At 44.6% G+C, this 69,148-nt stretch overlaps 6 protein-coding genes and 1 long non-coding RNA gene across 12 annotated transcripts in view; all 7 read right to left on the reverse strand.

The window, feature by feature from the left end:
* The window catches only part of LOC133129696 (zinc finger protein 271-like), a 9,134-nt gene extending 833 nt beyond the window's left edge, over positions 1-8,301 (reverse strand). Inside the window, exons 1-4 of the mRNA XM_061243955.1 lie at positions 8,165-8,301; positions 4,965-5,730; positions 4,390-4,448; positions 1-4,163 (exon numbers count right to left, since the gene is read on the reverse strand). The exon at positions 1-4,163 is cut by the window's left edge and continues 833 nt beyond it. Of these exons, the coding sequence (XP_061099939.1) occupies positions 2,191-4,163; positions 4,390-4,448; positions 4,965-5,665 (2,733 nt within the window). The 5' untranslated portion in view covers positions 5,666-5,730; positions 8,165-8,301 and the 3' untranslated portion in view covers positions 1-2,190. The remainder of the gene's footprint in view (positions 4,164-4,389; positions 4,449-4,964; positions 5,731-8,164) is intronic.
* A 4,398-nt stretch (positions 8,302-12,699) lies between these two features.
* Positions 12,700-17,818, reverse strand: LOC133128230 (zinc finger protein ZFP2-like). The gene is made up of 3 exons (XM_061241608.1): positions 17,711-17,818; positions 14,527-15,295; positions 12,700-14,010 (listed from the first exon to the last, which is right to left on the reverse strand). Exons 2-3 carry the CDS (start codon positions 15,279-15,281, stop codon positions 12,969-12,971), a joined length of 1,797 nt encoding a protein of 598 aa, XP_061097592.1. The 5' UTR covers positions 15,282-15,295; positions 17,711-17,818; the 3' UTR covers positions 12,700-12,968.
* A 2,532-nt stretch (positions 17,819-20,350) lies between these two features.
* LOC133128231 (zinc finger protein 271-like) lies at positions 20,351-27,924 on the reverse strand. Its single transcript, XM_061241609.1, has 4 exons — positions 27,822-27,924; positions 24,684-25,452; positions 24,121-24,179; positions 20,351-23,904 (listed from the first exon to the last, which is right to left on the reverse strand). Exons 2-4 carry the CDS (start codon positions 25,436-25,438, stop codon positions 22,067-22,069), a joined length of 2,652 nt encoding a protein of 883 aa, XP_061097593.1. The 5' UTR covers positions 25,439-25,452; positions 27,822-27,924; the 3' UTR covers positions 20,351-22,066.
* Positions 27,925-28,244: 320 nt separating this feature from the next.
* LOC133128020 (zinc finger protein 883-like) lies at positions 28,245-36,554 on the reverse strand. Of its 2 annotated transcripts, XM_061241223.1 has the most exons (4): positions 36,417-36,554; positions 33,257-34,025; positions 32,684-32,742; positions 28,245-32,453 (listed from the first exon to the last, which is right to left on the reverse strand). In XM_061241223.1, the coding sequence occupies exons 2-4, from the start codon at positions 34,009-34,011 to the stop codon at positions 30,319-30,321; spliced, it is 2,949 nt and encodes a 982-aa protein (XP_061097207.1). In that variant the 5' UTR covers positions 34,012-34,025; positions 36,417-36,554; the 3' UTR covers positions 28,245-30,318. The 2 variants fall into 2 exon arrangements, with proteins under 2 accessions (XP_061097207.1, XP_061097209.1); XM_061241225.1 differs by lacking the exon at positions 32,684-32,742.
* A 301-nt stretch (positions 36,555-36,855) lies between these two features.
* Positions 36,856-46,218, reverse strand: LOC133128019 (zinc finger protein 271-like). The gene is made up of 4 exons (XM_061241222.1): positions 46,080-46,218; positions 42,496-43,255; positions 41,992-42,050; positions 36,856-41,758 (listed from the first exon to the last, which is right to left on the reverse strand). The coding sequence occupies exons 1-4, from the start codon at positions 46,111-46,113 to the stop codon at positions 39,594-39,596; spliced, it is 3,018 nt and encodes a 1,005-aa protein (XP_061097206.1). The 5' UTR covers positions 46,114-46,218; the 3' UTR covers positions 36,856-39,593.
* A 1,009-nt stretch (positions 46,219-47,227) lies between these two features.
* On the reverse strand, positions 47,228-52,733 carry LOC133128021 (zinc finger protein 345-like). Of its 5 annotated transcripts, none has more exons than XM_061241227.1 (5): positions 52,539-52,688; positions 50,723-50,746; positions 49,963-50,566; positions 49,813-49,871; positions 47,228-49,582 (listed from the first exon to the last, which is right to left on the reverse strand). In XM_061241227.1, exons 1-5 carry the CDS (start codon positions 52,570-52,572, stop codon positions 48,261-48,263), a joined length of 2,043 nt encoding a protein of 680 aa, XP_061097211.1. In that variant the 5' UTR covers positions 52,573-52,688; the 3' UTR covers positions 47,228-48,260. The 5 variants fall into 5 exon arrangements, with proteins under 5 accessions (XP_061097211.1, XP_061097212.1, XP_061097210.1 ...); XM_061241228.1 differs by lacking the exon at positions 52,539-52,688 and adding an exon at positions 52,440-52,508; XM_061241226.1 differs by lacking the exon at positions 50,723-50,746 and having other exon boundaries at positions 52,638-52,733.
* A 12,482-nt stretch (positions 52,734-65,215) lies between these two features.
* On the reverse strand, positions 65,216-68,974 carry LOC133128142 (uncharacterized). Its single transcript, XR_009708728.1, has 3 exons — positions 68,925-68,974; positions 66,540-66,672; positions 65,216-65,336 (listed from the first exon to the last, which is right to left on the reverse strand). It is a non-coding gene; the product is annotated as an uncharacterized LOC133128142 (long non-coding RNA).
* Between the last annotated feature and the right edge of the window lie 174 nt (positions 68,975-69,148).

Raw genomic sequence — 69,148 nt, forward strand, 5'->3', positions numbered from 1 at the left:
GGCCGTATAGGAGGAGGATACTACAAAGTCCTCAACAATCAGTGAGCAGTCGATTGTTAGAGAGGACTTAGCAGGGATGTAGAGAAGCTCAGTCTTGCCAAGGATAAGCTTCAGGTGGTGAGAAGTCATCCACGCAGAGATATCAGCCAAGCAGGCAGAGATCTGTGTGCTGACCTGGGTATTGGGAAGGAAGGAAAGAAAGAGTTGAGTGTCATCAGCATAAGAATGGTAAGAAAAGGGAAGAGATAACAGAAACAAGAGACATGGTGTATAGAGAGAAGAGGAGAGGACCAAGAACTGAGCCCTGTGGGACTACAGTTTGTAGGGGGTGTGGGTCAGAGACCAAACCCCTCCATGTCACCTGGTAGGAACAACCAGAGAGGTAGAATGTCTTTAGAGATGGATTGCAGAAGGGTAGAAGGGTGGGGAGAAGGAATTGCGAATGTCATCTACCTTATTTTCAAAGGAGACAAAGTCATCAGCTGTGAGGGACGAGTGAGGTGGGGGGGTGAGAAGAGAGGAGAAGATGAACAGTTTGCGAGGGTTAGAGGCAGCTGTGTTAATTTTAGAGTGAAAGAAGGAAAATTTAGCAAGAGAGACAGAGGAATAGAAAGATGAGGGCGTAAACCTTTTCCATTTTCTCTCCGCTGGCCGCATTTTGGTTCAGTCAGCTCGTAGAGCATCAGAAAGCCCAAGGACTAAGGAGGGAGGCCCGGGCTAGTCTGGTAGTGAGGGGACACAGAGAGTCAAAGGAAGATGACAGAGAGGACATGAAGGCTGTGTAATCCTGATGGGAGAGGATTAAGGTTTTTCTTGTTTTCTTAGAGAGTAGTGCACACAATCATTTCCCTGTGGATTTTGATGGTGCTCAACCTGTTTCATAATTTCATGACTCACCCTGAACCAAAGTGGGTTCGGAGTCGCTGCTTGGGATGTGCCAGTCATTTACATCACATTACATTATTGGCATTTGGCAGACGGTCTTATCCAGAGCGACGTACAGTTGACTAGACTAGGGTTAAGGGCCTTGCTCAAGGGCCCAATGGCTGTGCGCATTTTATTGTGGCTACACCGGGATTAGAACCGCCGACCTTGCGTATCCCAGTCAATTACCTTAACCACCAAGCTATAGGCTGCCCAGTCAAGAGTGAGCAGCACATTGCAATTTTCCAGGAAGACGAGTCGGCAATTTGCACCCATCAGCACCTGCCTGCTCAACCCAGGTCTAAGGCACAAGTCACAACCCAGTCTACGGCATACCGCCAGTAGTAGTCCTGCATTCATGTAATCCAGACACCTCTGGAAAGCAGAATGAATCAGCAAACAATAATTTTGACTTTTCTCTTTTTATCTTTGAATCTTTTATTCAAAGATATATTTGACTTAAAAAAGGATGCCCTGGGAGAAATGACAATGGGAACCTTTGCAAGTGGGAAAGGAGAGAGAGAGACAGAGAGAGAGAGAAAAGACCATGCAGCTGTTTTTGGGTTAAGGGTCTTGCTCAAGGGCCCAACAGCATTATTTTTTTATTATTTGAGGGACCCAACTTCATCGCTATATGCCAACTCAGGGCTTGAACCAGCAAATGTACAGTTTCCAGTCGAATATTCTACCACTAGGCTACTCTGCCGCCCGATGTACAAACACTGGTCATGTGGAACAAAGGAAAACACTTTGGACTTTTATCCCTGAAAAGGGTTCATATCCAACAAACATAGCCATTAATTATTCTAACACAACTTCATGTTATTAAACTGACTTTCCTAAATACTATACAGAATATATTGACTCACGCATCCTCTCTACCATTTGTCATCTGATTGTGCAGTGGGGCTTATGATCCCTTATCAGGCGTCTGCTCCCTGCGAAGACTAAAAGGCTCAATATGCTCATTACATTACATGTCATTTGGCTGACGGTTTTATCCAAAGTGACTTTCAGTTGATTTAGACAAAGCAAGAGACAAACCTCCCCTGGAGCAATGCAGGGTTAAGGGTCTTGCTCAAGGGCCCAAGGGCTGAGTGGATCTTATTGTGGCTACACCGGCCTCTGACCTTGTGGGTGCCAGTCATGTATCGTAACCACTACGCTACAGGCCGCCCTCAGGCTCAATGTTCCCACACTGACAGCAACACGATACTGCTTGGCTGCTCTCCTGGGTCCACTGTGTTAGGATACAAACCTGCATGGTCACATTAATACAGTATTAAAACACGTAGCTGACGGATCACACACAAGCGTCACTGGTATAGATGCTACTTTGTATGAGCCTTCCGATGTCTCTGCGGAACCCTTAACTTCATTAAGTTCTTTCCACATTGGGTGCAGTGGTAGAGGCGTCATCCTGGATGAGTTCTCTGCCGTGTGATCAGGTGCGATGACGAAACCCTTCCCAGACTGGGAGAAGTGGTATGGCCCTTCCCCTGTATGAAGCCGTGTGTGGACTATCAATACTGATTTTGTTTTGAAGTTCTTCCCACACTGGGAGCAGTGGTATGGCCGTTCCCCTGTATGGATCCGTGTGTGGGCTATCAATACTGCTTTTGTTTTGAAGTTCTTCCCACACTGGGAGCAGTGGTATGGCCGTTCCCCTGTATGGATCCGTGTGTGGACTATCAATACTGATTTTGTTTTGAAGTTCTTGCCACACTGGGAGCAGTGGTATGGCCGTTCTTCTGGATGACTTCGCATGTGGATTGTCAATTGAGATTTTGATTTGAAGTTCTTCCCACACTTAGAGCAGTAGTATGGCCCTTCCCTTGTGTGAGCAAGCTGGTGGAATTTCAGTCCTGCTTTTGATCTGAATTTTTTCCAACACTGGGAGCAGTGGTATGGGCGTTCCCCTATATGCCTTCGTGTGTGGACTGTCAATTCTGATTTTGATTTGAAGTTCTTCCCACACTGGGAGCAGTGGTATGGGCGGTCCTCTATATGCCTTCGTGTGTGGCGTGACAAATCAGATTTTGATTTGAAGCTCTTTTCACAGAGGGAGCAGTGGTATGGCCGTTCCCCTGTATGCAGTCGTGTGTGGATTGTCAAGTCTGATTTTGAAATGAAGCTCCCCCCACACTGGGAGCAGTGATGTGGCCGCTCCCCTGTATGAGTTCGCTGGTGTCTGGTAAGGTGGGATGACGAGTCAAAGTTCTTCCCACACTGGGAGCAGTGGTATAGCCGCTCCCCTGTATGGCTTTGTGTGTGGACTGTCAATTCATATTTAGATTTGAAGCTCTTTTCACAGTGGGAGCAGTGGTATGGGCGTTCCCCCATATGTCTTCGTGTGTGGAGTGACAATTCTGATTTTGATTTGAAGCTCTTTTCACAGTGGGAGCAGTGGTATGGGCGTTCCCCAGTATGTAGTCGTGAGTGGATTGTCAATTCAGATTTTGAAATGAAGCTCCACCCACACTGGGAGCAGTGGTGTGGCCGCTCCCCTGAATGGGTTCGCTTGTGTCTGGTCAGGTGTGATGATGAGCCGAAGATCTTCCCACACTGGGAGCAGTGGTATGGTCGTTCCCCTGTATGAGTTAACTTGTGGACTGTCAATCCTTTTTTGGACTTTAAGTTCTTCCCACACTGGGAGCAGTGGTATGGCCGTTCCCCTGTATGGATTTGGGTGTGGACTTTCAAATCTGATTTAGATTTGCAGCTCTTTCCACACTGGGAACAGTGGTATGGACGTTCCCCTGTATGGGTTCGCTGGTGTCTGGTCAGGAGCGATGACGAGACAAAGCTCTTCGCACACTGGGAGCAGTGGTATGGCCGCTCCCCTGTATGCCTTCGTGTGTGGACTGTCAATTCAGATTTCTTTTTGAAGCTCTTTTCACACTGGGAGCAGAGGTATGGCCGCCCCTCTGTGTGGTTTTTCTGGTGGATTGTCAGTCGTGACTTGGTTAGGAAGCTCTTCCCACACTGGGGGCATTTGTGGGCCCCTGAAGTACCTGTGTGGGACTGTGTTGGTATGGGGAGTGTCTCAGGGACTTTGGAGCACTGAGTTGTTCTGCTGTTGGATGGGTTCTCAGCTCCACTTCTTCCAGACACCAGAGTCTCTCTGAGCTCCTTTGCGTGAACCTTTTCCAAGTGCTGGTGAAGATTCACTTCATCTGTGTGAACAAATGGGCACTGGGAACAGGGAAAAACCTCAGATGATGCCTCAACCATTTGTCCTGAGGAGAGAGAAGGTGCACATCAAATATTAAGCCTAGAGGAAATGGAGATACAAGACTTTGATAAATATCACTCAACTTGAGAAAAAAACAAACGTGTACATCTGTGTACTTGCTCTCCTTGTCCTTGGTCAGAGAAATGACTACACAGCATTTCTTATAGCTGAAAAAACAAAGGCTGGAAATAGAAATGTTCTTTGAGAAAATGATCAGAAGGGATCTTAACCTGTGTACTGGTTCTTTGGGAAGATGACTGTAGGATTATGGGAGGCTTGAAGACAGAGCCTGTTAAAGACAAATGAAGGCACATTATATGGCTGTCTAAGGTTGGTAGAGAAAGAACAGCAACAACCAGGGCTTATTCCAATTGCTTATTTTTCTGATCTCTTTTCTTTTACTTGCACTTACACCTAGCTCCACCCGTCAAGAGAGGCAAGGAAAAATTGCAAGACAAAATAAGATGGCGAGATCGATAGAATGTCCTTGCTCCTTCAATCATCAGTTCAAAGCCACGTAAGCTACAGATGTGGCAGATAGGGAGAGGTGGATCCACAGGTCGATAATTTATACATCAGGCTTTCTGGAAAAATACTTCTGCAAAGGATACGCTGATGTTTTCTTTCACAGAGAAAAGATTGGGAGATTCGAACATCTACTTCTAGCTCCTAGAAGGAACATTTATCGGATTGGAATGTCCGTAGAGATGATGGACCTCAATTGATTTCCTGGTCAGAAGCAAGTTAAAGGGTAAAAATAGGAAAAAAATAATCAATTGGAATGAGCCCAGATCACCACACTCACCCATTCTCTGATGAAGCCGACTGGTGTTTCTGCGGTCTTGCCAGCTGGCCAATCATCTTTCTCTTCCAAGTCATGACCTGGTCCATCTGACTCAGTGAACACTTTCCCTTCATTGGTGAGAGCTCCTGCCATCTCTGTCGAGATGTCACTCCCTGGCCTTCTTTCCTGGCGAAGGGACATAGTGACTCAGGAACTGAATTACCTGTTATTTTTATTCTGCAAATCACCACTCTTGGCTGATTCAGCAGGCAGGCAGTGACCAGATTGGACACCTCCTCCATGTCCTGTTGACCGTATTCTGATTTCACTCCATTCTTCTCAAAATTCTGACAGGTTAGATAAGCTCCACCCTTCCCCTTCTGTTCATCCCTTGGTTTTTCTTGCTCTCTCCTGAGTCCCTTGTCATCCATCACACCATCTTCTCTCTCCATTTTCACACTCTGCCTCTCCTCACATTCCTCTACTTCCTCCTTCATGTTGGATAGTCTGTCTTTTTCCTCCTGGGTCATCTCATATAAAGTCTTCCACTCTGTCCTCTCTGCTATGTCATAGCTTCTGTTGAGTCTTGCTTTTGGCTCCATCCCTGTGGAATCTGTGCTTTCAATCACAGATTCAGCCTTCACGGCGGGGCTTAAACATCTCACAGAGTCAGGCAAGGATTTGGATTTGCTGTTGCAGGGAGTCAACTTTGTGGAATCCATCACTCTTCTAATGGGGGGGTGGGACAGAGAGGCAAGCTAACATTCTTCCATGAAGGGAGCAGTGGCTATAAGAGAATAAAGAAATTAATGTTTAACGCTCCAGATGAGAATTTTGAAATAAGTTATAGCAATTACTTAATGGAAAATGTCTTACGATTCAGGTTTGAGTGTACACAGGGAGGCACATAGCAATAGAAAATCTGGGAGCTGCCTGTAGTGGCCCCTTATACCATTTCAGAAAGTCTTACATGGTATAATTTTGGCATCATTACATTTTGTCTATTTGAGACATAATTTGAGATATCTGTAATCCATGATGCCCATTTCCTTCTCATCAAATCAGTACAGTCTCTTGCCTTACAACCAAAATCTTTCTTTACTTGCAGATAATGGTTTAATACATGGGTTGGCAACCCTGGTCGTAGAGGTGCAGGGTGTGCTAGTTGTTGTTCCTACCAAGAAATACTTGTAAATACGAGACAATTGGTGAATGTGGCAAGTTCTCTTAAATCTCTTGTATGAGCGATTGAAACACAAATCAGTTTCTACGTGCGATTCTTGCGTGAGCCCCAATGATTACAAATAAGGGATATAAGATTTTCATTCTTTCATGAAGAAAAATAGAAACCATACTCCAATAAGTGTAGACATTTGAATTCATTTTAAAAATCCATTAAATTAAAAATGACTAGATGTGAGAATGTTGACCAGTAAACCATTAAATTCCAGAAAATGTTACCAATGTTTTTTAAATGAGCGAACTCATCAATTCAGATAACTTTGGCCAGATTATTCATTACTGTGGTAGAAAAACTACCCCAGTCTGGGTTAGATGGACTAGGTGTTCCCTCCACATTTGCTGAAAACTTCTTATGAGAATAGACACAACTACAATTGGGTTCATTGTATAACTCGGGCTGGTCTGCGCAGAGCAATACATACAAACAGTTTCTCACGCAATCCCAAAAAAGACTGAGCTCTTCTCCAAATGAATCCACGTTATCCTGTTTCTTTAACACCTCCTGCTGTGGAGCTTAAACTCAATTCCACCCACTGGCTTACATCACCTTTCTCAGCACTTCTCTCATTTCTGCCCAAATCTTCTACCAATATTTACACGTCTCTCAATCTCTTTTATAAAACATAAGCGGTTACCTTGCTTTTCCTCTGCTAATTATATTCATGACTTGCACATGACGTACGTGGTTACCAGAAGACTGTGGCTTGATTGTAATATTATAGACTGTGGAGAATGTATGAATATGCTTTGGGCCTTTTCTACCCTGTTTAATAAAAATAGTACCATGCTCTTATTGTTGTAAGACTTCTTCACCCCTCCTACCACATTTCTAACACAGGAACATAGAGAAACACATTTTGAAAGTACAGAGATACACGTGAAAGTATTTAAAAGGTAAAAGATCAATAAAATACACTTATTATAGGATAATTATTAATACAGAGCTCTCATTAAGAAATGTAACTTCCACATTACCATGACATTTTACACATAACTTGTATGAGAAAAAACTGCTTCATATCCTCCACTTTTTATGGTGCTATACCATTAAAATCAAAGGTTAGATGTTTTATAACAGCGCGGTTGTGAAGTCAATAAGTTTTACAAAGGAAAAATGGATATGAAAAGATTGTCGGCAGATAAAAAAAACCTTAGGTCAAAACTACAGTTTCTTGCAAATCTGAAAAACTGGTTTTCGAGTCAGGAACAAGGAAAAGACAAAATATAAAAGGGAAATAAGATATTATAATCTAGGAATGTGCCCTAAACCAAAGATCTTACATGATCGGAAGATGCAAAACTGGCGTCTTTCCCGATTGTTAGCACACATGCGCAGTTGTGCTTTTCAGCGGCCAATAACAATAGCGACAAGAGTAATTAGCAAGCTAGCTGACATAAAAGTACTCACCAACTATAATTTACCATTATCGAATTGGACTCTAAATACAACTACCTAGATTGTTAACATAACGTGTTACCTCATCAACCTTAGCTCAACCTATACCTACTGCATAACGTGATTTTAGCTGCTAACACTACTTCACGTTAGGCTCAGACCGAGTCGCTTCTGAATCTGATTAAAACTTGATTTTCGTTGGATTGTCAAAACAATTAGCGACGGGTTGTGGTGTAATTGTAGTGTGTCCGGCAATCCGAACCACGCATAGGAATATGTATTATTCCGTATTTCTAGAAATAACCCGTTTAGCTAACTGTTTTGGTAAAACTTCGCTCTCATAAAGTTATCAGTTTCAGACCCGAATGGCTGCCTCCCGCTCTCCCTATTATTCTCTGCCCAAACACCCCAGCTCCAAATCCTTTTTAGATATTGTATGACTTCTAATACAGCAAACACGTGTTTTTGTACTTTTAGCTGTTACTAAAACCTGACGCTCATTAAACGGAAACGAATTATACTTGTTGCACCAGTCACTCGTAGCTACGTTTTGTCAAACACCCCGCAAGACACTGATACGTACCCCTGGTATCGCTCAATACACAATTAAAGGCGTCCCCTTGATCCAGTGCTCAGTACTCGAACGGATTTGAAGAATCCGCGTTATAAATGGTTATAATTTAGTGACAGTTGCAGTAAGAACACAAGTAGCCTAATGCACCGCAGTTGCAGACGAGTGTGGATTGAGGCGAATCACATCAATGACGCGGATACCAAACGGGAGAAAAAATTCGAAATAAAAGTTTGTTGGAAGACGTCTTGGGTGAAGGCGACCGGGGAAGCACAGCAATGAAACCACAGAAATGCAATAGAATTAAATTATATTGTAGCGTGGCAGGGTTCCATGACGAAACTGACAAGCAATGTAATTCGGTTCAACAACTTTACTGCTCAGGAAACACAAGCACAAGGACACAAGTTTCACAACTCAGCAAAACAAAGAAGCACTTTGCAATAGTGCCTGAGACGATAGCGATTTTATTTAACATAAACAGCTAGCAAACTTAAACAGTCGCATTACATTTTGTTGGCAACAACGCTTATTTACATTAAAAATGGTCTCACCAACCTGGAACTGTGTGCCCCCAGTTTGCCAGTCCACACCCCTAGATGCCACAATATTTTATGTGGTGAATTAATAAAGCCAAGCAATGGCAATATACAATATACAAAGACAGCTTTAGTTTATTCCTGTATATGTTATCCATCTCATTTTTATTTGAGGGAGGTATGGAGGGAATACATCATTTTTTGTCAAATATTTAAAAACAATGAATAAAATAAATCTGGTTGTCTTTTTGATGTTGGAGGGACTGTTGCTATTTACAATTACATTTGAACAATTTTGTCATTTGGGAGATGCTTTTAATCCAAAGTGAATTACAAGTGCATAGGTTCTTCCAAAGGTTAAAAGCATTTAAAAAAAACAGTGGAGGCCAATGAAAAGTGGGGTGATCTGAGACAACCTGGGCTGACTGGTGGTCAGGTGGCTGCAGCATTCTGGACCAGCTGGACCAGCCAGGAGGGAGTTGTAGTAATCCAGAAGGGAGATGATGAGCACCTGGACGCAGGGGTGGGTGGTTTTCTCCATCACAAGATGACGCAAACAGCATATATTACAGAGGAAGAACCTGCAGGTTCTGGCAGTGGAGGATATATGTGGAGCGAGGGTGAGGTGGTTATCAAGTCACCCCAAGATTCTTGGCCGTATGGGAGAAGGATACTACAAAGTCCTCAACAATCAGTGAGAGGTTGATTGTGGGAGAGGAGCTGGGATGGAGAGAAGCTCAGTCTTTCCAAGGTTAAGCTTGAGGTGGTGGGAAGTCATCCACGCAGAGATATCAGCCAAGCAGGCAGAGATCTGTATGGTCACCTGGGTATTGGGAGGGAAGGAAAGAAAGTGCTATCGACATAAGAATGGCAAGAAAAGCAATGGGAACAGAACCAAGAGACATGGTGCATAGAGAGAAGAGGAGAGGACCAAGAACTGAGCCCTGAAGACTCCAGTTTGTAGGGGGTGTGGGTCTGAGACTGAGCCCCATCCAAGTCACCTGGTAGGAATGACCAGAGAGGTAGGAAAACATCATGCGAGTGCAGATCCTGTAACACTCATCCCAGTCAGCGATGAGAGCAGAATCTCTTGGTTGACTCTATCGAAGGCGGCTGACAGGTCAAGGAAGATGAGGACAGGGGAGAGGGATTTGGCTCTAACAGAGTGGAGGGCAGCCTCAGTGGAGTGACCACTCTTGTTTGGGATCATGAAGATTGTTATGTTAACAGTTGGAGGCAGACCGCACGTTCCAGAGTTTTAGATTGGAAGAGAAGAAGAGAGACAGAGGCCGGTAGTTGTTCAGAGCAGAGGGGTCAAGAGTAGGTTTTTTGAGCCGAGGAGTAACTCTGGCCCTCTTAAGGGAAGCGAGCATAGTGCCGGAAGAAAGGGAAGTTTTGATTAGAGGGCAGAGAAAGGGGAGAAAGTCATTAATGATGGATTGTCGAAGGGGAGAAGGGAAGGGGACAAGAGGATAGGTGGTTGGGCGGTGGGATGTGAAGATTTCAAAGTGTCAGAGACAGAGGGGAGAAAAAGAGGATAGGGAGTTGGGGAGGGTGGTGGCTGCATTCATTTTACAGTGAAAGAAGTAAGATTTAACAAGACAGACAGAGGAGTAGAATGATGATCGGAGGGCATGGAAGGAAGCTATATCACTGGGGAGACAGGACCTTTTCCATTTTCTCTCCGCTGGCTGCAGTTTGGTTCAGTCAGCTCGTAGAGCATCAGAAAGCCCAAGGACTGAGGAGGGAGGCCCGGGCTAGTCTGGTAGTGAGGGGACACAGAGAGTCAGAGGAAGATGACAGAGAGGACATGAAGGCTGTGTAATCCTGATGGGAGAGGACTGAGGTTCATGACTCACCCTGCAACAAAGTGGGTTAAGAGTGGGGTGCGTCAGTCAAGAGTGAGCAGCGCATTGCAATTTTACAGTAAGACAAGTCTGCAATTTGCACCCATTGCCACCCCCCTGCTCAACCCAGGTCTAAGGCACAAGTCACAGCCCAGTCTATGGCATACCGCCAGTAGTAGTCCTGCATGTAGTCTTGCATTCATGTAATCCGGATACCTCTGGAGAGCAGCATTAATCACGCAAACAGTAATTTTAATATTTGAATCTTTTATTTTAAAAAGGATGCCCTGGGATAAATGTCAGTGGGAACTTTTGCAAGTGGGACGAGAGAGAGAGCGAGCCAGAAAGAAAAGCCCCTGGAGCTGTTTTTTGGTTAAGGGTCTTGCACAAGGGCCCAACAGCATGGTTTTTTATTTTATTTTAGGGACCCAACTTCATCTCTCCAGATGCAGGTCAGGATCCCTATATGCCAACTCAGGGCTTGAACCAGCAAATGTAGTTTCCAGTTGAATATTCTACCACTAGGCTACACTGGTCCTGTGGAACAAAGGTAAACACTTTGGACTGTTATCCTAAATAGAACACGGGGGCAACATGGCTCAGGCAGTAAGAGCAGTCGTCTGGCAGTCAGAGGGTTGCCGGTTCGATCCCCCGCCCGGGCTGTGTTGAAGTGTCCCTGAGCAAGACACCTAACCCCCAAATGCTCCTGATGAGCTGGTCGGGGCCTAGCATGGAAGCCAATCGCCGTTGGTGTGTGAGTGTGTGTTTGAATGGGTGAATGGAGAAGCATAAATTGTACAGCGCTTTGGCGCTATACAAATGCCTGCCATTTAAATACTATACCGATTTTAAGCACTCATCCTTTCCACCATTTATCATCTGATTGTGCAGTTAGGCTTATGATCCCTTATCACGTGTTTGCTCCCAGATAAGAGACAAAAAGGCTCAATAGGCTCATTACATGTCATTTGGCTGACGCTTTTATGCAGTGACAATCCTCCCCTAGAGCAATGCAGGGTTAAGGGCCTTGCTCAAGGGCCCAAGGGCTGAGTGGATCTTATTGTGGCTACACCGGCCACTGACCTTGCGGGTGCCAGTCATGTATCTTAACCACTATGCTACAGGCCGCCCTCAGGCTCAATGTTCCAACACTGACAGCAACACGATACTGCGTGGCTGCTCTCCTGGGTCCACTGTGTCAGGATACAAACCTGTATGGTCACATTAATACAGTATTAAAACACGTAGCTGACGGATCACACACAAGCGTCACTGGTATAGATGCTACTTTGTATGAGACTTCCGATGTCTCTGCGGATCCCTTAACTTCATTAAGTTCTTTCCACATTGGGTGTAGTGGTAGAGGCGTCATCCTGGATGAGTTCTCTGCCGTGTGATCAGGTGCGATGACGAAACCCTTCCCAGACTGGGAGAAGTGGTATTGAGCCGTGTGTGGACTATCAATACTGATTTTGTTTTGAAGTTCTTCCCACACTGGGAGCAGTGGTATTGCCGTTCCCCTGTATGGATCCATGTGTGGACTATCAATACTGATTTTGTTTTGAAGTTCTTGCCACACTGAGAGCAATGGTATGGCCTTCTTCTGGATGACTTTGCATGTGGATTGTCAATTGAGATTTAGATTTGAAGATCTTCCCAAACTGAGAGCAGTAGTATGGCCCTTCCCTTGTGTGAGTAAGCTGGTGGTATTTCAGTCCTGTATTTGATGTGAATTTTTTCCAACACTGGGAGCAGTGGTATGGGCGTTCCCCCTTATGCCTTCGAATGTGGATTGTCAGTTCCGATTTTGATTTGAAGCTCTTCCCACACTGGGAGCAGTGGTATGGCCGTTCCTCTGTATGCCTTCGTGTGTGGCGTGACAAATCTTTTTTTGATTTTAAGCTCTTTTCACAGTGGGAGCAGTGGTATGGGCGTTTCCCTGTATGGCTTTGTGTGTGGACTGTCAATTCAGATTTTGAAATGAAGCTCCACCCACACTGGGAACAGTGGTGTGGCCGCTCCCCTGTATGGATTAGCAGGTGTCTGGTGAGATGCGATGACAAGGCATAGCTCTTCTCACACTGGGAGCAGTGGTATAGGCGTTCCCCTGGATGAGTTAACTTGTGGACTGTCAATCCTTTTTTTGTTTTTACATTCTTCCCACACTGGGAGCAGTGGTATAGCCGCTCCCTTGTATGTCTTTGTGTGTGGACTGTGAATTCATATTTAAATTTGAAGCTCTTTTTACAGTGGGAGCAGTGGTATGGGCGTTCCCCCATATGTCTTTGTGTGTGGTGTGACAATTCTGATTTTGACTTGAAGCTCTTTTCACACTGGGAGCAGTGGTATGGCCGCTCGCCTGTATGGGTTCACTTGTGTGTGGTCAGTTTTGATGACAAGAAAAAACTCTTTCAACACTGGGAGCCGTGGTTATGGCCGCTCCCCTGTATGGGTTTGCTGGTGTGTGGTCAAGGCTGATGACGAGACAAAGCTCTTCGCACACTGGGAGCAGTGGTATGGCCTCTCCCCTGTATGTCTTCGTGTGTGGATTGTCAATTCAGATTTGTATTTGTAGCTCTTTCCACACTGGGAGCAGTGGAATGGCCGCTCCCTTGTATGGGTTAGTTGGTGTCTGGTCAGGTTCGATGACGAGATAAAACTCATCCCACACTGGGAGCAGTGGTATGGCCGCTCCCCTGTATGGCTTTGCTGGTGTGTGGTCAGGACCGATGAAGAGACAAAGCTCTTCGCACACTGGGAGCAGTGGTATGGCCGCTCCCCTGTATGTCTTCGTGTGTGGACTGTCAATTCAGATTTGTATTTGTAGCTCTTTCCACACTGGGAGCAGTGGAATGGTCGCTCCCTTGTATGGGTTAGTTGGTGTCTGGTCAGGTTCGATGACGAGATAAAACTCATCCCACACTGGGAGCAGTGGTATGGCCGCTGCCCTGTATGGGTTTGCTGGTGTGTGGTCAGGACCGATGACGAGACAAAGCTCTTCGCACACTGGGAGCAGTGGTATGGCCGCTCCCCTGTATGTCTTCGTGTGTGGACTGTCAATTCAGATTTGTATTTGTAGCTCTTTCCACACTGGGAGCAGTGGAATGGCCGCTCCCTTGTATGGGTTTGCTGGTGTCTGGTCAGGAGTGATGACGAGACAAAGCTCTTCGCACACTGGGAGCAGTGGTATGGCCGCTCCCCTGTATGGATTCGTGTGTGGCCTGTCAATTCAGATTTGTATTTGTAGCTCTTTCCACACTGGGAGCAGTGGAATGGCCGCTCCCCTGTATGGGTTCGCTGGTGTCTGGTCAGGAGCGATGACGAGACAAAGCTCTTCGCACACTGGGAGCAGTGGTATGGCCGCTCCCCTGTATGGATTCGTGTGTGGCCTGTCAATTCAGATATTTTTTTGAAGCTCTTATCACACTGGGAGCAGTGGTATGGCCGCTTATGGGAGGCTTCAAGACAGAGCCTGTTCAAGACAAATGAAGGCACATTTTATGGTTGTCTAAGGTTGGCAAAGAAAGAACAACTACACCCAGGGCTTATTCCAATTGCTTATTTTTCTGATCTCTTTTCTTTTACTTGCACTTACACCTAGCTCCACCCGTCAAGAGAGGCAAGGAAAAATTGCAATACAAAATAAGATGGGGAGATCGATACAATGTCCTTGCTCCTTCAATCATCAGTTCAAAGCCACGTAAGCTACAGATGTGGCAGATAGGGAGAGGTGGATCCACAGGTCGATAATTTATACATCAGGCTTTCTGGAAAAATACTTCTGCAAAGGATACACTGATGTTTTCTTTCACAGAGAAAAGATTGGGAGATTCTAACTTCTACTTCTAGCTCCTAGAAGGAACATTTATTGGATTGGAATGTCCGTAGAGATGATGGACCTCAATTGATTTCCTGGTCAGAAGCAAGTTAAAGGGTAAAAATAGGAGAAACATAATCAATTGGAATGAGCCCAGATCACCACACTCACCCATTCTCTGATGAAGCCGACTGGTGTTTCTGCGGTCTTGCCAGCTGGCCAATCATCTTTCTCTTCCAAGTCATGACCTGGTCCATCTGACTCAGTGAACACTTTCCCTTAATTGGTGAGAGCTCCTGCCATCTCTGTCGAGATGTCACTCCCTGGCCTTCTTTCCTGGCGAAGGGACATAGTGACTCAGGAACTGAATTACCTGTTATTTTTATTCTGCAAATCACCACTCTTGGCTGATTCAGCTGGCAGGCAGTGACCAGATTGGACACCTCATCCATGTCCTGTTGACCGTATTCTGATTTCACTCCAATCTCAAATTTGTGAGTCTGACAGGTTAGATAAGCTCCACCCTTCCCATTCTGTTCATCCCTTGGTTTTTCTTGCTCTCTCCTGAGTCCCTTGTCATCCCTCACACCATCTTCTCTCTCCATTTTCACACTCTGCCTCTTCTCACATTCCTCTACTTCCTCCTTCATGTTGGATAGTCTGTCTTTTTCCTCCTGGGTCATCTCATATAAAGTCTTCCACTCTGTCCTCTCTGCTATGTCATAGCTTCTGTTGAGTCTTGCGTTTGGCTCCACCCCTGTGGAATCTGTGCTTTCAATCATAGATTCAGCCTTCACGGCGGGGCTTAAACATCTCATAGAGTCAGGCAAGGATTTGGATTTGCTGTTGCAGGGAGTCAACATTGTGGAATCCACCACTCTTCTAATGGGGGGGTGGGACAGGGAGGCAAGCTTACATTCTTCCATGAAGGGAGCAGTGGCTATAAGAGAATAAAGAAATGAATGTTTAACGCTCCAGATGAGAATTTTGAAATAAGGTATCGCAATTACTTAATGGAAAATGTCTTACAACTCAGGTTTGAGTGGACACAGGGAGGCACATGGCAATAGAAAATCTGGGAGCTGCCTGTAGTGGCCCCTTATACCATTTCAGAAAGTCTTACATGGTATAATTTTGGCATGGTTACATTTTGTTTATTTGAGACATAATTTCAGATATCTGTAATCCATGATGCCCATTTCCTTCTCATCAAATCAGTACAGTCTCTTGCCTTACAACCAAAATCTTTCTTTACTTGCAGATAATGGTTTAATACATGGGTTGGCAACCCTGGTCGTAGAGAGGTGCAGGGTGTGCTCGTTGTTGTTCCTACCTACAATTGGTGAATGTGGCAAGTTCTCTTAAATCACTTGGATGAGCGATTGAAAAACAAATCAGTTTGTACGTGCGATTCTTGCGTGAGCCCCAATGATTACAAATAAGGGATATTAGATTTCCATTCTTTCATGAAGAAAAATAGAAACCATACTCCAATAAGTGTAGACTCACATATTTGCATTCATTTAAAAAATCCATTAAATTAAAAATGACTAGATGTGAGAATGTTGACCAGTAAACCATTCAATTCCAGAAAATGTTACCAATGTCTTTTAAATGAGCGAAATCATCAATTCAAACTTTGGCCAGATTATTCATTACTGTGGCAGAAAAACTACCCCAGTCTGGGTTAGATGGACTAGGTGTTCCCTCCACATTTGCTGAAAACTTCTTATGAGAATAGACACAACTACAATTGGGTTCATTGTAGCACTCGGACTGGTCTGCACAGAGCAATACATACGAACAGTTTCTCACGCAATCCCAAAAAAGACTGATCTCTTCTCCAAATGAATCCACATTTTATCCTGTTTCTCTAATGCCTCCTGTTATGGAGCTTAAACTCAATTCCACCCACAGGCTTACATCACCTTTCTCAGCACTTTTCTCATTTCTGCCCAAATCTTCTACCAATATTTACACGTCTCCCAATATCTTTTATAAAACATAAGTGGTTACCTTGCTTTTCCTCTGCTAATTATATTCATGACTTGCACATGACGTACGTGGTTACCAGAAGACTGTGGCTTGATTGTAATATTATAGACTGTAGAGAATGTATGAATATGCTTTGGGCCTTTTCTAACCTGTTTTATAAAAAGAGTACCATGCTCTTATTGTTGTAAGACTTCTTCACCCCTCCTACCACATAATGTTTTTCTAACACAGGAACATACAGAAACACATTTTGAAAGTACAGAGATACACGTGAAAGTATTTAAAAGGTAAAAGATCAATACAGTACACTTATTATAGGACAATTATTAATACAGAGCTCTCCTTAAGAAATTTTACGCATAACTTGTATGAGAAAAAACTGCTTCATATCCTCCACTTTTTATGGAGCTATACCATTAAAATCAAAGATTAGATGTTTTATAACAGCCCGGTTGTGAAGTCAATAAGTTTCACAATGGAAAAATGGATATGAAAAGATTGTCGGCAGATAAAAAAAAAAAACCTTAGGTCAAAACTAGTTTCTTGCAAATCTGAAAAACTGGTTTCCGAGTCAGGAACAAGGAAAGGACAAAATATAAAAGGAAAATAAGCGATTATAATCTTGGAATGTGCCCTAAACCAAAGATTTTACATGAGCGGAAGATGCAGAACTGGCGTCTTTCCCGATTGTTAGCACACGTGCGCAGTTGTGCTTTTCAGCGGCCAATAACAATAGCGACAAGTAAGAGTAATTAGCAAGCTAGCTGACATAAAAGTACTCACCAACTATAATTTACCATTATCGAATTGGACTCTAAATACAACTACCTAGATTGTTAACATAACGTGTTACCTCATCAACCTTAGCTCATTAACATTATGTTTACTGCATAACGTTATTTTAGCTGCTAACACTACTTCACGTTAGGCACAGACCGAGTCGCTTCTGACCGGCGCTAATCTGATTAAAACTTGATTTTCGTTGGATTGTCTAAACAATTGGCGATGGGCTGTGGTTTAATTGTACTGGGTCCGGCAATCCGAACCATGCATAGGAATATGTATTATTCCGTATTTCTAGAAATAACCCGTTTAGCTAACTGTTTTGGTAAAACTTCGCTCTCATAAAGTATCAGTTAGGACGTTTCAGACGCGAATGGCTGCCTCTCGTTCTCCCTATTATTCTCTGCCCAAACACACAAACATTGTATGACTTCTAATACCGCAAACACGTGTTTTTGTACTTTTAGCTGTTACTAAAACCTGACGCTCATTAAACGGAAACGAATTATACTTGTTGCACCAGTCACTCGTAGCTATGTTTTGTCAAACACCCCGCAAGAAAGACACTGATACGTACCCCTGGTATCGCTCTCTACACAGTACTCGAACGGATTTGAAGAATCCGCGTTATAAATGGTTATAACTTGACAGTTGCAGTAAGAACACAAGTAGCCTAATGCACCGCAGTTGCAGACGAGTTTGGATTGAAGCGAATCACATCAATGACGCGGATACCAAACGGGAGAAAAAATTCGAAATAAAAGTTTGTTGGAAGACGTCTTGGGTGAAGGCGACCGGGGAAGCACAGCAATGAAACCACAGAAATGCAATAGAATTAAATTATATTGTAGCGTGGCAGGGTTCCATGACGAAACTGACAAGCAATGTAATTCGGTTCAACAACTTTACTGCTCCGGAAACACGAGCACAAGGACACTGGTTTCAACTCAGCAAAACAAAGAAGCACTTTGCAATAGTGCCTGAGACAATAGCCCCCCAACCGATCCCCCCATACCCCACACAGGGCAACAAGATTTGTTCAATGTACACGTTTTATTTAACATAAAAAGCTAGCAAACTTAAACAGATGCATTACATTTTGTTAGCAACAATGCTTATTTACATTCAAAATGGTCTCACCAACCTGGAACTGTGCGCCCCCAGTTTGCCAGTCCACACCCCTAGATGCCACAATATTTTATGTGGTGAATTAATAAAGCCAAGCAATGGCAATATACAATATACAAAGACAGCTTTAGTTTATTCCTGTCTATGTCATCCATCTCATTTTTATTTGAAGGAGGTATGGAGGGAATACTTCATTTTTTGTCAAATATTTAAAAACAATCAATAAAATAAATCTGGTTGTGTTTTTGATGTTGGAGGGACTGTTGTTATTTACAATTATATTTGAACAATTTTGCATTTGGGAGACGGTTTTAATCCAAAGTGAATTACAAGTGCATAGGTTCAAAAAGCATCAAAAAAACAGTGGAGGCCAATGAGGAGTGGCAGCAGCATTCTGGACCAGCTGGACCAGCCAGGAGGGAGTTGTAGTAATCCAGACGGGAGATCACGAGCACCTGGACGCAGGGGTGGCTTTCTCCATCACAAGATGACACAAACAGCATATATTACAGAGGAAGAACCTGCAGGTTCTGGCAGTGGAGGATATATGTGGAGCGAGGGTGAGGTGGTTATCAAGTCACCCCAAGATTCTTGGCCGTATGGGAGGAGGATACTACAAAGTCCTCAACAATCAGTGAGAGGTCGATTGTCGGAGAGGAGCAGGGATGGAGAGAAGCTCAGTCTTTCCAAGGTTAAGCTTGAGGTGGTGGGAAGTCATCCATGCAGAGATATCAGCCAAGCAGGCAGAGATCTGTATGGTCACCTGGGTATTGGGAGGGAAGGAAAGAAAGTGCTATCGACATAAGAATGGCAAGAAAAGCGATGGGAACAGAATCAAGAGACATGGTGTATAGAGAGAAGAGGAGAGGACCAAGAACTGAGCCCTGAGGGACTCCAGTTTGTAGGGGATGTGGGTCTGAGACTGAGCCCCATCCAAGTCACCTGGTAGGAATGACCAGAGAGGTAGGAAAAAAACCATGTGAGTGCAGATCCTGTTACACTCATCCCAGTCAGCGATGAGAGCACAATCTCTTGGTTGACTGTATCGAAGGCGGCCGACAGGTCAAGGAAGATGAGGACAGAGGAGAGGGATTTGGCTCTAGCAGAGTGGAGTGCCTCGGTGACCATCTCAGCCTCAGTGGAGTGACCACTCTTGAAGCTGGACTGGTTGGGATCATGAAGATTGTTAAGTTGACAGTTGGGAGCAGACCTCACGTTCCAGAGTTTTAGATTGGAAGGGAAGAAGAGAGACAGAGGCCGGTAGTTGTTCAGAACAGAGGGGTCAAGAGTAGGTTTTTTGAGCCGAGGAGTGACTCTGGCCCTCTTAAGGGAAGCGAGCATAGTGCTGGAACAAAGGGAAGTGTTGATTAGAGAGGAGAGAAAAGGGAGAATGTCATTAAAGGATTGTCAAGGGGAGAAGGGAAGGGGACAAGAGGACAGGTGGTTGGGCGGTGGGATGTGAGGAGTTTCAAAGTGTCAGAGACAGAGGGGAGAAAAAGAGGATTTGGGGAGGGTGGTGGCTGCATTAATTTTACAGTGAAAGAAGGAAGATTTAGCAAGACAGACAGAGAAGTAGAAAGGTGATAGGAGGGCATGGAAGGAAGCTATATCACTGGGGAGACAGGACCTTTTCCATTTTCTCTCCGCTGGCTGCATTTTGGATCAGTCAGCTCGTAGAGCATCAGAAAGCCCAAGGATTGAGGAGGGAGGCCCGGGCTAGTCTGGTAGTGAGGGGACACAGAGAGTCAGAGGAAGATGACAGAGAGGACATGAAGGCTGTGTAATCCTGATGGGAGAGGATTGAGGTTCATGACTCACCCTGCAACAAAGTGGGTTAAGAGTGGGGTGCGTCAGCCAAGAGTGAGCAGCGCATTGCAATTTTACAGTAAGACAAGTCTGCAATTTGCACCCATTGCCACCCCCCTGCTCAACCCAGGTCTAAGGCACAAGTCACAGCCCAGTCTATGGCATACCGCCAGTAGTAGTCCTGCATGTAGTCTTGCATTCATGTAATCCGGATACCTCTGGAGAGCAGCATTAATCACGCAAACAGTAATTTTAATATTTGAATCTTTTTTTTTAAAAAGGATGCCCTGGGATAAATGTCAGTGGGAACTTTTGCAAGTGGGACGAGAGAGAGAGCGAGCCAGAAAGAAAAGCCCCTGGAGCTGTTTTTTGGTTTGCACAAGGGCCCAACAGCAGGGTTATTTTTTATTTTAGGGACCGAATTTCATCTCTCAAGATGCAGGCCAGCATCCCTATATGCCAACTCAGGGCTTGAACCACCAAATGCACAGTTTCCAGTCAAATATTCTACCACTAGGCTACTCTGCCGCTCGATGTACAAACACTGGTCATGTGGAACAAAGGTAAATACTTTGGACTGTTATCCCTGAACAGGGTTCATATTGAACAAACATAGCCTTTAATTATTTTAACACATCTTCATATTATTTAACTGACTTTCCTAAATACAATACAGAATTTAAGCACTCATCCTTTCCACCATTCGTCATCTGATTGTGCAGTTAGGCTTATGATCCCTTATCATGCGTTTGCTCCCAGATTAGAGACAAAAGGGCTCAATAGGCTCTCATTTATCCAAAGTGACAATCCTCCCCTTGAGCAATGCAGGGTTAAGGGCCTTGTTCAAGGGCCCAAGGGCTGTGTGGATCTTATTGTGGCTACACCGGCCACTGACCTTGCGGGTCCCAGTCATGCATCTTAACCACAACGCTACAGGCCAGCCTCAGGCCCAATGCTCCCACACTGACAGCAACACAATACTGCATGGCTGCTCTCCTGGGTCCACTGTGTCAGGATACAAACCTGTAAGGTCACATTAATACAGTATTAAAACACGAGACTTCCGATGTCTCTGCGGATCCCTTAACTTCATTAAGTTCTTTCCACATTGGGTGCAGTGGTAGAGGCGTCATCCTGTATGAGTTCTCTGCCGTGTGATCAGGTGCGATGACGAAACCCTTCCCAGACTGGGAGAAGTGGTATTGAGCCGTGTGTGGACTATCAATACTGATTTTGTTTTGAAGTTCTTGCCACACTGGGAGCAGTGGTATGGCCTTCTTCTGGATGACTTTGCATGTGGATTGTCAATTGAGATTTAGATTTGAAGATCTTCCCAAACTGGGAACTTACTTCCCTTGTGTGAGTAAGCTGGTGGTATTTCAGTCCTGTATTTGATGTGAATTTTTTCCACTTCCAGCCGCTCCCCTGTATGACTTCGTGCGTGGATTGTCAATTCAAATTTGGTTTTGAAGCTCTTTCCACACTGGGAGCAGTGGTATGGGCGTTCCCCCTTATGCCTTCGAGTGTGGATTGTCAATTCTGATTTTGATTTGAAGCTCTTCCCACACTGGGAGCAGTGGTATGGGCGTTCCTCTGTATGCCTTTGTGTGTGGCGTGACAAATCTTTTTTTGATTTGAAGCTCTTTTCACAGAGGGAGCAGTGGAATGGCCGTTCCCCTGTATGGCTTTGTGTGTGGACTGTCAATTCATATTGAGATTTTAAGCTCTTTTCACAGTGGGAGCAGTGGTATGGACGTTCCCCCATATGTCTTCGTGTGTGGAGTGACAATTCTGATTTTGATTTGAAGCTCTTTTCACAGTGGGAGCAGTGGTATGGACATTCCCCAGTATGTAGTCGTGAGTGGACTGTCAATTCAGATTTTGAAATGAAGCTCCACCCACACTGGGAGCAGTGGTGTGGCCGCTCCCCTGTATGGATTAGCAGGTGTCTGGTGAGATGCGATGACAAGGCATAGCTCTTCCCACACTGGGAGCAGTGCTATGGGCGTTCCCCTGGATGAGTTAACTTGTGGACTGTCAATCTTTTTTTTGTTTTTACGTTCTTCCCACACTGGGAGCAGTGGTATAGCCGCTCCCTTGTATGTCTTTGTGTGTGGACTGTCAATTCATATTTAAATTTGAAGCTCTTTTCACAGTGGGAGCAGTGGTATGGGCGTTCCCCCATATGTCTTTGTGTGTGGTGTGACAATTCTGATTTTGACTTGAAGCTCTTTTCACAGTGGGAGCAGTGGTATGGGCGTTCCCCGGTATGTAGTCGTGAGTGGATTGTCAAATCAAATTTTGAAATGAAGCTCTTTCCACACTGGGAGCAGTGGTATGGCCGCTCGCCTGTATGGGTTCGCTTGTGTGTGGTCAGTTTTGATGACGAGAAAAAACTCTTTCCACACTGGGAGCAGTGGTATGGACGTTCCCCTGTATGGGTTCGCTGGTGTTGGGTCAGGAGCGATGACGAGCCAAAGCTCTTTCCACACTGGGAGCAGTGGTATGGCCGCTCCCCTGTATGGGTTTGTTGGTGTGTGGTCAGTTTTGATGACGAGAAAAAACTCTTTCCACACTGGGAGCAGTGGTATGGACGTTCCCCTGTATGGGTTCGCTGGTGTTGGGTCAGGAGCGATGACGATCCAAAGCTCTTTCCACACTGGGAGCAGTGGTATGGCCGCTCCCCTGTATGGGTTTGTTGGTGTCTGGTCAGGTTCGATGACGAGATAAAACTCATCCCACACTGGGAGCAGTGGTATGGCCGCTCCCCTGTATGGGTTCGCTGGTGTTGGGTCAGGAGCGATGACGATCCAAAGCTCTTTCCACACTGGGAGCAGTGGTATGGCCGCTCCCCTGTATGGGTTTGTTGGTGTCTGGTCAGGTTCGATGACGAGATAAAACTCATCTCACACTGGGAGCAGTGGTATGGCCGCTCCCCTTTATGGGTTAGCTGGTGTGTGGTCAGGACCGATGACGAGACAAAGCTCTTTGCACACTGGGAGCAGTGGTATGGCCGCTCCCCTGTATGTCTTCGTGTGTGGATTGTCAATTCAGATTTGTATTTGTAGCTCTTTCCACACTGGGAGCAGTGGAATGGCCGCTCCACTGTATGGGTTTGCTGGTGTCTGGTCAGGAGCGATGACGAGACAAAGCTCTTCGCACACTGGGAGCAGTGGTATGGGCGCTCCCCTGTATGCCTTCGTGTGTGGCCTGTCAATTCAGATTTTTTTTTGAAGCTCTTTTCACACTGGGAGCAGTGGTATGGCCGCTCCCCTGTATGACTTCGTGCGTGGATTGTCAATTCAAATTTGGTTTTGAAGCTCTTTCCACACTGGGAGCAGTGGTATGGACGTTCCCCTGTATGGGTTCGCTGGTGTCTGGTCAGGAGTGATGAGGAGACAAAGCTCTTCGCACACTGGGAGCAGTGGTATGGGCACTCCCCTGTATGCCTTCGCGTGTGGACTGTCAATTCAGATTTTTTTTTGAAGCTCTTTTCACACTGGGAGCAATGATATAGCCGCCCCTCTGTGTGGTTTTTTTGGTGGATTGTCAGTCCTGACTTGGTTAGGAAGCTCTTCCCACACTGGGGGCATTTGTGGGCCCCTGAAGTGCCTGTGTGGGACTGTGTTGGTATGGGGAGTGTCTCAGAGGCTTTGGAGCACTGAGTTGTTCTGCTGTTGGATGGGTTCTCAGCTCCACTTCTTCCAGACACCAGAGTCTCTCTGAGCTCCTTTGCGTGAACCTTTTCCAAGTGCTGGTGAAGATTCACTTCCTCTGTGTGAACAAATGGGCACTGAGAGCAGGCAAAGACCTCAGACGATGCCTCAACAGTTTGTCCTGAGGAGAGAGAAGGTGCACATGAAATATTAAGCCTATAGGAAATGGAGATGCAAGACTTTGATGAATATCACTCAACATGTGTACATCTGTGTACTCGCTCTCCTTGTCCTTGGTCAGATAAATGACTACACAGCATTTCTTACAGCTGAAAAAACAAAGGCTCGAAATAGAAATGCCTGTTCTTTGAAAATGAAGAAAAGAAGGGATCTTTACCCGTGTACTCTTTCCTTGGGAAGATGACTGTAGGGTTATGGGAGGCTTCAAGACAGAGCCTGTTCAAGACAAATGAAGGCACATTATATGGTTGTCTAAGGTTGGCCAAGAAAGAAGAACTACACCCAGGGCTTATTCCAATTATTTATTTTTCTGATCTCTTTTCTTTTACTTGGACTTACACCTAGCTCCACCCATCAAGAGAGGCAAGGAAAAATTGCAAGACAAAATAAGATGGGGAGATCGATACAATGTCCTTGCTCCTTCAAACATCAGTTCAAAGCCACGTAAGCTACAGATGTGGCAGATAGGGAGAGGTGGATCCACAGGTCGATAATTTATATATCAGGCTTTCTGGAAAAATACTTCTGCAAAGGATACACTGATGTTTTCTTTCTCAGAGCAAAGATTGGGAAATTCTAACTTCTACTTCTAGCTCCTAGAAGGAACATTTATCGGATTGGAATGTCCGTAGAGATGATGGACCTCAATCGATTTCCTGGTCAGAAGCAAGTTAAAGGAAAAAATAATGAATTGGAATGAGCCCAGATCACCACACTCACCCATTCTCTGATGAAGCCGACTGGTGTTTCTGCGGTCTTGCCAGCTGGCCAATCATCTTTCTCTTCCAAGTCATGACCTGGTCCATCTGACTCAGTGAACACTTTCCCTTCATTGGTGAGAGCTCCTGCCATCTCTGTCGAGATGTCACTCCCTGGCCTTCTTTCCTGGCGAAGGGACATAGTGACTCAGGAACTGAATTACCTGTTATTTTTATTCTGCAAATCACCACTCTTGGCTGATTCAGCAGGCAGGCAGTGACCAGATTGGACATCTCCTCCATGTCCTGTTGACCGTATTCTGATTTCACTCCAATCTCAAATTTGTGAGTCTGACAGGTTAGATAAGCTCCACCCTTCCCCTTCTGTTCATCCCTTGGTTTTTCTTGCTCTCTCCTGAGTCCCTTGTCATCCATCACACCATCTTCTCTCTCTATTTTCACACTCTGCCTCTCCTCACATTCCTCTACTTCCTCCTTCATGTTGGATAGTCTGTCTTTTTCCTCCTGGGTCATCTCATATAAAGTCTTCCACTCTGTCCTCTCTGCTATGTCATAGCTTCTGTTGAGTCTTGCGTTTGGCTCCATCCCTGTGGAATCTGTGCTTTCAATCACAGATTCAGCCTTCAAGGCGGGGCTTAAACATCTCATAGAGTCAGGCAAGGATTCGGATTTGCTGTTGCAGGGTGTCAACTTTGTGGAATCCACCACTCTTCTAATGGGGGGGTGGGACAGGGAGGCAAGCTTACATTCTTCCATGAAGGGAGCAGTGGCTATAAGAGAATAAAGAAATTAATGTTTAACGCTCCAGATGAGAATTTTGAAATAAGGTATCGCAATTACTTAATGGAAAATGTCTTACAACTCAGGTTTGAGTGGACACAGGGAGGCACATGGCAATAGAAAATCTGGGAGCTGCGCCCCTAGTGGACCCTAGTACCATTTCAGAAAGTCTTACATGGTATAATTTTGGCATTGGTAACATTTTGTTTACTTGAGACAATTTGAGATATCTGTAATCCATGATGCCCATTTCCTTCTCATCAAATCAGTACAGTCTCTTGCCTTACAACCAAAATCTTTCTTTACTTGCAGATAATGGTTTAATACATGGGTTGGCAACCCTGGTCGTAGAGAGGTGCAGGGTGTGCTCGTTGTTGTTCCTACCTACAATTGGTGAATGTGGCAAGTTCTCTTAAATCACTTGTATGAGCGATTGAAAAACAAATCAGTTTGTATGTATGATTCTTGCGCGAGCCCCAATGATTACAAATAAGGGATATAAGATTTTAATTCTTTCATGAAGAAAAATAGAAACCATCCTCCAATAAGTGTAGACTCACACATTTGAATTCATTTAAAAAATCGATTAAATTAAAAATGACTAGATGTGAGAATGTTGACCAGTAAACCATTCAATTCCAGAAAATGTTACCAATGTTTAATTCAGATAACTTTGGCCAGATTATTCATTACTGTGGTAGAAAAACTACCCCAGTCTGGGTTAGATGGACTAGGTGTTCCCTCCACATTTGCTGAAAACTTCTTATGAAAATAGACACAACTACAATTGGGTTCATTGTATAACTCGGGCTGGTCTGCGCAGAGCAATACATACAAACAGTTTCTCACACAATCCCAAAAAAGACTGAGCTCTTCTCCAAATGAATCCACATGTTATCCTGTTTCTCTAACGCCTCCTGTTGGGGAGCTTAAACTCAATTCCACCCACTGGCTTACATCACCTTTCTCAGCACTTTTCTCATTTCTGCCCAAATCTTCTACCAATATTTACACGTCTCTCAATCTCTTTTAGAAAACATAAGCGGTTACCTTGCTTTTCCTCTGCTAGTTATATTCATGACTTGCACATGACGTACGTGGTTACCAGAAGACTGTGGCTTGATTGGGCCTTTTCTAACCTGTTTTATAAAAATAGTACCATGCTCTTATTGTTGTAAGACTTCTTCACCCCTCCTCCCACATAATGTTTTTCTAACACAGGAACATACAGAAACACATTTTGAAAGTACAGAGATACACGTGAAAGTATTTAAAAGGTAAAATATCAATACAGTACACTTATTATAGGATAATTATTAATACAGAGCTCTCCTAAAGAAATGTAACATACACATTACCATTACATTTTACGTATAACTTGCATGAGAAAAAACTGCTTCATATCGTCCACTTTTTATGGTGCTATACCATTAAAATCAAAGATTAGATGTTTTATAACAGCGCGGTTGTGAAGTCAATAAGTTTTACAATGGAAAAATGGATATTCTTGGAAGATTAAAAAAAAACCTTACGTCAAAACTACAGTTTCTTGCAAATCTGAAAAAATGGTTTCCGAGTAGGGAACAAGGAAAAGACAAAATATAAAAGGGAAATAAGCGATTATAATCTAGGAATGTGCCCTAAACCAAAGATTTTACATGATCGGAAGATGCAGAACTGGCGTCTTTCCCGATTGTTAGCACACATGCGCAGTTGTGCTTTTCAGCGGCCAATAACAATAGCGACAAGTAAGAGTAATTAGCAACCTAGCTGACATAAAAGTACTCACCAACTATTGGACTCTAAATACAACTACCTAGATTGTTAACATAACGTGTTACCTCATCAACCTTAGCTCATTAACATTATGCCTACTGCATAACGTTATTTTAGCTGCTGACACTACTTCACGTTAGGCACAGACCGAGTCGCTTCTGACCGGCGCTAATCTGATTAAAACTTGATTTTCGTTGGACTGTCTAAACAATTAGCGACGGGCTGTGGTGTAATTGTACTGGGTCCGGCAATCCGAACCACGCATAGGAATATGTACTATTCCGTATTTCTAGAAATAACCTGTTTAGCTAACTGTTTTGGTAAAACTTCGCTCTCATAAAGTATCAGTTAGGACGTTTCAGACGCGAATGGCTGCCTCTCGCTCTCCCTATTATTCTCTCCCCAAACACCCCAATCTTTTGAAGATACTGTGTGACTTCAAATACCGCAAACACGTGTTTTTGTACTTTTAGCTGTTACTGAAACCTGACGCTCATTAAACGGAAACGAATTATACTTGTTGCACCAGTCACTCGTAGCTACGTTTTGTCAAACACCCCGCAAGAAAGACACTGATACGTACCCCTGGTATCGCTCTCTACACAGTACTCGAACGGATTTAAAGAATCCGCGTTATAAATGGTTATAACTTAGTGACAGTAAGAACACAAGTAGCCTAATGCACCGCAGTTGCAGACGAGGGTGGATTGAAGCGAATCACATCAATGACGCGGATACCAAACGGGAGAAAAAATTCGAAATAAAAGTTTGTTGGAAGACGTCTTGGGTGAAGGCGACCGGGGAAGCACAGCAATGAAACCACAGAAATGCAATAGAATGAAATTATATTGTAGCGTGGCAGGGTTCCATGACGAAACTGACAAGCAATGTAATTCGGTTCAACAACTTTATTGCTCAGGAAACATCAAGCACAAGGACACTGGTTTCAACTCAGCAAAACAAAGAAGCACTTTGCAATAGTGCCTGAGACAATAGCCCCCCAACAGCCCCCCCATACCCCACACAGGGCAACAAGATTTGTTCAAACAATGCACACGTTTTATTTAACATAAACAGCTAGCAAACCTAAACAGACACATTACATTTTGCTAGCAACAATGCTTATGTACATTGAAAATGGTCTCACCAACCTGGAACTGTGCGACCCCAGTTTGCCCCCCTAGATGCCACAATATTTTATGTGGTGAATTAATAAAGCCAAACAATGGCAATATACAATATACAAAGACAGCTTTAGTTTATTCCTGTCTATGTTATCCATCTCATTTTTATTTGAAGGAGGTATGGAGGGAATACTTCATTTTTTGTCAAATATTAAAAAAAAAACAATAAAATAAATCTGGTTGTGTTTTTGATGTTGGAGGGACTGTTGTTATTTACAATTATATTTGAACAATTTTGTCATTTTGGGAGACGGTTTTAATCCAAAGTGAATTACAAGTGCACAGGTTCTTCCACAGGTTAAAAGCATCAAAAAAACAGCGGAGGCCAATGAGGAGTGGCAGCAGCATTCTGGACCAGCTGGACCAGCCAGGAGGGAGTTGTAGTAATCCAGACGGGAGATCACGAGCACCTGGACGCAGGGGTGGGTGGCTTTCTCCATCACAAGATGACACAAACAGCATATATTACAGAGGAAGAACCTGCAGGTTCTGGCAGTGGAGGATATATGTGGAGCGAGGGTGAGGTGGTTATCAAGAGTCACCCCAAGATTCTTGGCCGTATGGGAGGAGGATACTACAAAGTCCTCAACAATCAGTGAGAGGTCGATTGTCGGAGAGGAGCAGGGATGGAGAGAAGCTCAGTCTTTCCAAGGTTAAGCTTGAGGTGGTGGGAAGTCATCCACGCAGAGATATCAGCCAAGCAGGCAGAGATCTGTATGGTCACCTGGGTATTGGGAGGGAAGGAAAGAAAGTGCCATCGACATAAGAATGGCAAGAAAAGCAATGGGAACAGAACCAAGAGACATGGTATATAGAGAGAAGAGGAGAGGACCAAGAACTGAGCCCTGAATGACTCCAGTTTGTAGGGGGTGTGGGTCTGAGACTGAGCCCCATCCAAGTCACCTGGTAGGAATGATCAGAGAGGTAGGAAAACACCATGCGAGTGCAGATCCTGTTACACTCACATCCCAGTCAGCGATGAGAGCAGAATCTCTTGGTTGACTGTATCGAAGGCGGCCGACAGGTCAAGGAAGATGAGGACAGGGGAGAGGGATTTGGCTCTAGCAGAGTGGAGTGCCTCAGTGACCGCGAGTAGGGCAGCCTCAGTGGAGTGACCACTCTTGAAGCCGGACTGGTTTTGGATCATGAAGATTGTTAAGTTGACAGTTGGGAGCAGACCGCACGTTCCAGAGTTTTAGATTGGAAGGGAAGAAGAGAGACAGGCCGGTAGTTGTTCAGAGCAGAGGGGTCAAGAGTAGGTTTTTTGAGCCGAGGAGTGACTCTGGCCCTCTTAAGGGAAGCGGGCATAGTGCCGGAAGAAAGGGAAGTTTTGATTAGAGAGGAGAGAAAAGGGAGAATGTCATTAAAGATGGATTGTTGAAGGGGAGAAGGGGAGGGGACAAGAGGATAGGTGGTTGGGCGGTGGGATGTGAGGAGTTTCAAAGTGTCAGAGACAGAGGGGAGAAAAAGAGGATAGGGAGTTGGGGAGGGTGGTGGCTGCATTAATTTTACAGTGAAAGAAGTAAGATTTAGCAAGACAGACAGAGGAGTAGAATGATGATCGGAGGGCATGGAAGGAAGCTATATCACTGGGGAGACAGGACCTTTTCAATTTTCTCTCCGCTGGCTGCATTTTGGATCAGTCAGCTCGTAGAGCATCAGAAAGCCCAAGGACTGAGGAGGGAGGCCCGGGCTAGTCTGGTAGTGAGGGGACACAGACTTCCGATGTCTCTGCGGATCCCTTAACTTCATTAAGTTCTTTCCATATTGGGTGCAGTGGTAGAGGCGTCATCCTGTATGAGTTCTCTGCCGTGTGATCAGGTGCGATGACGGAACCCTTCCCAGACTGGGAGAAGTGGTATGGCCCTTCCCCTGTATGGATCTGTGTGGGGACTATCAATACTGATTTTGTTTTGAAGTTCTTGCCACACTGGGAGCAGTGGTATAGCCTTCTTCTGGATGACTTCGCATGTGGATTGTAAATTGAGATTTAGATTTGAAGATCTTCCCAAACTGGGAGCAGTAGTATGGCCCTTCCCTTGTGTGAGTAAGCTGGTGGTATTTCAGTCCTGTTTTTGATGTTAATTTTTTCCAACACTGGGAGCACTGGTATGGGCGTTCCCCTTTATGCCTTCGTGTGTGGTGTGACAATTCTGATTTTGATTTGAAGCTCTTTTCACAGTGGGAGCAGTGGTATGGCCGTTCCCCTGTATGCACTCGTGTGTGGATTGTCAAACCTGATTTAGATTTGAAGCTCTTTCCACACTGGGAGCAGTGATGTGGCCGCTCACCTCTATGAGTTTGCTGATGTCTGGTGAAGTGTGATGACGAGTCAAAGTTCTTCCCACACTGGGCGCAGCGGTATAGCCGCTCCCCTGTATGGCTTAGTGTGTGGACTGTCAATTCATATTTAGATTTGAAGCTCTTTTCACAGTGGGAGCAGTGGTATGGGCGTTCCGCCATATGTCTTTGTGTGTGGAGTGACAATTCTGATTTTGATTTGAAGCTCTTTTCACAGTGGGAGCAGTGGTATGGGCGTTCCCCAGTATGTAGTCGTGAGTGGACTGTCAATTCAGATTTTGAAATGAAGCTCCACCCACACTGGGAGCAGTGGTGTGGCCGCTCCCCTGTATGGATTTGCAGGTGTCTGGTGAGATTCGATGACAAGGCATAGCTCTTCCCACACTGGGAGCAGTGGTATGGGCGTTCCCCTGTATGAATTAACTTGTGGCCTGTCAATCCTTTTTTTGATTTGTAGTTCTTCCCACACTGGGAGCAGTGGTATAGCCGCTCCCCTGTATGGCTTTGTGTGTGGACTGTCAATTCATAGTTAAATTTGAAGCTCTTTTCACAGTGGGAGCAGTGGTATGGGCGTTCCCCCATATGTCTTTGTGTGTGGTGTGACAATTCTGATTTTGACTTGAAGCTCTTTTCACAGTGGGAGCAGTGGTATGGGCGTTCCCCGGTATGTAGTCGTGAGTGGATTGTCAATTCAGATTTTGAGATGAAGCTCCACCCACACTGGGAGCAGTGGTGTGGCCGCTCCCCTGAATGGGTTCGCTTGTGTTTGGCCAGGTGCGATGATGAGCCAAAGATCTTCCCACACTGGGAGCAGTGGTATGGTCGCTCGCCTGTATGGGTTCGCTTGTGTGTGGTCAGATACGATGACGAGATAAAACTCTTCCCACACTGGGAGCAGTGGTATGGCCGTTCCCCTGTATGGATTTGGGTGTGGACTTTCAAATCTGATTTAGATTTGAAGCTCTTTCCACACTGGGAGCAGTGGTATGGACGTTCCCCTGTATGGGTTCGCTGGTGTCTGGTCAGGAGCGATGACGAGACAAAGCTCTTCGCACACTGGGAGCAGTGGTATGGCCGCTCCCCTGTATGCCTTCGTGTGTGGACTTTCAATCCAGATTTGTTTTTGTAGCTCTTTTCACACTGGGAGCAATGATATAGCCGCCCCTCTGTGTGGTGTTTCTGGTGGACTGTCAGTCGTGACTTGGATAGGAAGCTCTTTCCACACTGGGAGCAGTGGTATGGACGTTCCCCTGGATGGGTTCGCTGGTGTCTGGTCAGGAGCGATGACGAGACAAAGCTCTTCGCACACTGCGAGCAGTGGTATGGCCGCTCCCCTGTATGCCTTCGTGTGTGGACTGTCAATCCAGATTTGTTTTTGTAGCTCTTTTCACACTGGGAGCAATGATATAGCCGCACCTCTGTGTGGTTTTTCTGGTGGACTGTCAGTCGTGACTTGGATAGGAAGCTCTTCCCACACAGGGGGCAATTGTGGGGCCCTGAAGTGCCTGTGTGGGACTGTGTTGGGATGGGGAGTGTCTCAGGGGCTTTGGAGAACTGAGGTGTTCTGCTGTTGGATGGGTTCTCAGCTCCACTTTTTCCAGACACCAGAGTCTCTCTGAGCTGCTCTGCATGGACATTTTCCAAGTGCTGGTGAAGATTCACTTCCTCTGTGTGAACAAATGGGGACTGAGAGCAGGCAAAGACCTCAGACGATGCCACAACCATTTGTCCTGAGGAGAGAGAAGATGCACATCAAATATTAAGCCTAGAGGAAATGGAGATACAAGACTTTGATAAATATCACTCAACTCGAGAAAAAAAAAAACGTGTACATCTGTGTACTTTCTCTCCTTGTCCTTGGTCAGATAAATGACTACACAGCATCTCTTACAGCTGAAAAAACAAAGGCTGGAAATAGAAATGCCTGTTCTTTGAGAAAATGATCAGAAGGGATCTTAACCTGTGTACTGTTTCCTTGGGAAGATGACTGTAGGGTTATGGGAGGCTTCAAGACAGAGCCTGTTCAAGACAAATTAAGGCACATTATATAGTTGTCTAAGGTTGGCAGAGAAAGAACAGCTACACCCAGGGCTTATTCCAATTACTTATTTTTCTGATCTCTTTTCTTTTTCTTGCACTTACACCTAGCTCCACCCATCAAGAGAGGCAAGGAAAAATTGCAAGACAAAATAAGATGGGGAGATCGATAGAATGTCCTTGCTCCTTCAAACATCAGTTCAAAGCCATGTAAGCTACAGATGTGGCAGATAGGGAGAGGTGGATCCACAGGTTGATAATTTATACATCAGGCTTTCTGGAAAAATACTTCTGCAAAGGATGCTCTGATGTTTTCTTTCTCAGAGCACAGATTGGGAGATTCTAACTTCTACTTCTAGCTCCTAGAAGGAGCATTTATCAGATTGAAATGTCCGTAGAGATGATGGACCTCAATCGATTTCCTGGTCAGAAGCAAGTTAAAGGAAAAAGAGGAGAAAAATATTCAATTGGAATGAGCCCAGATCACCACACTTACCCATTCTCTGATGAAGCCGACTGGTGTTTCTGTGGTCTTGCCAGCTGGCCAATCATCTTTCTCTTCCAAGTCATGACCTGGTCCATCTGACTCAGTGAACACTTTCCCTTCATTGGTGAGAGCTCCTGCCATCTCTGTCGAGATGTCACTCCCTGGCCTTCTTTCCTGGCGAAGGGACATAGTGACTCAGGAACTGAATTACCTGTTATTTTTATTCTGCAAATCACCACTCTTGGCTGATTCAGCAGGCAGGCAGTGACCAGATTGGACATCTCCTCCATGTCCTGTTGACCGTATTCTGATTTCACTCCAATCTCAAATTTGTGAGTCTGACAGGTTAGATAAGCTCCACCCTTCCACTTCTGTTCATCCCTTGGTTTTTCTTGCTCTCTCCTGAGTCCCTTGTCATCCATCACACCATCTTCTCTCTCTATTTTCACACTCTGCCTCTCCTCACATTCCTCTACTTCCTCCTTCATGTTGGATAGTCTGTCTTTTTCCTCCTGGGTCATCTCATATAAAGTCTTCCACTCTGTCCTCTCTGCTATGTCATAGCTTCTGTTGAGTCTTGCTTTTGGCTCCATCCCTGTGGAATCTGTGCTTTCAATCACAGATTGAGCCTTCACGGCGGGGCTTAAACATCTCATAGAGTCAGGCAAGGATTCGGATTTGCTGTTGCAGGGAGTCAACTTTGTGGAATCCACCACTCTTCTAATGGGGGGGTGGGACAGGGAGGCAAGCTTACATTCTTCCATGAAGGGAACAGTGGCTATAAGAGAATAAAGAAATTAATGTTTAACACTCCAGATAAGAATTTTGAAATAAGGTATAGCAATTACTTAATGGAAAATGTCTTACGATTCAGGTTTGAGTGTACACAGGGAGGCACATGGCAATAGAAAATCTGCGAGCTGCCTGTAGTGGCCCCTTATACCATTTCAGAAAGTCTTGCCTGGTATAATTTTGGCATGGTTACCTTTTGTTTATTTGAGACATAATTTGAGATATCTGTAATCCATGATGCCCATTTCCTTCTCATAAAAACCTTGCAGTCTCTTGCCTTACAACCAAAATCTTTCTTTATTTGCAGATAATGGTTTAATACATGGGTTGGCAACCCTGGTCGTAGAGGTGCAGGGTGTACTAGTTGTTGTTCCTACCGAGAAATACTTGTAAATACGAGACAATTGGTGAATGTGGCAAGTTCTCTTAAATCTCTTGTATGAGCGATTGAAAAACAAATCAGTTTCTACGTGCGATTATTGCGTGAGCCCCAATGATTACAAATAAGGGATATAAGATTTTCATTCTTTCATGAAGAAAAATAGAAACCATACTCCAATAAGTGTAGACATTTGAATTCATTTAAAAAATCAATTTAATTAAAAATGACGAGATGTGAGAATGTTGACCAGTAAACCATTCAATTCCAGAAAATGTTACCAATGTTTTTTAAATGAGCAAACTCATCAATTCAGATAACTTTGGCCAGATTATTCATTACTGTGGTAGAAAAACTACCCCAGTCTGGGTTAGATGGACTAGGTGTTCCCTCCACATTTGCTGAAAACTTCTTATGAAAATAGACACAACTACAATTGGGTTCATTGTAGCACTCGGGCTGGTCTGCACAGAGCAATACATACAAACAGTTTCTCACGCAATCCCAAAAAAGACTGAGCTCTTCTCCCAATGCATCCACATGTTATCCTGTTTCTCTAACGCCTCCTGTTGGGGAGCTTAAACTCAATTCCACCCACTGGCTTACATCACCTTTCTCAGCACTTTTCTCATTTCTGCCCAAATCTTCTACCAATATTTACACGTCTCCCAATATCTTTTATAAAACATAAGTGGTTACCTTGCTTTTCCTCTGCTAATTATATTCATGACTTGTACATGACGTACGTGGTTACGTGGTTGTATGAGTGAATATGCTTTGGGCCTTTTATAACCTGTTTTATAAAAAACTTATTGTTGTAAGACTTCTTCGCCCCTCCTACCACATAATGTTTTTCTAACACAGGAACATACAGAAACACATTTTGAAAGTACAGAGATACACGTGAAAGTATTTAAAAGGTAAAAGATCAATACAGTACACTTATTATCGGATAATTATTAATACAGAGCTCTCCTTAAGAAATGTAACATCCACATTACCATGAAATTTTACGCATAACTTGTATGAGAAAAAACTGCTTCATATCCTCCAATTTTTATGGTGCTACACCATTAAAATCAAAGGTTAGATGTTTTATAACAGCGCGGTTGTGAAGTCAATAAGTTTTACAATCAAAAAATGGATATGAAAAGATTGTTGGCAGATTTTTAAAAAAACGTCAAAACTACAGTTTCTTGCAAATCTGAAAAACTGTTTTTTCCGAGTAGGGAACAAGGAAAAGACAAAATATAAAAGGGAAATAAGCGATTATAATCTAGGAATGTGCCCTAAACCAAAGATTTTACATGATCGGAAGATGTAGAACTGGCGTCTTTCCCGATTGTTAGCACACATGCGCAGTTGTGCTTTTCAGCGGCCAATAACAATAGCGACAAGTCAGAGTAATTAGCAAGCTATCTGACATAACAGTACTCACCAACTATAATTTACCATTATCGAACTGGACTCCAAATACAACTCCCTAGAGTGTTAACATAACGTGTTACCTCATCAACCTACTGCATAACGTTATTTTAGCTGCTAACACTACTTCACGTTTGGCACAGACAGAGTCGCTTCTGACCGGCGCTAATCTGATTAAAACTTGATTTTCGTTGGATTGTCAAAACAATTAGCGACGGGTTGTCTGTAATTGTACTGGGTCCGGCAATCCGAACCACGCAACTGTTCTGGCAAAACTCCGCTGACCTGCATTAATTCTGTGAGTGACTGTCTCATAAAGTATCAGTTAGGGCGTTTCAGACCCGAATGGCTGCCTCTCGCTCTCTCTATTATTCTCTGCTGAAACACCCCCGCCTCCAAATTTTTTGAAGATATTGTATGACTTCTAATACAGCAAACACAGGAGTTTTTTTTACTTTTAGCTGTTACTAAAACCTGACGCTCATTAAACGGAAACGAATTATTCTTGTTGCACCAAAGTCACTCGTAGCTACGTTTTGTCAAACACCCCGCAAGAAAGACACTGATACGTACCCCTGGGATCGCTCTCTACAGTTAAAGGCGTCCCCTTGATCCGGTGCTCAGTACTCGAACGGATTTGAAGAATCCGCGTTATAAATGGTGATAACTAATAAATGACAGTTGCAGTAAGAACGCAAATAGCCTAATGCACCGCAGTTGCAGACGAGTGTGGATTGAAACGAATCACATCAATGACGCGGATACCAAACCGGAGAAGAAATTCGAAATAAAAGTTTGTTGGAGGACGTCTGGGGTGAAGGGGACCGGGGAAGCACAGCAAAGAAACCACAGAAATGCAATAGAATTAAATTATATTGTAGCGTGGCAGGGTTCCATGACGAAACTGACAAGCAATGGAATTCGGTTCAACAACTTTATTGCTCAGGAAACGGTTTCAACACAGCAAAACAAAGAATCATTTCTGCAATGGTGCCTCAGACGATAGCCCCCCAGCTGCCCCACACACCCCACACAACGACATTTTTTTCAAACAATGCACACATTTTATTTAACATGAACAGCTAGCTAACTTAAACAGTCACATTACATTTTGTTGGCAACAACAAAATTAATGAATGTTTTGATTTACATTCAAAATGGTCTCTCGCCAACCTGGAACTGTGCGCCCCCAGTTTGCCCCCCTAGATGCCACAATATTTTATGTGGTGAATTAATAAAGCCAAACAATGGCAATATACTGTGCCACTGAGAACAAAGACAGCTTTAGTTTATTCCTGTATATGTTATCCGTCTCATTTTTATTGGAGGGAGGTATGGAGGGAATACTTCATTTTTTGTCAAATATTTAAAAACAATGAATACAATAAATCTGGTTGTCTTTTTGATGTTGGAGGGACTGTTGTTATTTACAATTTCATTTGAACAATTTTGTCATTTGGGAGACGCTTTTAATCCAAAGCGAATTCCAAGTGCATAGGTTCTTCCAAAGGTTAAAAGCATCAAATCCATAACTAGCAAAACAGTGGAGGCCAATGAGGAGTGGGGTGGCCTGAGACAACCTGGGCTGACTGGTGGTCAGGTGGGCTGCAGCATTCTGGACCAGCTGGACTAGCCAGGAGGGAGTTGTAGTAATCCAGACGGGAGATGACAAGCACCTGGACATGGAGCTGGGTGGCTTTCTCCATCACGGGATGATGGAAACAGCCTATATTACGGAGGAAGAACCTGCAGGTTCTGGCAGTGGAGAATATATGTGGAGCGAGGGTAAGGTGGTTATCAAGAGTCACCCCAAGATTCTTGGCTGTATGGGAGGAGGATACTACAAAGTCCTCAACAATCAGTGAGAGGTCGATTGTCGGAGAGGAGCAGGGATGGAGAGAAGCTCAGCCAAGCAGGCAGAGATCTGTATGGTCACCTGGGTATTGGGAGGGAAGGAAACAAAGTGCTTTTGACCTAAGAATGGCTAGAAAAGCGATGGGAACAGAACCAAGAGACATGGTGTATAGAGAGGAAAGGACCAAGAACTGAGCCCTGAGGGACGGTAGGAATGACCAGAGAGGTAGGCAAACCTTGTGAAGTGACCACTCTTGAAGCTGGACTGGTTGGGATCATGAAGATTGTTAAGTTGACAGTTGGGAGCAGACCGCACGTTCCAGAGTTTTAGATTGGAAGGGAAGAAGAGAGACAGAGGCCGGTAGTTGTTCAGAGCAGAGGGGTCAAGAGTAGGTTTTTTGAGCCGAGGAGTGACTCTGGCCCTCTTAAGGGAAGCGAGCATAGTGCTGGAAGAAAGGGAAGTGTTGATTAGAGAGGAGAGAAAAGGGAGAATGTCATTAAAGGATTGTCAAAGGGGAGAAGGGAAGGGGACGGTGGGATGTGAGGAGTTTCAAAGTGTCAGAGACAGAGGGGAGTAAAAGGATAGGGAGTTCGGGAGTGTGGTGGCTGCATTCATTTTACAGTGAAAGAAGGAAGATTTAGCAAGACAGATAGAGGAGTAGAATGATGATAGGAGAGCATGGAAGGAAGCTATATCAGTGGGGAGACAGGACCTTTTCCATTTTCTCTCCGCTGGCCGCAGTTTGGTTCAGTCAGCTCGTAGAGCATCAGAAAGCCCAAGGATTGAGGAGGGAGGCCCGGGCTAGTCTGGTAGTGAGGGGACACAGAGTCAAAGGAAGATGACAGAGAGGACATGAAGGCTGTGTAATCCTGATGGGAGAGGACTGAGGTTCATGACTCACCCTGCAACAAAGTGGGTTAAGAGTGGGGTGCGTCAGTCAAGAGTGAGCACCGCATTGCAATTTTACAGTAAGACAAGTCTGCAATTTGCGCCCATCGCCACCCCCCTGCTCAACCCAGGTCTAAGGCACAAGTCACAGCCTAGTCTATGGCATACCGCCTGTTGTAGTCCAGCATGTAGTCTTGCATTCATGTAATCCGGATACCTCTGGAAAGCAGCATTAATCAAGCAAGCAGTAATTTTGACTTTTTTATATTTGAATCTTTTATTTTAAAAAGGATGCCCTGGGAGAAATGCCAGTGGGAACTTTTGCAAGTGGGACGAGAGATAGAGCGAGCCAGAAATAAAAGCCCCTGGAGCTGTTTTTTGGTTAAGGGTCTTGCACAAGGGCCCATGGTTATTTTTTTATTTTAGGGACCCAACTTCATCTCTCCAGATGCAGGTCAGCATCCCTACATGCCAACTCAGGGCTTGAACCAAGAAATGTAGTTTCCAGTCGAATATTCTACCACTAGGCTACACTGGTCACGTGGAACAAAGGTAAACACTTTGAACTGTTATCCCTGAACAGGGTTCATATCCAACAAACATAGCCAGTAATTATTTTCATATTATTAAACTGACTTTCCTAAATACTATCCAGAATTTAAGCACTCATCCTTTCCACCATTTGTCATCTGATTGTGCAGTTAGGCTTATGATCCCTTATCATGCGTTTGCTCCCAAATAAGAGACCAAAAGGCTCAATAGGCTCTCATTTATCCAAAGTGATAATCCTCCCCTTGAGCAATGCAGGGTTAAGGGTCTTGCTCAAGGGCCCAAGGGCTGAGTGGATCTTACTGTGGCTACACCGGCCACTGACCTTGCGGGTGCCAGTCATGTATCTTAACTACTACGCTACAGGCCGCCCTCAGGCTCAATATTCCCACACTGAGCAACACGATACTGTATGGCTGCTCTCTGTGTCCGTTGTGTCAGGATACAAACCTGTAAGGTCACATTAATACAGTATTAAAACACGTAGCTGACGGATCACACACAAGCGTCACTGGTATAGATGCTACTTTGTATGAGCTTTCTGATGTCATCCTATATGAGTTCTCTGGTGTGTGATCAGGTGCGATGACGAAACCCTTCCCAGACTGGGAGAAGTGGTATGGTCGTTCCCCCGTATGGAGTCGTGTGTGGACTATCAATACTGATTTTGTTTTGAAGTTCTTCCCACACTGGGAGCAGTGGTATGGCCGTTCCCCTGTATGGATCCGTGTGTGGACTATCAATACTGCTTTTGTTTTGAAGTTCTTTCCACACTGGGAGCAGTGGTATAGCCTTTCTTCTGTATGACTTTGCGTGTGAATTGTCAAATCTGACTTGGATTTGAAGCTCCTCCCACACTGGGAGCAGTGGTATGGCCGCTCCCCTGTATGGATTCGTGTGTGGATTGTCAATTTTGATTTTGATATTAAATTCTTCCCACACTGAGAGCAGTGGTATGGTCGCTCCCCTGTATGCAGTCGTGTGTGGAGTGTCAATTCTGATTTTGATTTGAAGCTCTTTTCACAGTGGGAGCAGGGGAATGGTCGCTCCCCCGTATGCAGTCGTGTGTGGATTATCAATTGTGATTTTGATTTGAAGCTCTTTCCACACTGGGAGCACTGGTATGGTCGCTCCCCTGTATGGGTTCGCTGGTGTCTGGTCAGGTGTGATGACAAGACAAAGATCTTCCCACACTGGGAGCAGTAGTATGGCCCTTCCCCTGTGTGAGTTAGTTGGTGGACATTCAGTCCTGTTTTTGATCTGAATTTTTTCCAACACTGGGAGCAGTGGTATGGATGCTCCCCTGTATGGGATCGCTGGTGGGTGTACAGGGTTGATGATGAGACAAAACCCTTCCCACACTGGGAGCAGTGGAATGGCCGTTCCCCTGTATGGATTCGTGTGTGGATTGTCAATTCTGATTTTGATTTGAAGTTCCTCCCACACTGGGTGCAATGATATGGGCGTTCCCCAGTATGCATTCGTGTGTGGACTGTCAATTCGGATTTTGATTTGAAGCTCTTTTCACAGTGGGAGCAGTGGTATGGCCGTTCCCCTGTATGGATTCGTGTGTGGATTGTCAATTTAGATTTAGATTTTAAGTTTGTCCCACACTGGGAGCAGTGGTATAGCCGCTCCCCTGTATGGCTTTGCGTGTGGACTGTCAATTCATATTTAGTTTTGAAGCTCTTTCCACACTGGGAGCAGTGGTATGGGCGTTCCCCCATATGCCTTCGTGTGTGGAGTGACAATTCTGATTTTGATTTGAAGCTCTTTTCACAGTGGGAGCAATGGTATGGCCGTTCCCCTGTATGCAGTCGTGTGTGGATTGTCAAGTCTGATTTTGAAATGAAGCTCCCCCCACATTGGGAGCAGTGGTGTGGCCGCTCCCCTGTATGGGTTCGCTGGTGTCTGGTCAGGTGCGATGACGAGCCAAAGATCTTCCCACACTGGGAGCAGTGGTATGGCCGTTCCCCTGTGTGAGTTAGCTGGTGGACTGTCAATCCTTTTTTTGATTTTAAGTTCTTCCCACACTGGGAGCAGTGGTACGGCCGCTCCCCTGTATGGATTTGTGTGTGGACTTTCAACACTGATTTAGATTTGAAGCTCTTTCCACACTGGGAGCAGTGGTATGACCCTTCCTCTGCATGGGTTCGCTGGTGTCTGGTCAGGAGCGATGACGAGACAAAGCTCTTCGCACACTGGGAGCAGTGGTATGGGCGCTCCCCCGTATGCATTCGTGTGTGGACTGTCAATTCTGATTTTGTTTTGAAGCTCTTTTCACACTGGGAACAGCGGTATGGCCGCTCCCCTGTGTGGGTTTGCTGGTGTTTTGTTAGTCGTGATTTGGATAGGAAGCTCTTCCCACACTGGGGGCATTTGTGGGCCCCTGAAGTGCCTGTGTGGGACTGTGTTGGGGTGGGGAGTGTCTCAGGGGCTTTGGAGCACTGAGGTGTTCTGCTGTTGAATGGGTTCTCAGCTCCACTTCTTCCAGGCACCAGAGTCTCTCTGAGCTCCTCTGTGTGGACAATTTTCAAGTGCTGGTGAAGATTCACTTCCTCTGTGTGAACAAGTGGGTACTGAGAGCAGGAAAAGACCTCAGACGATGCCTTAACAGTTTGTCCTGAGGAGAGAGAAGGTGCACATGAAATATTAAGCCTATAGGAAATGGAGATGAAGCTGGCTTTGATGAATATCACTCGACTGGAAAAAGAAAAAAAACATGTGTAACTGTGTGCTCGCCCTCCTTTTCCTTGGTCAGATAAATGACTACACAGCTTTTCTTCTTGCTGAAAAAACTAAGGCTGGAAGTAGAAATGCCTGTTCTTTCAGAAAATGATCATAAGGAATCTTAACCTGTGTTCTGGTTCCTTGGGGAGATGTCTGTAGGATTATTGGAGGTTTCAATACAGAGCCTGTTAAAGACAAATGAAGGCACATTATATAGTTGTGTTGGTAGAGAAAGAACAGTGACACCCAGGGCTCATTCCAATCACTTATTTATCTCATCTCTTTTGTTTTTCTTGCTCTTTTATCTTCTCCAAGCTCCACCCATTGGGAGAGGCTTGGGAAAATGGCAAGAAAAAGTAGTAAGATGGGAAAATGTGAATTGGGCAAACAGAATGTACTTGCTCCTTCAAACATCAGCTACAGATGTGGCGGATAGGGAGAGGTGGATCCACAAGTCTATCATTTATACATCAGGCTTTCTGGAAAAATACTTCCGCAAAGGATGTGCTGATGTTTTCTTTCTCGAAGGAAAGATTGGGAGTTTCTAACTTCTTCTGTCCGTAGAGATGATGGACCTCAATCAATTAAAAAAAATAATCAATTGGAATGAGCCCAGATCACCACACTTACCCATTCTCTGATGAAGCCAACTGGTGTTTGTGCGGTCTCGCCAGCTGGTCAATTATCTTTCTCTTCCAGGTCATGACCTGGCCCTTCTGCCTCAGTGAACACTTTCCCTTCATTGGTGAGAGCTCCTGCAATCTCTGTCGAGATATCACTGCCTGGTCTTCTTTCCTGGCAAAGGAATGTGGTGACTCTGAATTACCTGTTATTTTTATTCGGTGAATAAGCACTCTCGGCTGTTTCAGTAGGCAGGCAGTGACCAGATTGGACAACTCCATGTCCTGTTGACCGTATTCTGATTTCACTCCATTCTTCTCAAATTTGCGAGTCTGACAGGTTAGATAAGCTACACCCTTCCCCTTCTGTTCATCCCTTGTTTTTTCTTGCTCTTTTCTCAGTCCCTCAGCATCTCTCACACCATCTTCTCTCTCTATTTTCACACTCTGCCTCTCCTCACATTCCTCCACTTCCTCTTTCATGTTGGACAGTCTGTCTTTTTCCTCCTGGGTCATCTCATATACAGTCTTCCTCTCTTCTGTGTCATCACTTCTGTTGAATGTTGCTTTTGTCTCCGCCCCTGTGTAATCTGTGCTTTCAATCACAGATTCAGCCTTCACGTCTCCGACCAAAGAGGAGGAACTTAAACATCTCATAGAGTCAGGCAAGGATTCGGATTGGCTGTTGGAGTGAGTCAACTTCATGGAATCCACCACTCTTCTAATAGGCGGGTGGGACAACTTACACTCTTCCAAAAAGGCAACAGTGGCTAAAAGAGAATGAAGAAATTTGTGTTAATGTTCCACATGAGAATTTTGAAACGAGGTGGAGCAATTACAAATTGGAAACCGTCCTACAAGTAAGATTTGATTGCACACAGGGAGGCACACGGAAAAATAAAATTGGGAAGTGTCTGAAGTGGCCCTTTATACCATTTCAGAAGGTCTTACGTTGTATAATTTTGGCATGGTTAAATTTTGTTTATTTGAGACATAATTTGAGATTTCTGTAATCCATGGTGCCTGTTTCCTTCTCATTAAAACCGTGCAGTCTCTCACCTTACAGCTAAAATCTTCCTTTACTTGCAGAGAGGGGTCGGCAACCTGGTCCTGGAAAGGCGGAGGGTATGCTCGTTTTTGTTTTAGCAAAATTCAGCAACCGATTCAGACCCAAGAGACCAGGTGAGATGTGTTCATTGATCAATGAAAGTTGATTGCACAGTAAAGTGCTGAGTAACAATGAAAGCCAGCACACCCTGTGGCTCTCCAGGATCCGAGTTTCTGACCCCGTTTTTATATTTTATTATTTTTCTCACCCTGATAAGTCACTAAACAGGAAGTGCCATCATACAGAAGTTTCTTTGTGACTCCCAAGCAGTGGTGAATGATCAGTCAGTCTCCGATAAATGTTTTTTTTATTTACCATTTTTACTAACTGGTATACTATTTAGCAAAATCCTTCTAGTCATATTGGTTAATGCAAAAAAAGCCTCTATAATGTTCTTTTTTTATCAGTTTTTGTTATTTTTACCTTAAATATCTACTAGTTTCTAAATTAATCTCTGTTTTCATAATATTTGTGATTGTGGCATCATACGATTCTTAATAAAAAAATATAAACATTACATTTATATTAGAAATTTTAGAAAAAACTACATATTGCTGTAACGTCCAAATGAGCCAACTCATTCATTCAGATAACTTCCCCATATTATTAATTACCTTGCATTATATGTAACTTGCATGAGGAAAAACTGCTTTAAATCCTCCCCTTTTTATGGTTATACAAATAAAATTGTAAATGTTTATAATAGTGTGGCTATTGATGCAGTTAACGGCAACATTTCAATTTCAAGTTTTAAAATGGAAAAACTGACATTAAAATTGTATCACCTGATATCGTTAAAACAAGCTCCACTATGGTCGGAACCTTGCGTAAGAATTACCGTTTCTTGTAAAAAAAAAAAAAAAAAAAAGAAAAGAAAAGAAAATAATAGGATAAACACAAGCGATTGTAATCTTGGAATGAGCCCTGAAATATAAGTTTTGTAAGAGGAATAGAATTTCTTGTGACAGCAAAGAATTTACATGATTTGAAAATGCTGTCAGAACAAATTCCATCCCTTTACAACAACTATCCTTTCCGGGGTCAGGTTTCCGGTTATGTTCTCCTCATGCGTAAGTTAGCGTCAAGTCAACAGCGTGGTTGCCAAGCTTTCCCTGTTGGTTGCTATGATGTGATCTATAAGTGACGTGACCCGTAACGTGAAATTGCGTTGTTAAATCAATAAAACAACGTTACCGTGTGTGTGTTTTTATTTCGTTAATACACGTTCTTGCATTGCGAGGATGGATCACCTGTTCCGACAACGCAGGCATACTTTGCAATCATGTTGAGCAGACGGATGAAGGGTATTGCACAATTGCACTGTAACGTCATTGGTATGGATTTACTCCTGTGCGTGTCTGCCTATGGCTAGCGTGTTTCGTGAACAGCATACGCCAAGTCATTCCTCTGTCAGTAAGCATTCATTTAGTCCGGTGTATGTAAGTTAGCGAAACATATAGATTGCCATTGTCCCTACAGTTTAAAATAGCCACAGAAATAGCTAGCTAGTGCCCATCTCTCGATGGACTAATACCAGTACCGCTAACTAGTTAGCGAAACAGATAGCAAACCATCGAGCAATAAATCTACGTAGAGAAGTAGATAAGCAGGACATCTAACGTCAGATAGATAGGCTTAAGTTAGCTTTCTAGCAAGCATGGGATCTTTCTATCCAGCTAACGAGATGTAGCCTATATCGTGGTTCAATGTGTGTGTGTGTGTGTGTGTGTGTGTGTGTGTGTGTGTGTAGGCCTATCTATATAAATAAATAATCGAGATATTACATATGAAGCACTACATATTCACAAAAGCATCGGATGCAGAGTCTACACACACAGGAGTAAATAAATATGAATGACGTAATTGCTGAGCGTAGTCAACTATTATAATGAATAGTTATGGAATTGAACGCGAAATACAACTACCCAGCTGGTTAGCATTACATTACATAACGTTCGGCAGTACGCCTGATGTATATTATCTGCTAACATTACTTAACGTTAGGCTCAGAGTGGGTCGCTACTGACCGGCGCTAGTCTCATTAAACATTGATTTTCGTTTGGATTATCAAAACAATTAGCTACGGGTTGTGTGCAGTTGTGCTGGGTCGTGAAAACCCAAGCACGCATAATCTGGGATAAGAGGAATATGTATGATTTCGTATTTCTAGAAATAACCCGTTTTGCTAACTGTTTTTGTAAAACTCCACTGACCTCCATTCATTTTGTGAGTGACTGTTGTCTGTCTAATAAAGTATCAGTAAGGACGTTTTAGACCCGAAGTGCTGCCTCTTCCTCTCTGCTCAAACGCCCCAAATCCTATGAAGATATTTATTAACTTCTAATACAGCAAAAATGTATTGTTGTACCTTTAGCTGTTATTAAAACCTGACGCGCATAAACAGAGACCAACGAATCTTGTAGCAGCAACCTCACTCGTCGCTACGTTTTGTTAAACACGCCGTCAAGAAAGATATTGATACGCACCCCTGGTATCGCTCTCTGCAGTTAAACGCGTCATGTTGCTCAGTACTCGAATCGGTGTGAAGAATCCGCGTTAGAAATGGTTATAACAAGGTGACACTTGCAGTACGAACACAAGTAGCCTATTGTCCCGCAGTTGCAGACGAGTGAACCACGACAATGACGCGAATACCAATGGGAGAAATATTTCAAAATAAAGGTTTGTTGCCGACACAATTATGAGAAATTATACAGTACTGTGCAAATGTTGGTGTGAAAATGGTGTAAAGTAAAAATGCTTTCAAAAATAGAAATGTTAATAGTTTATTTTTATCAATGAACAAAATGCAAAGTCAGTGAACAGAAGAAAAATCTAAATCACTACCCTTTGCCTTCAAACCAGCATCAATTCTTCTAGATACACTTGCACAAAGTCAGGGATTTTATAGGCATATAGTCAGGTGTCTGAGTAACCAATTATACCAAACAGGAGCTAATTATCATCAATTTAATATGTAGGTTGAAACACAATCATCAACTAAAACAGAAACAGCTATGTAGGAGGGTTAAAACTGGGTGAGGAACAGCCAAACTCTGCTTCCAAGGTGAGGTTGCTGAAGACAGTTTAATGTCAGAAGTCATACACCATGGCAAGACCGAGCACAGCAACAAGACACAAGGTAGTTATACTGCATCAGCAAGGTCTCTCCCAGGCAGAAATTTCAAGGCAGACAGGGCTTTCCATATGTGCTGTCCAAGCTCTGTTGAAGAAGCGCAAAGAAACAGGCAATGTTGAGGACCGTAGACGCAGTGGTCGGCCAAGGAAACTTAGTGTAGCAGATGAAAGACACATTATGCTTACTTCTCTTCGCAATCAGAATATGACCAGCAGTGCCATCAGCTCAGAATTGGCAGAAACCAGTGGGACCCAGGTACACCCATCTACTGTGAAGAGAAGTCTGCTCAGAAGTATACCACAGTACCATCAGGGAGGCATCTGATTGCCCCGAAAACATTCAGCCAATGTCATTAAGAACTATCTTCAATGTAAAGGAGTCCTGGAAGTGATGGTATGGCCCTCACAGAGCCCTGATCTCAACATCATCAAGTCTGTCTGGGATTACATGAAGAGACAGAAGCATTTAAGGCTGCCTAAATCCACAGAAGAACTGTGGCTAGTTATCCAAGATGTTTGGAACAACCTACCTGCCAAGTTCCTTCAAAAACTGTGTGCAAGTATACCTAGAAGAATTGATGATGTTTTGAAGGCAAAGAGTGGTCACACCAAGTATTGATTTGATTTAGATTTTCTGTTCATTCACTTCTTCTGTTCATGCATTTTGTTGATAAAAAATAAACTATTAACATTTCTATTTGAAAGCATTGTTATTTTACAGCATTTTTTCACACCTGCCTAAAACTTTTGCACAGTACTGTATGTGGTGAATTAATAAAACCAGGATATGGCAATATACTGTGCCACTGAGAACAAATACAGCTTTAGTTTATTCCATTGTATGTTGTCTCTCTCATTTTGATTGGTTGGAGGTATGGAGGGAATACTTCAGCTTTGCAGTAAATAATTAAGAGGAAGGGGAAAAAAGTCTGGGAAGCGAGAGTTTGGTTCTATTTTTGTTGTTGGGGGGATTTTTGTTATCCTGATCAGAGAGGATTGAATTCTAATTCGGATTAAAATTCAACCCAAAGTCATTTTTGCCAAGACCCAAGTCTGCTATTTCCACACATCGGCACCCACCTCCTCAACCCAGGTCAAAGGTGCAAGTCGTAGCCCAATCTATGGCACATTGTCAGTCATAGCATTCACGTAATCTGGAGACCTCAGGAAAGCAACATTAATGAACAAGCAGTAATTAAAGTTTTAAAATATATATTTGTTATTTTGAATCCTTTATTCTAAACGGGTCATATCCAACAAACATAGCAAACAATTATTTTAACACATGATATTTTACAGACTGCTACAATATAAAGAATCTAGGCACTCATGCTTTCTACCATTTGGCATTTGATTGTGCATTTAGGCTTATGATCCTCTTTGTGAGCCTCCTTATCGTGTCTGAGCAACACAACACTGCATGGCTGCTCTCCTGTGTCCATTGTCTCAGGATACGATCTTGTATAGTCACATTAATACAGTATTAAAACAAGTAGCCGACAGATAATCATCACACGCTAGAGTCACTGCTATAGATGAGCTTTCTGGTGTCTCCGCAGACTTCTTAACTGCATGAAGTTCTTTTCACATTGGGTGCAGTGGTACAGGCGTCCTCCTGTATGAGTTCGCTGGTGGGACATTAAACTTTTTGAACTGCTGAAATTCACCCCACACTGGGTGCACTGGTATGGGCATTCCCCTAAATGGATTTGCTGGTGTCTGCTCAGGTGTGACGATGAGATGAAGCTCTTCTCACACTGGGAGCAGTGGTATGGCCGCTCGCCTGTATGGGTTCGCTTGTGTGTGGTGAGGTTCGATGACGAGATAAAACCCTTCCCACATTGGGAGCAGTGGAATTGCCGTTCCCCTGTATGGATTCGGGAGTGGACTGTCAAATCTGATTTTGATTTGAAGTTCTTCCCACACTGGGAGCAGTCAAATGGCCGTTCCCCTGTATGGATTCGTGAGTGGACTGTCAAATCTGATTTTGAATTGAAGTTCTTCCCACACTGGGAGCAGTGGTATGGGCGTTCCCCTGTATGCAGTCGTGTGTGAACTGTCAATTCTGTTTTTGATTTGAAGCTCTTGCCACACTGGGAGCAGTGGTATGGTCGTTCCCCTGTATGGATTCGTTGATGTGTGGTCAGGTGTGATGACGTGACAAAGCTCTTCCCACACTGGGAGCAGTGGAATGGCCGTTTCCCTGTATGGAATATTTTGTGGACTGTCAATTCAGATTTTGACTTGAAGCTCTTTCCACACTGGGAGCAGTGATATGGCCGTTCACCTGTATGAGTTAGCTGGTGGAATGTCAATCCTTTTTTTGATTTCAAGTTCTTCCCACACTGGGGGCAGTGGTATCGACGTTCTCCTGAATGAGTTTGTTGGTGTGTGATCAGGTAAGATGAGCAGATGAAATTCTTCCCACACTGTAAGCAGTGATGTGGCCGTTCTCCAGTGTGAGTTTGCTGGTGATACGTCAATCCTGTTTTTGATTTGTAGTTCTTTCTACATTGGGAGCACTGGTATGGACGTTCCTCTGTATGGGTTTGCTGGTGTTTTGTCAGTCGTGACTTGGATAGGAAGCACTTCCCACACTGGGGGCATTTGTGGGCTCCTGAAGTGCCTGTGTGGGACTGTGTTGGTATGGGCAGTGTCTCAGGGGCTTTGGAGCACTGAGGTGTTCTGCTGTTGAATGGGTTCTCAGCTCCACTTCTTCCAGACACCAGAGTCTCTCTGAGCTCCTCTGGCTGAACCTTTTCCAAGTGCTGGTGAAGATTCACTTCCTCTGTGTGAACAAATGGGCACTGAGAGCAGGCAAAGACCTCAGACGATGTCTCAACAGTTTGTCCTGAGGAGAGAGAAGATGCACACGAAATATTAAGGATATTAATGGAGATGCAAGATGGCATTGATAAATATCACTCAACTGGAGAATAAAACAAACATGTGTACCATCTGTGTACTCGCTCTCCTTGTCCTTGGTCAGATAAATGACTACACAGCATTTCTTACTGAAAAAACAAAGGCTGGAAATAGAAACGCCTGTTCTTTGAGAAAATGATCAGAAGGGAGCTTAACCTCTGTTCTGGTTCCTTGGAGTGATGACTGTAGGGTTATGGGAGGCTTCAAGACAGAGCCTGTTCAAGACAAATGAAGGCACATTATATAGTTGTTTAAGGCTGGTTGAGATGAGGAGAAGAGATACCCAGTCCAGATCACCACACTTACCCGTTCTCTGAAGAAGCCGACTGGTGTTTCTGCGGTCTCACCAGCTGGCCAATTATCTTTCTCTTACAGGTCATGACATGGTCTTTCTGCCTCAGTGAACACTTTCCCTTCATCGGTGAGGGCTCTTGCCATCTCTGTCGAGATGTCACTCCCTGCTCTCCTTTCGTGGCAAAGGGACGAGGATGTGGCAACTCAGGAATTGAATTACCTGTTATTTTTATTCTGCAAATCACCACTCTTGGCTGATTCAGCAGGCAGGCAGTGACCAGAGTGGACACCTTCTCCTTGTCCTGTTGACTGTATTCTGATTTCACACCATTCTTCTGAAATATGTGAGTTGCACAGGTTAGATCAGTTACACCCTTCCCCTTTTGTTCATCCCTCGTTTTTTCTTGGTCTCTTCTCAGTCCCTCAGCATCTATAACACCTTCTTCTTTCTCCGTTTTCACATTCTGCCTCTCCTCACATTCCTCCACTTCCTCCTTCATGTTGGATAGTCTGTCTTGTTCCTCCTGGGTCATCTCAGATAAAGTCTTCCACTCTGTCCTCTCTTCTATGTCGTCACTTCTGTTGAATGTTGCTTCTGACTCCACCCCTGTGTAATCTGTGGATTCAATCACAGATTCAGCCTTCACAACTCCACCCAAAGAGGCGGAATTTAAACATTTTATAGAATCTGATTGGCTGTTGCAGTGAGTCAACTTGGTCGAATCCGCCAACTTTCTAATGGGAGGGGGGTGGGACAGAGAGGCCAGCTTACACTCTTCCATGAAGGTAACAGTGGCTACAAGAGAATAAAGAAATTTGTGTTAATTGCTCTGATATTTTGCCCTTCTCCATGGACTCAAATGCAGGACAAACTTCTCTCAAGAGAGAGGACAACTTCTGGAAAGAGAATTTAAGTTTATTACAATGCGCAAGGGAGAGACAGTCACGGAACATTTGGCAATCTGTTCTGAGAAAATCAGTAAAGACTTGAGTGTGTGGAGTGCCTAAGTACAGTCCAGTTATACATACATACAAAGAGTTGGGAAGTGGCCGCAGTGACACAATATTTGCTCTTGGTTTTGTACTCCTCCATAACGGAGGAACCGTTTCAAAAATATACAACCTTTTGTACATAGTCCCCCACATTTTTGGGCATCAAAAATATAGGACAGTTTAACATAACGAAGAATAAAGCAATATATTTTTTATAATATACGCTTATATATCATTTGCATGCAGTGACTGCTTGAAGTCTACGACATATGGACATCCTGCTTGTTTCAGGGACTTTTTGCTTTCAGTCTCCTCTTCAGCATGTAAAATGCACGTTCAATTGGATTCAGATTCGGTGATTGACTCGGCCAGTCCAGGATTTTCCACTTGTTAGCCATCAAAAACCCCTTCGTTGCTCCAGCAGTTTGTTCAGGTTTGTTGTCTTGTTGCATTATGCAGTGCCGTTCAATAAGTTGGGGACATTTGGTTTTCTGCAGTCACATCATCGATGAAGACAAGTGAGCCTGTTTCATCACTCTGGTACATGTTAATCTTTGTCTCCTCTGTCAACAGGTTCTTGAGGCTTATCAGTGGTTTGCATTTTGTAGTGTACCCTCTGTAGTCCTGCTGGTGTCATCTTCTACATATGGTAGACTTTGACCCTCTGTCTACCAGGTCTTTTGACATGTTTTTTTTTGTTAATAATGAACCAAACTATTGACTTGGGCATGCCCATGGTTTTTGCAATGTTCCTGATTGATTGATTTTTATATTTGAGCCTTATGACGGCCAGGAGACAAAGCCAATTTTTTTTGCTAGCTACAACAGTGAAGTGCACTGAATGTGAATCCAAATCAAAAGCCAATAAAAAGGTAGCCAAGTTGTCAAAGTCCACCAACTAACGTTACAGCAGGCTACAGTTGTAGCTTCAATCCCTGCTCAAGTGATGTCAATGCGGACACATTTTACAGCTGAGATTGTTCAACACAACTCAGTCCATTAACTTTCAAAGATGCTTATAATGGAACACTCCCAATAGCTCCACTCATGAGGTGTAGAAGAACTAGATGCTGGCTGTCACACTGAGAACAAATGAGTGATTAAATGAAGTTTGTGCCTTTATCGCCTAATATTTGAGATGGGATCCACTACTGCTGTGTGTGGGGTAAGATGTGTGTAGCAAAACCACCAAGGAAGTTCGATTAAAGATCAATTACCCGTTTCTGCTGAAAATTCTATCGCCAGATTTGCGATATCCTAAAAAAATAAATTAAAAAAACACTGGGGTGGGAACCTTAGTTCCGGAACTACATTTTCTTGCAAAAAAAATCCCACGCACGTAGCACCTGTGCAGTAATCCAGTTCCCACGAACGACAGAAGCAAGGAAACTTTAGACAGTAACCAAATCTTATGAATATCTTCATTGACTTTTAACGACCACATCTGTAACTGCACAATTGTATTGCTCTACTTTTAGCTGTTACTAAAACCTTACCTGCATAAACATAAATGAATGAATCTCTGATCATTGCATCGAGCTCACTCGTAGCAACGTTTTGTGAAACACTCCGTCAACAAAGACACAGATACGCACCCCTGGTATCGCTCTCTGCGCAGTTCGCTTCCATTTAAGTTGCTCAGCACTGAAACGGGGATGAATAAATCAAAGATAAAGAAATTAGGCGACACTTACAGTAAGCGCACAGGCATTGTTCTGCAGCTGCAAACGAATGGATTAAAGTGAGACACAGCAACAAAACGAATGCCAAACGGGAGAACATTTTCAAAATAAAAGTTGCAGAGAGGTCTGAGAAGGGGGGGGGGGGGGTACACAGATGGTACACATGTTTGTTTTATTCTCCAGTTGAGTGATATTTATCAATGCCATCTTGCATCTCCATTAATATCCTTAATATTTCATGTGCATCTTCTCTCTCATCAGGACAAACTGTTGAGGCATCGTCTGAGGTCTTTGCCTGCTCTCAGTGCCCATTTGTTCACACAGAGGAAGTGAATCTTCACCAGCACTTGGAAAAGGTTCACGGGGGGGGGGGGGGGGGGGCTATTTACTATTGTCTCATAGCATGGCATTCATCTGCTTGTGTCGGCACCAAAAAGAGCCTGTTCCCTCTGATTCCCACCGTGAAAATATTCCATATTTCTGTTGGTGACGGACAGATCGATTCAATCATGCAGATTTTATGAGGGAACATGTCACAGCCAATATGTTTTTGTGATGTTTAGTACAGACTAATTCTGATGCCTGTGCATCAGTGCCAAATATTTGAAGTCGCAACAATTTGGTAATATGATTGGTTGAATATGCTGTAATAAATAAGCATTTTTAATAAAGGTTCACTAATTAAGGTCACAGGCCTCAGGAAGTCATGTCATGCAAAGAATATGTAACCAAATACAAAACCTGACTATTTTATTTGACATTGTTAATTTTTCTCAAACCTTGAAATGGGGGACTATGTACAAAAAGTGCTACACGGTGAAACCAAAAGGTATAAAAACATGGTTTAATGAAAGCTGGTAATCTGCGAATTTTGACTGCATATGAATTGTTTAATTGCAAATAGAGGAAATAAAAAATGAATCAGAAAAGCCAGAAAAAGGCAAGGTGTTGTCCAAACTTTTGACTGGTAGGCTACTGTAAGTTGAAACAAAGAACCCACTTGCTAAACTTTAAAACACAAACACATCTTCCCACATAGAAAGCATAGGCCTACTTATCCAAACAAAAGTGCATCCACAAATACCTAATGCCATGGCAAGCTCTCAGCCTGTGAAGCTTCTGTAGGCTACATTCAGCTTAATTTGACTGTAATTGGGTGTAGAAAAAAATGTACTTTTGCGTCTGTGATTTTGGCGATAGTTGGACTGTATAATTACATAGCCTACTCAGTTATTTAAGTCGCTCGCTTATTTATGGAAGTGTTAATTCCCTACAACAGCAGTTTGTTTGGGATCGTTTACTGCAAGGTGACAGGGCAGTATGAAGTCGAATGTACAGTCGCGGTTGCCTCCGAGCGTTGGCGTATAGAATCGGCATGGGCGTGGAAGAAGGCAGATTACGTAACCAAGGAGACTGCCAGTCATTCCCCGGCGGTTGGAATCTAGGAGCTTCACATACGATTCAAACTAAAACGCTCAATGTTTAATCAACGCTGGCTGGTGGACATCTTACATCTTAAATAGTAATATTTTGTCCTTCTTGAACTCATATATAAACAATGTTTGAATTAATTGGACCCTGCGTTGGCCTACTGCAGTGACTAAACAGGGAAACTACAAAAATACAAACTATTGCCAATCACCACTCACCATGAGTAGCCCGCACCTAAAGAGAAAACAACAGAATAAAGGTGAGGCAGAGAAAGTATAAAGTATGTAGGCGACGTGAAAACGTTTCAAAGTGGAGACTAATTGAATGCTGACAAAATACAGTGGAGTTTGTTACTGGGCGACTTGTTTGGCACACCCAAAGAAGCTCACTATTCTCTATTTTTATTGATAACCGTTTCTTACACAGTCAAATATTCAATGTTAAATCAACTCTTACAGATTACATATAGTGGAATGAGGTAATTTGGGACACTTTTTTGGTAGGTTTCTGTTTTTAAATTATGTTTTAAAATATACTTGATTAGAAACTACTAACCTTCAAAAACACGCTGATGGCATGTTCAGGTAAAATGGGACAGCTTATAAGGTAAATCGGGACATTCAAATATTTATTTTAATTTGAACATTGAACATTTGGTTGAGACTCAGGAGAAGGGCTGTTCATCTACACATGGTACAATTCAACATAGTAAATTATAGCTTATAGAAGGACTGAACAGAGTGAATTAGGGAATCAGGTGTTATATGAATACAAAAAGAATTACAATAAATTAATTATTCGCATAATTGATAAAATTGCGATGTTATTGCAACCATTAACACTGAAAAGTGTCCCAATTTAGCTGAAATTCTTGTCGCATTTTATCAAACACCTTTTGTTAAAATGGGACAGTGCTTGAAACGCTTGTGTATTCAGTAAAAACAATGTGTATTCTGTAATTCTGTCTAGTAAAATTAAAAGACTTCATAAAAGACTTCATCATAATACAGTTCTGCAGATTGTTAATTAGTCTCTTTTTGGTTTAACAGCCTTATTATGCAAAAGTGAAATTCGTTGAGCCACAGTGCTAACCTGACGTCCTTCAACGTTTTGCCACACACTTTCTGGTTAGCACAGACCAATCAAAATGATGGCTTTACGTTAAGTAGTGTTGTAGCAACAATTACAAGCGATTGGCTGCTAATATTTACAGAGCGCAGTGCCTTAAACCTTATATGTCCCATTTTACCGGATGTCCCAATTTGCCTGACATGACCCTGGCTATATGAATCATGACTCATGTGTAGGCTATCCTGTCAGAGTTAAATGAACACTGAACATGCCATACAGGATTCACAAGTGCATAGGTTCTTCAACAAGTTAAAAGCATCAATAATTAGCAAAACACGCATGAACGGCTGTTCTAACCAAAAGACAATAGTCATCGTAAGTGCATTTTTAATGTATTTTTTTATATAGGATGTACAAGAGGGATATCAGAAGGGGGGGGGGGTCACGGGGGAGGACTGATCTTTTAATAATATAGGGTGTACAAGAGGGATTTTTGGAAGGGGGGATCAGGAGGGAGGAGTGTTTTTACATGAAAATGTGTGTTTTTAGTCTGCGCCGGAATATGGGGAGGGATTCTGCTGTCCTGACAGTGGTAGGTTGTTTATGTTGTTTATATACTACGGGATGTTTTCAAAATGAAATCAAACCAATAATACATCGTTTAACGAGTGCCGACCATCGGTGTAACCGACGTAGACTGTGTGTGTATTTACGCCGAAAGGTGTCAGGGCGCTTTAAGAGGCTGGGCGGCTGAACAGACTCCCTTTGAACAGATGGTCGCCTCGAGCTCGCCACGCTCGCCTCGCAGTTGATAAAAGAGCCGCGGCGCTGCGTCGCGAAAGGCAGAAGTTTTTGTGGTTTTCTTGCGGACCCTTGGCTGCGTGTAACGGCAGGATCAATACAGGCTTACTACAAAACAGGTAGGTTACGCGGATTGCTTGTTATCTACTAACGTTTTTTTTTGTTTTTTTTAGGCAAACCGTTATCTGAAATGTCGCTTTTATGACTGCAGACTGTATTTTCTTGCTAAATCGGTAACAGAGGTGTTTGGAGTGGTGGGAGAGTATGGATCAGCGCAGGTTTTATATATGGCAATATTTAATATTTAATTAAATGTTTAAAAAGTAAAATATAAGATTTCTGTATCCTTAGTTTGATTGTATCGCCAATTACCATTCGTTTATTGCGAGATGCTTTTCATTCTACAAAATGTCTATTTTTAATAAAAAGATTCCACTTTTTAAATTTGGGGTGAGGGAGGAAACGTGAAAAAAATAAAAAATAATACAATCGTCTTGTGAGAGAACTTAAAATGTGCAAAGGAGTCACCGTTACAGGACTGTGTATTGATTACGATACGCAGAGCACGAACGATGCTCTTATTCTGCGCGAGGCTGTCTCGGCTCAATTCGGCGCTCATATTATTTTGAAATACTGTTTGTTAGTGGGATTTATTACACATAATAACAAAAGCAAGGCACATGCGTGCCTGACGCGCCTGATTGTGAAGCTTTTGTAAACTAAAACGCAATGTTTCACTTTCGGATTAGACCTTTTTTATCAGACCAAAATAAATGACGCCCACTAAAATAAGCGTGTATCGTCTTTAACTCAGTTCGAGCTCAGTCTTTAACAGAAGTGTAATTGATAAGTAGTATTTATTCTCTTTACGACGGGGGAAGAGTCTTAAAAGCAAGCAGCAATAATCTGTATTCTGAGCCAGAGCAAATCCATAAGAATTAACACAGTAAAGTGTATCCTATGCCGTCCTAATTCATGGCCACGAATAACACTTTTTGTGACATATTTGTTGGTGTTCTATGAACTTGTTATACCACTCTGTGCTACTAAACTTATTTAGTACTTATAAAACTGCATTTTACTGTACATTAAAAAGGTTATCTGTCAGTGATTTGCCTCCTTTGTTGTTACAATGACTAGCACGCATTTATATACAACTTGTTGCAAGTTACAGTTACAGTGAACGGCAGAAACACATTCTTTTTAGTCATTTTTTGCACTGCTAACGGTGAAAATGCCTTACACATTTTATCTGTAGCAGATCTGCCTCCGAACGCCGTAGAACAGATTCCGTGTGTCAGCAGGACGCCGTGGTTAAAATAAAGGTTCGGTAAATAAAATAAATAAAAACGGCTGCGTTAGACCTTGTGAGGTTTTTTGTTTTTTTTTCTTTCAGTTTTTTGGCAACACTAACGCCTGGCAGCGATGTGTTTCTCCTGCCAGCGGACCTGACTCACTATGAGGGGGCTGATGAAAATTAAGCACACACACACACACACCCCGCAAATCCTGATGACACCCATTTCGGTAGATGAGACGGGTTCACCGAGCATTACTGCCGGATCTGTCACTGGACTCCTTGCAGTGCACAGATCAGATATGGCTGATTAAGTGTGTAATTACAGTGACCAAAAACAAGCCCGGTATACGCCCCCCCCCCCAGTAGTCTGAAAAAAAGTGAAATACTTCCAGAACCACATCTAGAAGGGTCACAGTTCAGCATATGCCTGAAATAGCGTTTCAAATCAGGCTTTGGAGGAATAAGTGGTTCTCCAAGGGGGGGGGGGTGTTCTGTTAGCAAAAGCAATAGGAGCATGTAAATAAAGTCTGCTTGAAGAGGTGCCTGCCTAACCAAATATATCACTACACCTTAGTGGTATTTGTATGTGGTATTTTGGCTTACACAATATAATACTTTTATTTTTTGGGGGGCTTTCCTGAGCTTGGAAGTTGACACACCCTGTGCCTACCACACATCACTGTTTCCATGACGATGGACTGCGTTCGGCCGTTATATTGTACTTTACAATTGATGCCTCTCATTCACCCATTCGCACACCACCGGCGGTAGGCACCAGTCAGCTCGTCCGGAGCATTTGGGCGTCTTGCTCAGGCACACGGCGACACACCCAGGGCGGGGGATCGCCTCCTCAGTGTCGGCCGCGGCGTGCTACGCCCTCAGGCCCTCGAAATCACATGCTGCTCCCGTTTCACTTTGGTCCACCCTGTCTCACTCCTGTCTCACCCTGTCTCACTCCTGTCTCACTCTGCCTGGCTGTGGCTTGCTCGGTCTCTCTGTCCCACTCAGCCTCCCCCTATCTCAGTCTGTCTCACTCCTGTCTCACTCTGCCTGGCTGTGGCTTGCTCTGTCTCTCTGTCCCACTCAGCCTCCCCCTACCTCAGTGTGTCTCACTCAGTCTCCCCCTACGTCAGTGTGTCTCACTCAGTCTCACTCTGTCTCACTCTGCCCCTCTCTGTCTCCCTCCTGTCTCACTCTGCCCCTCTCTGTCTCCCTCCTGTCTCACTCTGCCCCACCATGTCTCCCTCCTGTCTCACCGTGTCTCACTCTGCCTCTCTGTCTCCCTCCTGTCTCACCGTGTCTCACTCCACCCTGTTGCTGTACCCTGGACTCCAGTGCTCTGTGCAGAGACTGCAGGGGAGCTGTAGCTGTTTGTGATGACATAAGCGCTTCTACTCCTTCTGCGGCGTGGTAAATCCCCCCCCCCCCAGCGTGTATTTTCACACACTTGGCGGTTTTACGCCTTTTCCGTTCCATTGTTCTTATTCCACACTGCTGCCGCGCTGCTGCGAATGAGACTCCAAGAGGCAGCTCACTCTCGTGCTCAGAGAGTTAAGGAGCGTTTTGTTCCGTTGTTACCCAGCGCTTAACTCATCAGCTGGATTCCAGATCACCTGACTTTAGTACCTGACTTGGTTTCTAGGGTCTGAATTAGTTGTTGATTCAAAAAAAAAATAGTTTGTTTCCAAGATTGAGAAATTTCTTTTTTTGATTTTTAATCAATTTGCAAGAATTTTTTCGAAGATGTTTTCACTTTGTCATTATGGGTTATTCAGTGTGGATCGATGGACAATAATGGCAATTTTATTCATTTAAAATTACATCTACACTTCTTCTCAGCTCCTCTCGTCTCCTTCCCTCGTCCCTGGACTGCTTTATGTGTCCTGTATTTCACACCGTTTTCCCAATTCCCAAATACCATTATGATCCTGTATAGTTCCTGTCAAACTCCGGTCCTAAAGGGCCGCAGTGCTGCCGGGTTTTTCGGGCCGTTCGTTTGCAGTGCCAGAGCGGTTATTTTTAAGTCACCGATTGGCTGACGAGTCCACACACCTGGCACTCAAGGCCAGGACTCAAGAGAAGATTTAAACAGAATCCAGTTGTGGGTAAAAAAAAAAACTGGCAGGTTAAATTTAACTTAGCCAAATGTAAAGTTGTACATGTGGGGAAAGGAAACATAAGGCAGGACTACTTTATGCGAGGAACAAACTTGGAATGTGCTTGGGAGTAACATTCACAGCCTTTCGGTTTCTAGGCACGGAGCGTGCAAAATACAAAGGCCAACAGGATGCTGGGATATAGAGCCAAACGTATTGAGTGTAAGTCCAAGTAGCGGGCCAGTGGTCATACCAACACGCGCCTTGCCCCGGCCAAAATGTGGAGGTAAGCAGGTGTGGGCTTGGTCAGGACTTGGATGGGAAAGTTGCTGCTGGAAGAGAAGAGGTGTTGGTGGGCCAGTAGGGGGGTGATCTTCCCTCTGGTTAAATTATCCCCAGTGCAGCGGACACTGTGCTGATTCGCCAAAATCAGCCAGTACCAATGTGTAGCACCCACCTGCAACGCAACGGCAGCCATTTTGCGGCAGAACACTCACCACACATCAGAGGGAGAGAGGAGGAGAGGGAGAGAACAATGTTGTTGCCAATCGAACAGAGGATGATTAGGTGGCAGGCTGAACGTTTTTCCAGGAGGGTGCTACACATTGGCACTGGCTGATTGTGGCGAATTTTCCCCCTCATCACTGTAGAGTGCTTTGAGTGTTTTAGAAAAGCACTATTTAAATTCAATGATCTATCTATCGTAAGTTATACACTCAGTGGCCGATATGCAAATATGCCAATCATGTGGCAGCATGTAGACATGGCCAAGAGGTTCAGAATTGTAATAGTCGTGCGCTTTATTCCTGACGTCGTTCTCATGTCAGTGTCAGTCCAACACTTACCGATCCGAGTTAAGTCTGAAAATGTACAGTTCGCGTTCAGAAAGCATGATTCCTATTGGCTCTTCAGAACCTCAAACATTCATCAGAGCACAGGGCATTTCAATTCAATTTCTGATGTGCGTTCTCTCGCTCTTCATAAAAACAGATTAAATCGCTTTAAAAAAATAACAAATGCCTGTGCCGCGTCTCGGTAGCCAGTGGCTTTTAACGGAACTCAAAAGAGCATCTGCTATCTTTAAAGGGCATTGTTTTGCTCACAGGAATGTTCCTTAAATGCCATTTGGATAATGCTTCAAGCTCATTGGAAAGGAATTATAGCATCCATATTTATGTAGGAGAACAGCGCGCCCGGACTCTGCATGAATACGTGAGCAGGTCTCCCCTCCCTGGTCACTGCCTGATTTTAAAAGGTCAGCTGCACTGAGTGTTTTTCTTTCTTTCTTTTTTTTCTTCCCTGCACGCTCAGCAAAAAATGGCGCGATTAAATTTCCCTTTCTCACTCAGTCTTTCGTTGCTCTCTCTCTCTCTTTCCCTCTCCCTCTCCCCCCTCTCTCCTCTCTCTCTCCCTCACACATTCTCTCTTTCCCTCTCTCCCCCTCTCACACTCTCTCACCCTCACACTCTCTCTCTCCCCCTCTACCTCTCTCATACTCTCTCACCCTCACACACTCTCTCTCCCCCCCACTCTCTCTCCCTCTCACACTCTCTCCCCCTCTACCTCTCTCATACTCTCTCACCCTCACACACTCTCTCTCCCCCCCACTCTCTCTCCCTCTCACACTCTCTCCCCCTCTACCTCTCTCATACTCTCTCTCTCTCTGTGGTATCTGTGTAATTACTCTGCTGCTCGTTCTCTCTCTCTCTCCTTTCAGAGAGGCGCGGCTGGCACACCTGTGAGCTGGGGGTAAACAGGCGGAGCCTCCATTCCACGCTAATGTCAGAAATAAAATGTCCCGTGGCCGTGTGTGAATCAGACAGGATGTACACATTGAACTATAAATGTGGGTCTGTGTTTCAGTGTGTGTGTGCTCGTGTGTGTGTGTGTGTGTGTGTGCACGTGTGTGTGTGCGTGTGCATGGGAGTGTGTGTGTGTGTGTGTGTGTGTGCGTGTATGTGTGTGCACGTGTGTGTGTGTGTGTGTGCGTGCATGCATGGGAGTGTGTGTGCGCACATGTGTGCGTGTGTGTGTGTGTGTGCGTGCGTGGGAGTGTGTGTGCATCTGTGTGTGTGTATGTGCATGGGAGTGTGTGTGTGTGAGCGTGGGAGTGTGCGTGTGTGTGTGCGTGCATGGGAGTGTGTGTGCACGTGTGTGTGTGTGCGTGTGTGTGCGTGTGTGTGGGAGTGTGCACGTGTGTGTGTGTGCGTGTGTGTGCGTGTGCGTGTGTGTGGGAGTGTGCGTGCATGGGAGTGTGTGCACGTGTGTGTGTGTGCACGTGTGTGTGTGTGTGTGGGGGGGGGGGGGGGGGGGTCTCAGTAGAACATACAGTGCCAGTGCTTTCCCTGCATACCCACACACAGGAGCTGTGTGAAAGTGTCCCAGGTCATGGAGTGCTACCATATGTGCCAGCCTTAGGCCCTGCTGGTCACTGGGACCCCCATCCACCAAGGGACACCCCCCCCCCAACCCCCGAAAAAACCCTTGCTTGTCCTGCCCACTGCCCCCCCCCCCCCCGCCCACCTCATATCGTATGTTCAGTGTGCTTCAAAATGCATGACCTTCAGCTCAGCCTCGGAAACCACACACTGGAGGGAGTTTGGGTGCAGATATCATTACATGAGCAAAACTCTCTCTCTCTTTGTCTCTCTCTTTCTCTCTCTCTCGTCTCTGATATTCAAGATGTTGCATTGGCATGAAATACACTTATTAATATTGCCAAGGCGTACCCAGAAATATAGCAGTATCTTAGAACACAAGTCTAAGTGTAACAGAATAATTGCAACATCTAAGTATGGTAACAAAAACAACATCGACCATTTACATGAGAGTAATTGTAATATATTCACAAAAATGTATTTTGTCTCTCTCGCTCTATCCTCATCCATTTATATAAATATCCTCTTTGAATATCTTGCACTTGTCGTTGAAATTTCTATTCCGAATGCATTGTCTGTTCAGAGCCAGTTTTTTTTTTTTTTTTTGGGATGGTTACTCAGCGTTCCCCTTGAACCCACATGGTAATGGATTTTGCTGAAGTGCTTTTGATGGAACAGACAATATTTTTAAGTGGGGGGCCGGGGGCAGCGTGGTCACGAGTGAGTCATCCGAACCACAAGCCTGCACCTGAGATGATGCAAGGCGGCCATTTTGAGAGCCCCGTGTTGGTGGGGGGCGCGGGTGGAGAGAGTGGGAGGGGTTTTGTTCGTAGCCAATCGAATGAGGGCGTGAGTCAACTGGTCAAAAACCGGCGGTCAGGGTGTCTCGGTGGCGCAGCCTGCAGAGCACTGACCGCATGCTCATTGCGAGCCGCGACGTCGGCGGTTTGAATCCGACCGTCCAACATTTGTCGCATGTCTTCCCCTCTCTCTCGCTCCCTTTCTTCCTGTCTCTCTGTACTATATACTGTCCAATAAAGCTGAAAAAGGCCGAAAAAATATCTTCAAATAAAAAAACAAAAAAAACTGGCGGTCAGATTTGGAGAGTGGGAGGGGTTTTGTTCGTAGCCAATCGAATGAGGGCGTGAGTCAATTGGTCAAAAAACGGGCGGTCAGATTTGGTGGGACTCCTGGCAAGACACGCGACTTCGCGCGCTTCGGATAACACGGCGTTGACGTGTTTTTTTGTTGTTGCCCCTGGCGAGAATCGCAGATTTTCCCAGAGCATATGGCAGGTCACGTGTGAGGGAAAATTGCTGTTCGGTGACCGTATGGTCATATGTGACCGTAATAGAATCACCTTGTTTAATGAGGGAGGGTCATTGAACGCCAAGTGGTAAATCGGGGGGCCTGTCGTGTAGTGGTTTGATCCCCGGTGTAGCCGCAATAAGATCCGCACAGCCGTTGGGCCCTTGAGCAAGGCACTTAACCCCTGCATTGCTCCAGGGGAGGATTGTCTCCTGCTTAGTCTAATCAGCTCTACATCAGTCTGGATAACAGCGTCTGCCAAATGCCATGTAATGTAATGTAATGTAATACCGAATAAACCATAACAATGGAAAATGGACTGCATCTATATATAGCGCTTTTTAGCCAAAGTGCTTTACAATTGATGCCTCTTATTCACCAGTTCACTCACATTCGCACAATGGGCTGCCATGCAAGGTACCAATCAGCACATCAGGAGCAATTGGAGGTTAGGTGTCTTGCTCAGGGACACATCGACACACCCAGGGCGGGGTATCGAACCGGAAACCTTCCGACTGGCAGACGGCCGCTCCTACCTCTTACCTTCTGTGATCTACATGAAACACGTTTTACCACACAATATAGGAGAGAGAATTTGGCCATTACATCTCTGTAATGCACCTCCGTTTATGGAATCCCTGGATCCCTGCACTTGCGACTGCCTCTTTCTGATTGGGAGTGTGCCCGTTCTGAATTCATGTAGGAGGTAGCAGCAATAAGCAGAAACACCACACAAAATTGAAGAAAAATGTTTTTAAAAAATGGAGGGCTCTGGTGATTGATAAGTAGTGTTATAACACCATTCTATTTTTTTTTTTTTAGGGTGTCCGACGCGGAGTGGGCGTGGCCTTCCCGTGAAGGAAGGGCGGGAGGCTTCGTCAAAGGGTCGTCGCCGCGGCAACCGTCTCCCAGGCAACTCGCTCACTTCCTGTGGGGAGCAGCTGGACCTGTCAATCATCACCGACCTCTGGAGAGTCGGATTCCACCAATCAGGGGACACCTGCGGATGTGCGGCCAGTTCTACCCAATCGGATGAGAGCGCGAGGAGGCTGAAACAGCGCGTATAATAATGAGCTCTGGAAAGCGCTATTTGTGAATATTACATACCAATGAGCTGTCGGTTAAACTCTGAGAAGAGTTTAAACGGCATTGGACAGTACAGATCTGAGTAGGGACTCTGAATCGCCGTTATTTTTTTATTATCGATCGTCATTGAATATATCCTGTCGTACAGTAGAGGCCTTAATCCAAAGAACTCAGTTCAACAAGAAGACCGTCCCGCCTACGGCCCCCGGTTCCCCATCGCTCGGCGACCTGTCGCCGCCCGGAAACGAGCCGCCAATCACGGGCCAGCCTCTCCGCCATTGGTTCACCGCCTCAGCGATTTCGACGAGCCAGAGCTCCCGCCCCGGGCTCCAGTGCGACGTGTTTTTGCTTTCACACGTTTCCGCGGCCCTCGTCAGTTCCCCGGCTCTTTAAATAGCGGCGGTTGCTGTCAGTTAATTTGCACCTTTTCCCTCCGCTGTCTCTCCCGCTGGCGCTAATTATCGCGCGACGCCGTCTGAAGGCAATTAGCCCGCGACTCCCCCCCGCCCCCCCGACGCGGTCCCGTGTTCCCGGTGGCCCGGTGTCACGTGTCCGATCGCGGGAGACGCGGGGTCGATAGCCTCGCCCGGGCTCCATCAGCGCAGACGCGTCCGCTCAGGGGGGGCTGAAAGCTGAGCAGCTGCCGGAGACATAAATACACCTTTTTCACACCAAGGTCTGTTTGGCCTATCGCCTGACCCGCATGCAAACACTGTCTCTGTGTGTGTGTGTGTGAGTGTGTGTGTGTGAGTGTGTGTGTGTGTGTGTGTGTGTGTGTGTGTGTGTGTGTGAGTGTGTGTGAGTGTGTGTGTGTGAGTCTGTGTGCGTGCGCATATGTCCGGCAGGCTGTCCGACTCCGTCAGAGTCCTCGGTTCAGACACACGTACCAGCGCCCCCGCGGGGGATCGTCCGGGGTCCCGCGCACTGAATCCGGCCCAATCTGGCGGCCCCGCCCGCGCTCCGCCCGACCCTGTCCACAGTCTGCAAGTTCTGCCGCCGCGGCGCCTGGGCCATGGGCGATGGCCCCGCCCCGGACTACGAGCCGTTCGGCCCCGGGCCCTCGCCCGCCGGGGGCCCCACCGCGCCCTCCCTGGACGGGCACACGGAGCAGGGCGCCGCCCTGGTGTTCGTGGGGCTCCTGCTGGTGCTGCTGGCCGTGCTGCTGGTGCGCTGCTTCCGCGTGCTGCTCGACCCCTTCAGCCGCATGCCGTCCTCCTCCTGGACCGACCACAAGGAGGGGCTAGAGAGCAGGGGGCAGTTTGAGTACGCGCTTGTGTAGCCCCCCCCCCCCCTCCCTCCCTGAGGCCAGCCATTGGTCATCTGGCATATCCACTCCCCAACCAGTTATCTGAAAATGTGTTTTTATTGGGGGGGGGGGATTGGTTGTTTTATAGCAGAGGTGTCAAACTCCTGGAGGGCCGCAGTGTCTGCAGGTTTAACTCCACTCCTGGAGGGGCGCAGTGTCTGCAGGTTTAACTCCAGTCCTGGATGGCCGCAGTGTCTGCAGGTTTAACTCCAGTCCTGGAGGGGCCGCAGTGTCTGCAGGTTTAACTCCAGTCCTGGAGGGCCGCAGTGTCTGCAGGTTTAACTCCAGTCCTGGAGGGGCCGCAGTGTCTGCAGGTTTAACTCCACTCCTGGAGGGTCGCAGTGTCTGCAGGTTTAACTCCAGTCCTGGAGGGCCGCAGTGTCTGCAGGTTTAACTCCAGTCCTGGAGGGTCGCAGTGTCTGCAGGTTTAACTCCAGTCCTGGAGGGCCACAGTGTCTGCAGGTTTAACTCCAGTCCTGGAGGGCCGCAGTGTCTGCAGGTTTGACACCCATGTTTTTTAGTGATGTCTCATCAAGGAGGATGGGGGGAGGGGGGTCAAAACCCCTAAAGAACCTTTTGTTCCGTGCCTTTTCTACAAAAAAAACTGTTTAGCCTACAGCTTTTTACTTGGATTAACATTGGTCAGCTTTGCACACACTGCCCCCTTGTGGTAAATCCCTTCATGTCAGTTCCGACGTTTCTGTCTGGTTTCTTTCTGATTTCTGCCTCATGGGATGTGGAGTACAGACATGGAGCCCGGTCCTTGCCCAAGCTCGCTGGCCCGCTGGCCCGCTGAGTTCTGTAATTCTGTGCGGACAGATGACAGGCCCGTCGTGGCGCCCGTGAATTAGTCGTGCGCTATCTGGTGTTAGGCTGTGCCAGACGGGGGGGGGGGGGGGGGTTCATTTTCACACAAGCCCAGATTGTACACACAAGCCCAGGTGGTATAAATAAATATAGCTTTTTTTGCACTTGGAACTGGACTGCGTATTTGGACTGAGGCAGATTAAACTGGTTCATCAGTTCAACCGTGAAGGGTACTGAATGGCGGGGTGGGATGGGGGGCTGGGTGGTTTGGGGCGTGGACAGGGGGCTACTGCTGGCTCCTTAACCCATTACCTGCAATGGAATTCTTACCTGTCCACTCTGGTCTCTCCTTTCTGTCAGGGAGCCAATGAGAAATCAGGTCACTCCCCTTTTCCGGATCGTTCTCTTCCGGCCCACCTGGTGTGTGCCCAACATCTGTCCCCCCTTGGTTCACCCTGAGAACCTAAATGGTAAATGGTTGGAATTTTTATAGCGCCTTTATGCTGATAGCAACTGATGCTTCTCATTCACCCATTCATACACACACACCAATAGCGATTGGCTGCCACGCAAGGCACCAACCAGCTCGTCAGGAACAATTAGGGGTCTTGCTCAGGGACACTTCGACGCACCCAGGGCGGGAATCAAACCGGCAACCCTCCGACTGCCAGACGACAGCTCTTACCGCCAGAGCCAATGTCGCCCTGGACCTGGACCACGCCACGTATCCATACAGAATCCAAGTCGAGTAAACCCAATCAAAGGAAGGGAAAAAATAAAACCCCATTCATTTTAATCACAAATATGTGATTAGAGGGTTCTTAAATGAACGTTCTAATGCTGATGTAACAATCATGACTGATAACTGAAAGCAGTTCTAGGTCTAGCAGTGTTCTGAGTTCTAGAACACTGACTTGAGAATTTTGAGAAAAAAAACAAAAAACTTCTGTTCAAAGTCTTAAATGGGACAGTGTGTTAAGGTGCTTGTGAATAATGCCGTATCAGAGACAAAGCCAGGTAATTTATAAATGTACCCATTTTCTGTTTTCCAGTGTAGTGGTGTGCAATGCTGGATTTCCAAAAGTTGAAAGATCAATTCCCAGACAGATTGTATAATTTTGGTCATATATAAACCTATATTATAGGTACGTTTAATACCACAAAGGATTAGGGGTTCTCTGTAGTGTCAAATAAAAAAATAAAAACGAAGTCCGTGTTGACATAAAGATATTTTTGGTTGTATTAAAGGTAGACGTCTCATTTCAAACGACCTGCATAAAATTGCATAATTGGATTTTCAGATTCCTGAAGCGACCAGAACTCCTAAGCTGGAAAAGGAAGGAGCGTCATCTCACTCAGGATGAAATATCTCTGTGTTATAGACATGTCATCTCACTCAGGATGAAATATCTCTGTGTTATAGATATGAACCTTGATCCAATTATCCATGGCAGGGAGTGTTGTACCTGAATCATAGAATGCCTCAGAAATTATTACACCAAAGAAGTTAGCTCTCTACTGCACTCTGCCCTAAAGTGGAGTTTGGGTTATAAAGGGGGGGGGGGGTTAATGGAGGTCAAATTGGCAGCATGCTGGTTTAGAATCAGCTTCTTTAGCATGAAGCTGACAACTTGTAACTTCCAGCCAACACTCCGTCCCAGTTAACATTATGTGCCATGGACCGAATTGCCCCAGGCAATGTTTTTCCCTTTATCTTGTATAATATGAATTGTGTGTGTGTGTGTTATTTATGTATATATAAATATTCTTATTGTATTGCTGGTTACTACTTACTACCGTGCTCTGTGAACCAGGTTTGGTGAAATTTTGTTTTCTCTCAACTGTGATTTTATTTGATTCTTCTCCCCGGAACATCACATGGATAATCTTTATTTTTGTATTTTGGCTCAAGTTTGGAGCCCCTTTTGCTATCTGCAGTAGTATTTTCTCTGGTTTTTACTTGAAAGTGAATAAGCTTTTATTTTGTAAAGAGCCAGGTGAGGAACAGACGTGGCTGTTTTGTGCTTACCTGCTTGTGTTTGTACAATTTGTAAGTACACTGGATATTCCCCAGTTTTCTTTGTAAGGCAGGGGTTTTTGTGTGTTGAAATAAAGTAGTTTTTTTTCCACCAATGTACTTTTCTATTCTGAAGATAATGTTGGCATGTATATTTATAAGAAACTGATAACCAGATCAAACCCCTTCAGTCCTGGAATTTGTGAGATTTAATTAAAGGATATCCTAAAATATTTGTGTCTAAACAGTCAGACAGTGATGGCCAACCAGTCAAGTAAAAATATTCACATCTTTGATACCGTAAAAAATGCAAAACACAAATAGTTTTTATACACGCTTGCACACCGTGCATGTTGATGCGGTTTACATTTTAAAAACCGTATTAATCCGCCGAATAATAGTCTCGCCTGGTTTCCTTGTGCGTACACAATTTTGAAATGTATTAAGTTTGAACTTTTTGTAATGCCGTTGTACGTTTTATGGAAATCTAGTGAGGCTGTAGGCTATATTTTATTTTTAAAACGTATTGTCTCCCTCTGCTGTCTAGAAGTAGCACTGCAATAGTTTTATGTTGTGGGCGGAGTGTCGAAACAAACGCTCATGAGAGTCAGGTGTTCTGAATTATTAGTTAGAAGCTTTATTCTGCAGTTATTTCATAACAAGAGTGCATATTTGAGGTAATACATAACAAAACTCACTCGGACTACTTGTAGAGTTCAGGCCGTTCAGGACCATGCCCGGGAGGGAGATCTGCAAAATAACCGAAGGCAATTAGTTGCTAATACTCACTCATGTCAAATATTTCATTTGGATACTGTCGTGTCATGATTAAGATCTCCAGTGCCGCAGTTCAAAAAAGGGTGACAGGCACCGACGTGTCCAAGGTCTGTAATAGAAACCGGTTTAAAGATGCGTATGGCGT

The sequence above is a fragment of the Conger conger genome, chromosome 5, assembly GCF_963514075.1.
Source record: "Conger conger chromosome 5, fConCon1.1, whole genome shotgun sequence".
Lineage (NCBI taxonomy): Eukaryota > Metazoa > Chordata > Actinopteri > Anguilliformes > Congridae > Conger > Conger conger.

Bases quoted from the DNA above. Each gene is read 5' to 3' on its own strand.
- LOC133128230 (XM_061241608.1), bottom strand. From the start codon at position 15,281: ATGGAAGAATGTAAGCTTGCCTCCCTGTCCCACCCCCCCATTAGAAGA. The intron at 14,011-14,526 runs GTGAGTGTGGTG...TGTCTTGAACAG, and splicing joins TCGGCTTCATCAGAGAATGG to GCTCTGTCTTGAAGCCTCCC.
- LOC133128231 (XM_061241609.1), bottom strand. From the start codon at position 25,438: ATGGAAGAATGTAAGCTTGCCTCCCTGTCCCACCCCCCCATTAGAAGA. The intron at 24,180-24,683 runs GTGAGTGTGGTG...TGTCTTGAACAG, and splicing joins TCGGCTTCATCAGAGAATGG to GCTCTGTCTTGAAGCCTCCC. The intron at 23,905-24,120 runs GTAAAGATCCCT...CTCTCTCCTCAG, and splicing joins CCCAAGGAAAGAGTACACGG to GACAAACTGTTGAGGCATCG.
- LOC133128020 (XM_061241223.1), bottom strand. From the start codon at position 34,011: ATGGAAGAATGTAAGCTTGCCTCCCTGTCCCACCCCCCCATTAGAAGA. The intron at 32,743-33,256 runs GTAAGTGTGGTG...TGTCTTGAACAG, and splicing joins TCGGCTTCATCAGAGAATGG to GCTCTGTCTTGAAGCCTCCC. The intron at 32,454-32,683 runs GTTAAGATCCCT...CTCTCTCCTCAG, and splicing joins CCCAAGGAAACAGTACACAG to GACAAATGGTTGTGGCATCG.
- LOC133128019 (XM_061241222.1), bottom strand. From the start codon at position 46,113: ATGACGCGTTTAACTGCAGAGAGCGATACCAGGG. The intron at 43,256-46,079 runs GTGCGTATCAAT...ATTCTCTTTTAG, and splicing joins TGCAGAGAGCGATACCAGGG to CCACTGTTGCCTTTTTGGAA. The intron at 42,051-42,495 runs GTAAGTGTGGTG...TGTCTTTAACAG, and splicing joins TTGGCTTCATCAGAGAATGG to GCTCTGTATTGAAACCTCCA.
- LOC133128021 (XM_061241226.1), bottom strand. From the start codon at position 52,725: ATGTTCTCCCGTTTGGCATTCGTTTTGTTGCTGTGTCTCACTTTAATC. The intron at 50,567-52,637 runs GTAAGTGTCGCC...TTGAATCCACAG, and splicing joins ACAATGCCTGTGCGCTTACT to ATTACACAGGGGTGGAGTCA. The intron at 49,583-49,812 runs GTTAAGCTCCCT...CTCTCTCCTCAG, and splicing joins TCCAAGGAACCAGAACAGAG to GACAAACTGTTGAGACATCG.